This window comes from Anguilla anguilla, chromosome 9 (genome assembly GCF_013347855.1).
Source record: "Anguilla anguilla isolate fAngAng1 chromosome 9, fAngAng1.pri, whole genome shotgun sequence".
Classification (NCBI taxonomy): Eukaryota; Metazoa; Chordata; class Actinopteri; order Anguilliformes; family Anguillidae; genus Anguilla; species Anguilla anguilla.
Window position 1 is genome coordinate 24850211 of NC_049209.1, and position 72089 is coordinate 24922299.

The following is a 72089-nucleotide window of genomic DNA, read 5'->3' on the forward strand; positions in this document are numbered from 1 at the left end:
TCCATTACTGTAACTTACTTTTGCACAGCGGTTAATGGGTAGAGTCAACACAGAAACAGCTGTTTTCATAAAATGGTAAAACATACATGCATGTAAATACCATGAAATTAAAGCTGATTGTCTGTACTTTTTCTCATAGTCATCTCAAATACAAGTGCCTTAAGTATATAGCAAATACAAATTTCCCTCCACAATTGCCATACCTTTGGGTACTGGGCACTGTATTAAAAAATGAAAACAAAAACACTGGACTTTCAGCTAAAGACGCTTATATGAAACCTGCCAGCCCCCAACATCTGGATGGTGTTGTTCTGGGGGGAAACCTGGCTGGCTGTGAGCGGAGGGAAAACACAGGATTCGACCGCCCTCCGTAGGCAGAGCGTTCTCCCAGCAAGCCTGAAAGGTGCCCGTAGTATTTGACCTCTGCAGGTGAGGTAGAGGACAGAGGGTCAGCCGTGGTAACTATAGTGTTGAAAAGACCAATTATGCTAAAATTGTATTCATTTGTGCCAGGTGAAAGGAGGGTAAGCTACTGTCTAACAGCACTGAGCTGCAGTCAAAGCTAATTAAATCAAAACTAGCCTTGCGGATTAACCGGCAAACCACGATAAAAACCATCAGAAATGATACAGCCTGGTTGTGCAGTTCATTAAAGGGTTAAGACCTGAGGCTCAGCTTTGAATGGTATGAACTTTGCTGATCCAGAGACTGATAGCTCCAGGGCTGCTCACAACTGAATTCAGGCAAACTCATTTGCACAGTCACCCATTTACAGTACGCTGCTGGGTATCTTACAGAAGACGTTTGGATTAAGAACCTCACTCAAAGGTTGAACACAAGTTCCTTAGAATGGAAACCTTCTGGTAATAAATCTGGTGCCCTAGTGCAATTGTTTAACATTACTTGTGGGGACGCACTATGTATGCTGGTATAGAGACGTGACTTTACATATGACAGGAGTGCTAACTTCTGTCTACCCATATATACAGATTTTTGCTTTCAGCTTATTGCAATGAGATGGGGTCAGTGAACAGCATATTCCACACATTTCTTTACATGCACACAAGCAGACATACCTACACACACACACACACTCACACACACCTATGCCTGCTATTACATATTAATTTCTTAATCATTGATCACTCACATGACTGATATGCTACCCCTGAGTGCCACCTCATCTTTATTGTAGCAACTGGATTGTTTTGCCATTTTATGGCAATGCCTTTTCGTTTCTGGCTTTTCCTCCAGTTCTCTTCATTTGTTCACTAAAGGGGCCTTTGTGCCCAGGCTGTTTCTGTGTCTCGTCTTCCACCCCTTCAGGCCTTGAGTGGGAAAGACTAGGGAGTACAAGAGATAACAGATGCAGCTAGACAGTGAATAAGACAAAGATTTATTTTTACCATCAAATGAGATGCTTTTAGTTTAAAAATGTAAACAAGGACTAGGTATAATTGCCTATCAACCTGACATGTAACCATCATTGCAATACTGACTGATAACATGCTGACCAGAGCAATAGAATTTAAATATTATTTAATTTATATTAGTTTACCGACTTTGTCTAAGAACTCTGTTAACTTGCGGTATATTTGAGATGATTAGCATCCTGAGGATAACGCTATTACAACTGCTTGAGACTTACATTCCTGTCCGGTGTTTACATTATATCATAATTTCATCTGTAAAATTGTTTTATCACATTGCCATTTTGGCTCATTGACATTTGGTCTACCACTGAACTTGTCTGTCCACAAATGGTTTAGCTTCAGTATCCAGATGTCCACACTTTTCTGTAATTAGAACCCCCAACTGATTCACCCATCAGTCTATAATTTAACCCATTTAAAAATGTAACCTCTTCATAAAAGAATCATTTGCCACAAAGCACATTACAAAAAAGTAAGTGGTTCAAATCAACAAACCTTTGAGCCACAAGAACAGTCCCCTAGGCACTACCACATGACCGGCACCTCTCTGCTCATTGGCTTCCTCTCTACTTCTTTTTCTCCAATCAAACCTTGAACTATATTTAGTCTGCATCATGAACAAACACTCCAATCTTTCTCAAATATAAACCTGGCACAGACATTGACAAACAGATTTTAGCTCAAGAAATTATTCTTACTTTGTGAAAAGAGGTCACTGCTGTTTCTTAAATAAGTCTCCTGAGTCACTTCTCTCACTACGGTATATAGCCAGTCTGAGCGAAATGGTGATACATCAAAAAATAGCCACAATGTGACCTACTGGCTGTGTCTACAGAAATAAATTGGTCCATTTTTGAATACAAACTGCTATCTTAGCATGGCAGATATTGTAATGTTCTAGGATAGTACTGCTCCTATTGCCGAGAGCCCTGGAACTTCTGATAGGAATGTACAATAAGCCTTCACCTATGGACAAACAAAGTGAAATGAAAAATATAATATCCAGAGGCCCAGAGATAAAATGTACATTGCGATGCCTGTTCAAACCAACAAAGCAGCCGAATGCCACCAAAAAAGGGTTCATAAATTCTCTGTGTTTTAAGGAGCCCTTGTTTATACAGGACACACTGCACAGTCATGCATATGCACGATACAAGCCATGCCTTCAGCTCAGTGCTTGGGAACAGATGGGACTCAATGCAGGCTAAAGCTTGTAGACATGAATTATAAATGACTGTACAGTCAGCACACAAATGAAGGAAGGAAGGAAGGCGGGAAGGAAGGAGAGATTTCCCCTTAAATATGAAACTAGGGAAGCAAAATGAGGACAGAATCTGGACGCTGGTGGACTGGAGCCTTTCGATTTGGGTTCAGGTTCAAGTTAAATCAGAGCCTGCCTTTGCTGCTAGCTCTCAGAGGCACCAGTTGGGGATCCAGCTGTTCTACTGCCTGCCCCGAAATGAAGAAGGAACAGATCTGCGCAGAGAGAGGGCATGCTCAGACACCACGGCACCTCGCAGATTTCCTGGAAATTTTCCCGGCCCTTTGGATTACAGTGGGAGCGAAATTGTGAGCGCAGAAGTCCCCATGTGGCTTTGGGGCGAGCTGCCCCATAATGCAATGCTTCCGCCTCTCCCGCTGAAACATTTGGCTCTGTCCCTGCTGAATATGAGTCCCCTCTGTGCACTCTGTGATCCTTAATAACTTCTTCAGCAAGCAACCACTGTGGGGCAGCGACAGCGTCATCAAGCTGTTAATGACTTCCCTCGCCAAGATCACATATTTTCATGAGTGATATTCCCTCAAGGGCAGTGCTTTCATTGGGTCTTGGGGAAAATTGAATCTTTAATTACTTTATAGATGTCCATATGTGCTTTCTATCACACCTGTACATAAAGCACGGAGTGTGGCACAGTGGGTAAGGAACTGCGCTTGTAACCGAAAGGTCGCAGGTTCGATTCCCGAGTAAGGACACTGCCGTTGTACCCTTGAGCAAGGTACTTAACCTGCATTGCTTCAGTATATATCCAGCTGTATAAATGGATACAATGTAAAGTGCTATGTAAAAAGTTGTGTAAGTCGCTCTGGATAAGAGCGTCTGCTAAATGCCTGTAATGTAATGTAATGTAAAGCACTTACAGGTCTTTCCCTTTCTCTTTTGCTCTTCCTCTTCCTCTCCCTCTTTTTCTCTCTCTTTATCTCTTCCTCATATTCTCTATGTGTGTCTCTCTCTCTACTTCTTTCTCTCTTTCAGTAAAACTGCTGCTTTGCCCCTTGTTAACAGATAAGATGGCAGGCAAATGTGTCATGGTCCTTCATGAAGGACTGGCGGGGTGATCTGTACCTAGAATCCTGAGCTCATTGATGGTCATGTTGAGAGCAGATAGAGCTCAGTGGTCATGGATTAGTGCCCAACCCTAGTTGAGAGTGCCTTCAAAGGGGAATTACACTTTATAACACTTCTGCTTCTCATGACTGGTATTGTCCTTCTAGTGAATGTGTTGCCCTTCATTTTTCTATTAGTTATTTCATTTTAAATGTCTAACGTTAGAAACAAAGACCTATTTTTTTTAGCGCAAGTCCACATAGTAGTACGGTTTCCGGTTTTTTCTTCTTCTTCGATTTTGTCTCCTGGCAAAATTGAGAAGAAGCGAAGCAAAACATTCTGTTAACTTAGAGTTGAAATCGAACAAACTAACGTCTGCTAGTTTTTGTTTGCTGCGATACTGGTGTAATAATGAGGTGCATTGTACCTGGTTGTTATAATGCCCCCGTTAAACTTGCCTTGAAAGCACATTTTCCTAGTTTTCCACACGATGCAACTTTGTGCCAGACATGGCTGGATGTAATCAGACACCCCAACGAAACAGCCAAAGAAGTTCCCAAACGAGGACTAAGGTTATGCAGCGACTACTTTGAAGGCACCGACTACCAAGGCGACCGTCTGAAGCCTGGAGCTGTACCCACCGTTGGTCGAATCGCTCGAGGTAGGTACTATGCGGGCTGGCTAACGCGTCTGTCTATGATACATAGGATGTGTACCACCAGTTGCCGTTTGTCCTGAATAGTCTGTGGTTCCTCAATCTCGGCCCGCTCCTGACTCGCTCTCGCTCTCACACGATCAGCCTGCAAATTAGCCAGCTCTTCTTCTGTGTATTCCAGCTTGAATCGATAGGGCACAACAATCCCCTGATCAATAACAAAATCTCCTTCGTCCTCAAACATTTTCGGTTTTGCTGCCTAGTAGTCATACGGCACAATTTCTACGACCAACCTGATGTTATTGTCTGCAGGTTCGCCCACATCAGAAGTCGCGCTATGATATGCATCCTCTAGTTCAACACTAAACTGCCTGGGTCTACTTCCTGCATTTGTAAAGGAAAACAACAAAACACCGTAAAATATTAACATAATGAAATAACTAATCGAAAAATGAAGGCTGACACATTCATTAGAAGGACAATATCAGTCATGAGAAGCAGAAGTGTTATAAAGTATAATTCCTTCTTTAAGATGAGCATGGACAAGTACTTGCCCTGTATGGTATCTTAGAATCAAACTGTTAAGTTTGTAGGGGAAAGTATTCCTAAGTATTGCTAAGCTACTGTATGGGGCAGGTGCTCTGTGTCATCCAATCTCCACTCACCTTATCAGGTCTTAGCATTCTCGCCAACCCAACCTGTATGGTAGCACCTGTAGCCTGCACAGGGCAGGGCAGAGGATTAGAGGCTCAGGGAAATATTGTCATCTGCACATGGGCATCTTGTGCCACGCAGGAAGGAAATTAGAGCACGGCGGGCAAAAATAGAGGCTCAGAGGTATTGGTGACACCATCGAGCAGGAGACCTGCGCAAGAGTGAAATGTCATCAATGCTGCAGCTGCCAGACAGGAAGTTGATTGAAGCACTTCCTCTGGAGATCAGAACCCAGTTTCATGGAGGTAGTCTGCCTGCACCATCCCACAGAACTCTTAAAATATCTCCATGACCACTGATAAAGCAACTTAATTTCATTGTTTAAATTTTGCAGTACAGAATTGGCAAGAGTTCAATAGTTCCTCAGAACTGAGCTGCAGAAGTTTCTGTTCCCCTTCTCGTTATTTCTCTGCTTTCAGAAGGAAGTGCCAAATGCAAGGTGCGTGTAAAAAATGTGCCTTTCAAAAAGCTAGAAAAAATTACTTTAATGTAAACAAAATAATTGTAATGTAATGTATGCCGACAAGGTGGCAGGTGGCTCACTGTAACTAAATGACATCTCAAGGGCATTGGATGAACAACGGGATACAGAACGCAACTCAGTGGGCTTTGAGTTATCTTTTCAAGGCATTATCATCCCGTTTCTGACCTTGCAGAACACGCAGGCTGCTAATTTTAGAGATGAAAGCTTCCTTAATGTTGCGGTATTGATGCAAGCCGGAGCACTCCGCCTGGCTGTCGTCCTTCAGCGCGGAAGTGTTGGCAGAGCCAATTGGACCGGTGCAAAAATAAACGGCATCCGCCGGAGCTTGCCCAGGTCTGCGCGCAACCAGGTCCGCAGGGGCCCGGTGAGAGACAAGCCACTACTCGCTCTGTCCCAGCAGACAGTCCCTCCAACGGGCCGTTAACCCCCCTGCAAACGGCGTGGCAGCAGGAAAGTGCAAGGATATAAAGTGTTTACATCGTCATGGAAATAAAATAGATGCACTGAGGGATGGGACCTCATGAAGACTTTTGGAAGAAAGCGAGGCCCCCTGAGAAGAACAGTGAAAGCTGGGATAATCATCCCCTGGCCATCTGGCGGTCAGGTGTACCGCAGAGTTGTCTCCTGATGAATTAAACCAGGTTTGACTGCAGGAATTGTCTGAGAAAAAACATTTTGTTTTGTCGCTAATGTTTGCCACCGCGGTGACACTCCTGAATGCACCTCAGTGAATGCTGTGCATTGTGGGAGATAACTGTTTATCAATACAAATGACTGGCACTGGGCTTCATGCAACTGGCAAGGCTTATAGCAGGTGGTTCCTCACAGGTTTTCAAGTAATATAAACCTGTTGATTGGTTCAAATAAGTTGGTGATTGACAGCTCATTGTTGCTCCTCCCATATTTGACGTCATGATACCACATTCTTTATCACTACCAGCGCCATGTTGTAGGTCTTTTTATAACAGACAAGCCATGCCTGAAATAGAAACACAGTGGCCTGAGTGCAGGAGTGACGCATAGACTGAGACTCCTGTAACTGTCACAAGGCAGCCATGAAATCAGGCCAAGTGCTGCCCTTCCTGTTTGCAGGTACAGAGGCGCAATTCCTTCTAACACCTGTGGTGGCTTGTGAGCTTGAAGTAAAGGAGGCTTCAACTGCAAATTGTTCTAGAAATGTTCTATTTTTTGTAACAAATTTTCACCCTGTTTTCTCTCTTGCCTCTCAAGTCAGCACTCTGACACCTACACCCACACAAGGAGTATGGCAGCCGCAATGTGTGTAGGGCTGTGATGTACTCGCCTGAAAGCTAGTGGCTATTTTATATAGGGTACAGTCCACAGAACACTATAGGAAACTAGTACTGATCAAAGGATCATACTGAAAAAGTCTGGTTGCCTCTGCACCACATGATCAATTTCTTAGCATAATAACATAGAATTTGAATGAAATGAACTTTGCCTAACACTGATATGGAGCCTGCTATCAGACTTTGAGAATATTCCCTGTGCAATCTATATTAAATCAGAAGTACATCCGTTCCCATATAAGACTCTCTTTTCCATCTAGCATGGAACCTTCTTCTGTCTTCTGTCTACAACTTCAGTGTTCAAAATGCATGGTACAGACACCGACCTGGATAAAACACCAGCGCCACAGATGCCACAACAATTGAGAAGTGTAAGGGTGCAGTGGGATGGGGTAGGGAAGTTGATCTTATGAAAGACATTTACACACATACACACACAAAGATAAAAGATGAACTGTATAAAATAAATTATATGAGTAGTGAGCTATATGTTAATTCTCAGACTCTGTGGAAGGTGGGGAGTAGTGTACCATAGCGGCCTGCCCAATCCATCAAAGGTGAATTAATCGCCCCCTGGATACCAGAGTTCAAGCTTTGCCAGATTCCTGCTGTTACAATATATATATATATATATATATATATATATATATATATATGTGCTGCTATAGGTTGGCGACCTGTCCAGGGAGTATTTTCTGACCCAATGCATGCTGGGATAGACTCCAGTACCCCTCAAGACCCTGACAAAGATAAGCGGATATAGATAATGGACGGATGTGTATATACATGTGCTCAATAAAATTAAAATGACTTTTTATACATTTAAGGTGTAAAGTGTACTTTTTCTTGACATTTCATCGTACAGCATGGTGAAAGCTATTGTAATTAAAACTACAGTAACTTTGCTGTTATATGAATTACATTGACTTGCTGGGTAATTGTTGCCAGCAAATTGCAATAATTTTAGCAACATTTTCCTAACAGCGTGAAATCCCTATATTTATTAAGTAAATATTGGTAGGTCAGTTGGCCTGTTTTGAAATATTTGGGGGTGGGTGTTGTAACCCCCCCCCCCATCCCCCCATAAATCACACCCTTACTATTCTGATATTTCCATTGAGATATATCTACACTCACAATCCATTTAAAGCATTTGAACTTGTATATTATGTTCAAGTTTCTGTTCTTTTTTCTGCCTATTATCTGCAATCATTGCAAAATAAAAAATTCAGAAAGTGTAAAATGCTGATTCACTTTCATGCTGTAATAAAAAAACTTCCAAAAAAATTGTAAGTTTTTTTTCATTTCCTTAAAAGAAGAGGACTCCTGAAAAGCAAAAGAAAATGTTTTCTCTTTTTACTGAATCATGACCCATCAAGATAATGTTTGATTTTTGGATCGTATGACATTTTATTTAACTCTGAAATAGCTGAAAAATACATTGCAAGAAGGGTACGTGGAAACAAGTGCATTTTTCATCTTACAACAGCTTATAGCTTTAGAGGCTCAGAATATATCTACTGCCACCACCAGTGAATGAACAGTATTGCAGGCACAAAAAATGAACCTCAAAACTGATTTAGATGCTCATATTTAATTAACTTTTGACACACCCATAGCATATTTATCAGGTAATATTTATAGGTACTGCCTGAAAGGATACAATTCCCTTGCATCAGCACTTAATTTGTTGATCAGTGTTACATGGAAAAAAAGCCCACACATTTCTGGCTCGGCACTGTATGCTAATGCATATTATTTTGCCGGTGGAAATAAATAACTGAGACCCACTCAATTTTTTTTTCTAGAACACTGTGACTCCAGTTCATCGGGCCAAAATTTCTTCACACATTTTTTTCACAAACATCCAACACAGCATGTCCTGGACAAATGCATGGATCAGAACCCTTTGCCTTCATTGACTTCCCCACATTCACTCTTTCCCTTCGAACAAGCCTCTCAGGTACGACATAATCCAAATCATACTTATTTCATTTGCCAAACTGACATTCTGTAGCTAATAAGGCAAGGAATTTAATTATATATGCTGTGTGACAATGGCTCATTTAGCTTTAGAGAAGCTGCAGGCTCTTTTAATAATTGCAAGAGTGGTCCTTGTTTTAATATATGCATATGGCATAAGCTCTCAGAAAGAACATTATGTATATATACAGTATGTACGGTGAGCCCCATAATGTTTGGGACAAAGCCATATTCTTTTTCCTGATATAGCACTGTACTCCATAATTTTAGATTTGTGATCAAACAATTCATATGTGATTAAAGTGCAGATTCCCAGCTTTTTAATGTTTGGGACAAATGGCTCCACAGTTGCTTCTAATTAATCAGGTATGTTCAATAGCTTTTTTACTGCAAGTACAAGACAGCTTTCAGTGTCTGGTCTTGATTCTAGACATTTGATTGCCTTTGAATTCTGTTATTGGCATTTGTCAGCATAAGGACCAGAGCTGTGAAGCCAAGGAAGCCATCACGAGGCTGAGAAATATGAAAAATAAACCAAAACTTAGGCTTACCAAAATCAACCGTTTGGAACATCATTAAGGAAAAAGAGCCCTGGTAATCGCAAAGGGCCTTATCCCCAGTGTCCCATGCATGGGCAGGCTAGAACACTGTCTATCCAATTCACCAGGGGGCCAGCCCTTCCTCTTATGCTCAGACTCTTTTTTTACTTATGTCTAGGTATCTGGTAGCCTTTAATGTATTCTGTTATTTAGCTTTGCAAATAAAGTATCGTTTTTCAGTACAAATTGACAGGACATGGTGCATCATTCCAAAACGTGCTTGTCAACTTCAGGAATGTGTGCTGTGCTTCACAAGTGACTAACATCACTTTCCTTCGCTGATGGCATGTTAGCTGAGCAAATTTATTCAGCAAGTTATAAGTGTCTGTGGGCCCTTTTCTGTCAATCTGTATGGCCATAGTTTTTAGTGACTTATGTGTGAGTCACTCCAGAAGTTCAAGATAAAGCCAGCAGCCTCCTGTACTCCTGTTCTTACCATGACAGGTGTCCATGCTTCTAGCACCGCCCCTCCCCCCCACCCCCCCACCCCCCTCCGCTCTCTACCCACTGAGCTGCCGTCCTTCCTGGTCAACCTGGGCCACATAATGATTCTGCGCTGTGTGACATTATTGACCCAGTTACAGCAGGTCGTGTGAGCCTGCCTTCCCTCTCCGGCCTGTCTGACAAGACCTCACTTTCAAACAGTGTGAACACACTGCTGAAATGTTCCAGAAAGCTTATCTCCCAGGAGACCAGTGTGCTTGTGCTACACATTCATTGGGCCTGCAGATAAGACACAACATTAGACCTCTCTAGGGCATCAGAATACAATGACACTGTCAGAAATACTATACTACTATAATAACAGAACTGAGGCTAGATGTAAATAATACAATACCGAAGTATTCACTCTCAATGATGAATAAAAAATTATGTTCTCTTGCTACTGTCTCTGAGTATTGATAATTTAAGCAAGTATTCATGTCTGAATCTGTATCACTGAACATAAGGAGGCCACTGTGAATGTTAGCAAGTTGTCCATGATGATGTCACTGTCTGAAACAGGTTATAATTCATATGCCTTTACATACGTACACTAGCAACCTACCGCAATCAATAAGAATGAATAAACTTTGATATGTTCAAAAGAAAAATATACTTTGCTTGCTAATGAAATGTGTAAAAGCCAAAAATATTCTTTGCATACATATACATGATTAGACTTAAAACAAGTAAGGTATATATAACATTATACTTACAGTAAAATGTAAAAGTACTGGGACAGTGACACCATTTTGTTGTTTTGGCTCTGTACTTCAGCACACCTTTATTTGATCTGAATGAACAATGAATATGAGGTTAAATTGCAGACTGTCAGCTATAATTTGAGAGCATTTACATCCATATCAGGAGATCCTTGTAGGTATTAGAACCTTTTTTTCAGAAGGGAAGGGGCATGGCAAGGGTGTGGGAGAGGGTGAACAGAAGCTGGTAAAGCTGCTGCTTGACTTGGAAAGCTCCACAAATGGATGCAGGCAGTCAAGCACTTCTTGGTTATCACAATGCAGGACAGCAATAAACTGGCAGCTAAGTTCAGCCCATTTAATGCCATTAGTCCTCATGGGACCCATTTTGAATGGGAAAGTCATAACAATTGATGCCAAAGGCCTAGGTGTGCACAGAACGTGGAAGCCTACATGTAACCATATCCACGTCAATCACCAAGAATTGGCACTGGTTTTTCAGCCTTGCCCACTTGCCTCCAGTGTTGACGGGAAGCATGTGTTTAAAGAAAAAAACACCACAGTGGTGTTGGGTATCAGTCACCAAGGCGGGGCTCCTACCCACAGTGTTACACGCAAGAGCGACGATTCCTGATACTGGCCCATGCTCAGCTAGCCTCCCTCCAGACCATCCAACTCTCTCAATGAAGCAGTGGATCCCCCGTCACAAAGAGGTCCTCACCCACCCAGAGTAGCATCTCAATCCCCAAATAGTCAAGCATATCTGCACCCAGTTTGGCCAGAACAGCCTCGGTTTTTCCTGCCAATAACCCAACACTGAACTTAATTGAACGGATCCAAATTAAATGGGAGAGAACTTTTAGTCGTGGCGAAGGGGAGAGATAGCACTCTCACACAGTTTCATCACAGCATGTGTCCTAACTTATACTAAGTTAGGACACAAATAAAAAGATTACTTTGCTAATAAAGATTGTTAACCCTTTAGTAGTTCTCTGAGTAATCTTAAAGGCGGAACCAGTTTAACGTTTGGCTGCTGTACGATATTGTGCTGTGCTAGGGAATGTAATATCTTGGCATGTTCTGATTCTGCAGTTTTACAATGGATTTGGTTCAGCCCATGAATGCTTCTCACCTGACCAAAATCCATACGGCATGTTGGCGGTGAGAGGGAGATGTCTGGTGCGCAAGGGCTCAACACAGTGTTATTCAACTGCTAGGGAAAATAAAGCAATTTATTTTGACACTGCTGCAGTGTGGGTCTCTGATCATGCATTGACATACTGTATAACAGGCTGAACCTAGCCACAGGTCTTGCATCTACTGAAGATTTTTACATCATTACATTTTAATAAGTCTCAAAAAAGCAAACAAGAAAAATGATTTTAGTTTCTCTATGTTTGGTCTTGTAAATTACCAACAATGCTCATAGTTTAACTGCAGATTTTCAGATATCTTTTGGAAAAATCTATTAGCAGTATCTCCTCAGCCAGTTACTGAAAGAAAATGACCAATAAATTGTGTTGGGGCAGGAGCTGTCTCGGCTTTCCCACAAACTGCACAAGGGAGGAAATCCACAGGTTCGGAGTCCAGGAGGAAATAAACCAATGGGGTTGAGGCAGAGGTGAATCTTACGAACAGACAAGGCAGGCAATTGCCTGGGGACGTGAGCATTGGGGGGCCCCTGAGGGCTGAGCATGATGACGATAAAAGTCGGTTGGAAGGGCCCCATGGGGTCTCTAGGATCGCCTCTGGCTTGAGATCTTCAGATCCTCCCAGATTTGCGTGGCAGTGCTGTAATTCTGCTCTTTCAGTAACCTTGTTTTTATCCCAGGGATTTTGCGGTTAGAAAGTAACTATTTAACATGGCTCCTGGGCCAATGGTTTAACAGAGACCCACATTCATCCTTCTGCATTAATGACATCTTCTGCCAGAGGACAAATTCTAAATCTCCTGCTCTTAATAAATATATATACTCTGACATGCACCTGCATTTATAGAGCATGCCTGGTGCACTTGTTAAACTGAAGACACAGCTCATGTAATGACCCTAAAATGCTGTAGACATGCAAAAAAGCTCTACACTGTAATTTCGTCCAGGAATATTTTTTCATACACAGTGTAGAAACTGATGGGAGTCATGCCCCTATAGAACAAATGCCATTTCTATTCATTAGTCAGATCAGTCCAGGATACTCAATTTAAATTTTCATTTGACACCTCAGCAGGGTGTTTCTGCACCCCAGATACCTCAGTGACATCATCAGCCGATAAACACAAACTGTTCCGGAGTTGCAGCAGCATGGATTCCCAGTCACTGTGGCAATGGCAAAGATTTCTACGCCTGAGACACATGAGCCTTACCCTGCCTTTATATCCTTATCTGTCAATATCTCTGCTGTGACCAGCCCCAGTCTCAGGGGTCTGTGAAGTGAATTGTTCTCACAGGCCCACACCGTTCTACCTCTCCACCCAGTGCATAATGCTAATGTGCAATGTTCACAATATGACCTTATATTTTGTGACTTTCTTATCCTGGAAAATGGTCTGTAAAACTGTCATCTGCTTAACTTTAATAGTATAATGAATTTACAAGGCATAGAGTTCAACTGGGTGAGACATTGTTTTATAAATGTCTTTATTAATTTGTGCTTTTGTGCATTGTGCACTTTTGTAACACTACATAAATTATGATAGTGCTAATAATAAATAATAATGATTATGCAGAAGCAGCTGATGATTATTATTATTATTATTATTAAGAAGACAAATTGTCATCATCATACTTATAATTTTAAACCAGATAGCATTTATAGCACTTTTAATTTCATGATCTCAGTGTGCTTTACAGTGAATGAAGGCAGCCTGGAGACGTTTGGATTTCTGGTCTATGCAGAAAGTCTCTGACCTCTTTATCTAGAAAGCGGTGCTGGTTTAGCAGGCTGTCTGTGTACACAACTGGTATGACCAGCTGGTCTGAACACACTGTCCTGCACATATAACAGTGTCAACATATAATTATCCCCGTATTTCAATATTTTAACATATAATAAATGTCAGAATTCTAACAAATATATTTGTGGTTCTTTCTATTGCAGCTAATTGTTTTTAATTCACAAAAATGCAAAATGCCTGTGATTCCAAAAAAGTCCAGTAACATGCATTGCGTTAAATCAACTCTGATATAGACTATTTTGTTTGGCTGAAATGGGCTCTATTAGATTAATTCTACCAGAGTTTATGTAACGCTGAACATTTTGTTGTTTGAATCGCATAGTAAAAAAAGGAGGTATGGATGAGGTCCAAGGATAAATTTAAATTTAACCATTAGGCTGTGCGGTGCCAATGTTTAATATGTTACACCCATTGTTTAGGTCAGTCTGGAACTGGTTGAAACATGTCTTGTGAGATATTTATGTTCAAGAGGTGAACAAGCCTTCATAACAAAAAAGAAGATAGATTTAATGTAGTTACTAAAAGAATGCAACAGTTTGCCTATCTAGTTGGTACACCCCAGATTAATAACAAACCTACGTTTTCTAAATTCTGAACGCAGGCAAATAATACAATGCAAAAATGTGCGTTAGGACGGGTCAGGTCAATGACCTGGAATTTTCCGTTTGTCACATACACTGGGTTTAGAAGACTGAGTTGTGTCCAAAATTGTGTCCATTTTGATATGCACATGTGTTCAGTATGACTCAAACCACAGTGCATTTATGTTTTGTGAAGCAATGGACTGAATTGATCACACAGCAATGACATGTAGAGGTCATATACTGTGCCTTGTATTGTTTCTGTCCAAAGTTCACAATGGGATGTTGCTAGCAACCTGAAAATATACCCCATAAGACTTAAGGGGAGTGACGCTTTTACTTTTCTCTGTGGTGTTCCAGTATTTAACATTTGTCAGGGAAAAGGTGTAACTAGCAAAAGTTTCACCCAATCCCACAGTTCCACTGGACATTCTGAAACTGGCAACTCCAGCTCTGTGTAGTGGGAATACAGGAATGTGCTGTCACAGGAGGGAACTGGGAAATAATTCATAACTAAAGTCAAGAATACATTTTGTGTAGGATTCCTGCGGAGCTTAAGGTACGTTATGTTCACTAGATGAGCAATAAATTCAGACGATCAAAGACACCCTTTGTCCAAAACTAAGAGAGGAAGCAGTTTGTCATTTCATATTATGAAATTCAACATTCTTTCCTCCCACAAGTAATTATTTTAGATGAAACCTCAATGGAAAAGTAAATATTAAATAGTTCTGCATAAGCATCAGTTTTTGGAAATGTTTTAAGCATCAATTATTTCCAACATATTTCTGCCAGCTGCAACAACTAATTGGAAGGATTCAATTTTACGTCTGTTCAAACAGAAAGAATATACCATGACATTAACTTTATTCCCATAATTATACAGGAATATTGGAGCAATTGTTAAGTTTAATGGATTTATAATGTCATTGTCAGAAGAAATGATGAATGACAATCTACAGGTTTTTTTTTCCCTTAACGAGAGCAAGGAGAGGTACAGCAGTGTGACTCCCATTGGACATAATGAACAATATAACGAAAACCGCTGTCATAGCAACAGGAAATTCTATGCTGAAGTAGACGTGTTTGTGCCACTCTGGGTCAGCACTTAATTGGCCTAAAAGGCTGCTTTCCCTGAAATGGATTAATATTGCAGCTCTTTCTTCTCACAATTATGATAACTATGAGATAAAATCTTCCGGTCTCCAGGGGGTAACGCTCACATGAGAATCAGGGAACAGAAGCTCCTGTTTGGCCTCTCCCCGGAACACTTGCATCACCAAATACCTGTTCTTCTGCAATAATTCCTGTGGAAATGTGTGTTTACTGTAAGCAGTGTCATTCCTAACTCTGGTCAAGAACAAGAATTTCTTGGAGCAAGCACCTCTTGTCTATTGGGACTGTAAATCATGGTGTGTTTATACTGATAACCTCAAAAAAAGAGAGGTGGATTTGGAGGTGGAAAAAATAGGTGGACTTTTTAAATTACACTCAAAAAGGGAGGCAGGTCAAGAAGGTGGAGTTTTGTGTGGCACACAAAATCAAAACCTGACTTGCAGGTAGAGTAAAGTACATTCATAATGTCTGTTTACACCCTTCACCATTTGCTTCTTAACTGTCCTAAATAGCATTGTGCCGAAGTTCAGTGCACATAAACAGGGACAATAGAGGACCAAGGGCATTGTGCAATTTGTCAAGGGGGTAAAACCCACTAGTTTCGCATTACAGATAACAAGCTAAGGGCAGGAAAGCTTCAAACCAGAGGAGGAACCAGACGCAGACGCAGACAGTAAGTACAGACCTTCATCTGCACCTTGACCATAAGACAGAAGTGTGACAGCTCAGTATAGATCAAACTATAATAAATAGATCTAACTTTCAAATATGTAAAATGCAAGGGCAAGACTCTGTGGTTAATTTACAACTATTCATGAGTGCTTATTAACCAAGAAGGAGCAATAAGGAAAAGAATTTCCTTGAGCATAGAGTCTCGATATTGCATAAGCAATGGAAAACTTTAAACTTGCATTTTGTGGTGGACTGATGATGGCATTAAACTGAGTATATTAGAATTTACCATAATGGAATTAAATTAATAAAATAACACATGGAACATTTTCTAAATATATTTCTAGATAATACAAACACGACGATTCTAGTTTACATAGCCAATTGATGCCATTCATTTACAAGATTTTACATTGATTCACTGATTGATGGCTGGTGAGACTTATTACTTTTATTCATACCTGAATATTATGTCTTCCACAATGAAATTGTAGGTATTTGTTACAGAATTAGTGGTGGTGACAACTGGCATAGAAAGGCTACTCATTTGTTAACCAAATAATCACGTTTGCAGAAAAAAAAACATTCACTTATTGAAATTTTACATTAGAAAATTTGAATTGAACAAACTAGTGTGGAATTGTCATATTCTTTTATGATCAGTGACCAAAATGTATGATGTCACTCTATTTATTCATTATTAACTTTATGTTTGAAACCCTACTTTTCCATTTTCATCATGTTCATAATCACATTATGCCTGTCCAGCAAACTGTGGTAAATTCATTTTGGTAAATATTAAAAATCAATTTTGTATGACGTTATGTTATGCAGGAGTCAAATATAATGTTGATATAAAAACATGAAGGTGCATTTTCATAGCCGTAAAGCCACAAAGACTCACCGAGAATAGTTCTTGTTACTAATGAAAACAAATGACCATACTGTACATACAATGTACATTTAATATCATATTATTATATATGTATTATATGCAAATGGTGTATTAAAGTAATTAAAATAAAGTTTTTATATGAAATAAATCAGTATGTTCATAAATTCGTTTTATTTTCATATTTTGAATTATCCACATGCTTATGATACTGTGTCTCTCAGCAGGTGATTTTTCTATTTGGCGAGCAATGGAGACGGGTCAGAAGGCTGTGGTTAAGACCGCTCAAATCTACAAAATGACGGCCGCTGACCCGCACACACATCGGAGGGTCGTGTCCAAAGACGGTCATAACAAGGTGAGGATCGACAACGTGGAGGGCATGGTCAAACTTTACCTCCACGACATCTGGACCACCGTGGTGGACATGAAGTGGCGCTACAAACTGACACTTTTCTCTTCCACCTTCGTCATGACATGGTTCATCTTCGGCGTCGTCTTCTTCTTCATCGGCATGGGGAACGGTGACCTCGAAGCCGAGCGGTCGCTCAACCACACGCCCTGCGTGATGAACGTGGAGACGCTGACCGGAGCTTTCCTCTTCTCCCTGGAATCCCAGACCACCATCGGCTACGGCTTCCGCTACATCTCTGAGGAGTGCCCCATTGCCATCTTCACGCTGGTCGCCCAGCTGGTCATCACTGGCCTGGCCGAGATCTTCGTCACTGGGGCCTTCCTGGCCAAGCTAGCCCGCCCCAAGAAAAGGGCGGAGACCATCAAGTTTAGCCACTCTGCGGTGATCTGCAGGAAGGACGGAAAGCTTTGCCTTATAGTTCGGGTTGCCAACATGAGGAAGAGCCTGCTGATCCAGTGCCAGCTGACGGGCAAGCTGCTCTTCCCCCACGAGACCATGGAGGGTGAGAAGACCCTCATCACCCAGACGGGGGTGGACTTTCGGTTGGACTCCCGCAGCGACTGCCCCTTCCTCATCCTGCCGCTGGCCTTCTACCACGTCATCGACGAGGCCAGCCCGCTGTGGGGACTCACGGCTGAGAACTTGCGCACCAGGGACTTTGAGCTGGTGGTGACCCTCAACGCCACCATGGAGTCTACGGCCGCCACCTGCCAGAGCCGCACGTCATACGTCCCCCAGGAGATCATGTGGGGCTACGAGTTCAAGCCTGTGCTCTTCACCACCCCTGGCGGGAGGTACATGGCCGACTTCAACTACTTCGACAAAGTGAGGCCCAGTCCTGACCTCGCCCTGTTCACCCACAACCCTGAGAAACTTAGACTCGAGGAGGAGTACCGAAAGGAACAAAGTGACTAAAAACAGAGATGGTCACATTGTGCATGACTGTGGCACCATTTGTTTCAGAAGATCATAGAAATAATGCAATAATAAAATAATAATAATAGCAATGACAGTGTAAGGGGAGTGACATGTAAGTGCATGCCAACAAATAGAAAATATGCCAAACATAATGCATTACATAAATTTGGAGGATGGTGTTTTCATATAGGTAAATACTGAAGGAAATGACAGTTGAGTAGAGTATTGTAAGGAATTGGTGTACTGTGTATTTCCAAATGTTTATTCTTGGGAAAACAATTAAAATGTATTTGGAACTCATTTTTGCTTTAAGAAATGAGCCTGTTTGATTCTTACACCTGTGTTTAAGAGCTCAGCATATGATAATGTGATAATGGCAAAAATAAATATTAGCAGTATTTTTCTTAAATGTATATTGAGCTTTTTGAAGTATGTTTCAGATGCAAAATAACCAGGAAACTATATAATAAAATGGATAGATATTCTATTGTCTTTGGTGTAAATCTCCTTCCTTTGTACGAGGGATTGTTTGTTGTGGAAACATAGACCTTAGGGTGCCCATCTAGCCTATCAGCTAGTTTTACTCGCATGCACGCACGCACACAAACACACACACACAAACACACTCATGCAACAACAATGCACAGTGTGTGGGGACAACAGAGGACAGGAATGACAGAGCCCTTTGTGAGAAACAAAACAAGGTTACCACGCTTCATGTTGTTATTGTGAACATTTTGCTTTAAAAATACTTTATTAGAATGCCACAATAGAAAACAAAAACATAATTTATCATAGTACATGGTTTTTGTACCCTTCCCTTTGTGAACAATTTCAATATCTCAGTTCTGGCTTTCCTGCTTCCCTGGGTTTAAAGGTGTCTGGCTGGAGACCCCATCCTTAAACCACTAACAGCTAAAATAATACTGAACAGGCCTAAATACCATACCAATCCAAGCTTATCTTATTGCATACAATCAGTTTTATTTTTATTGATTTTATTTGTATTGTAAACAAGTTTGAAGAACTTGAAAAATCCAAAGGCACTATTGGTGAATATTGTAGGTTCCTTTCCACTTTGGTTTGTTTTATAAACTCCCACCACCCCTTCACCACATCCATTATGAAAAGAAATTAAAACTGGCTCTTTGGCTGGCTGAGATCAACTCGTAGTGTATAAATGCATAAGTTATATATTTATAATATAAAAGACATATGACACTGAATTGTATACTTCATTCTAACAAACGCACAGCGTTCGCGACTCAGAAAAAAATGTTTTTTTTTTTTGTTTTTTTAAATGAAATCTCTATGGTAGTAGGAGGAGTTTCTCTATTATAAGGCACAGGTCAATAAAACTCCCCCACCCATCCAGATTTGAGGTCCTCTATAATATTCTCATATCATCATAATTCCAGTTTTCCTAATTGCAAAGATGCACCTTTTTTCACACCATTCTATTTCAGAATAGCAATCAAGTAAAAAGGCTTTTTCCTTTAGTTTCAGCAATGCCATATAAAGTATAATACTGATAGATATGGCAGTTTATATCCAAAGGTATAATACTTAATTTTCAACGTCTTACACTTCAGTATCTCACAGGTTTCTGTCATCAACCATCTTCCACATAGTCGCACCAGCATGATTGGACTATTTCTCTTTAAGTTCGCTCCCCCCCACCTCCCCACCCCCACCCTGGTCCACGGCCTATAGCTCAGCTGTCCTGCACTGTCCTGCGCACTCTATCCAATCAAAACACATCCTACCCCTGTTTGCTTCACAGTTTACCTGCAACTCACTCCACCCAAAACCCACCTCCTGAATTCTTCATATAAGCAGAAGTTGCTGTTCAACATCCAGCTTCTCTTTTTTTCGTTTACTCCCCTTTTTCCTTTTTGCCTATGACAGACTTTGATATGTTTGCTTTATTAAATAAGGTAGTTTAATACTTTTAACATATACATAATAGGTAACTGTTCATGCAGCTATTGTTTAGTTTGTGGTGGTGGGTTTACCACCCACTCTAATAGGATTTACATCACCCTCTGAAACCTCCCTGCTCACTCACATGCAACAGACATTATCAATTCAATGCTTGTTTCCAGTTAAATACTCAATTTGCCATTTAATATCAACATCTCTCCTCTCTTTCGTTTTCTACATCCTCATTCTTTCCATTCATTTTACTCTCACACCTTTGTGGCTCCCAATACACTTTAACAACATCCTATTCTACGTATTTCCCGACCCTCTCTGTCTACGCTGTTTAACTTCTGCTCGTATACATGTCAGAGTATACACTTCCCAAACAAAAGCCCCCTTCCTTTTTGTTTGCCTTTTGTTTGCAGTTTGCCTCCTTCATCCCTGCTGCTGGATTTACAATGAGAGCGAGATTCAGCAGCCGCCTAATAGTAAGTGCCCAGGTGAGGGGGCATGTGGGCGGCCGGGTGGCGCGCGTTGGGGTAGATTCCCCCGGTGGGGGAGTTCCAATAGGGGTTGGGGGCGGCGAAGAAGCTGGAGGAGGTGACGGGCAAGGCTTGCGGGTGGGGAGTGACAAAGTTCATCTTCTGCTGGTGGGCGTGGTAGGAGCTCATGTAGGACAGGTCTGAGGGGTACTTGTACATGGAGGACTCCGGCGGGTGGGGCTGCAGGGCCTGGGCGATGCCGTGGAAGTCGAACTTGTAGGCGTAGCGCTTGCCGTGCACCTTGGTCATGATGTTCTTGTCGTAGTAGTAGCGCAGCGCGCGGCTCAGCTTGTCGTAGTTCATGTTGGGCTTGCTCTTGCGCTCGCCCCAGCGCCGCGCCACCTCGTCCGGGTCCGTCATCTTGAACTCGCCGTTGGTGCCCTCCCAGGTGATGCAGCTGGAGTTGGCGCTGTCCGACAGCAGCTCCAGCAGGAATTGCCACAGCTGGATCTGACCACTCCCTGGCAGGAGAGAGAGAGAGGAGATGTCAACACCATCAGACACTAGAACCGAAAAAACATCAGCAGTTTGGCAGCGATTGCAGGTCTGCTGACTAAACAAGCACAATGCAGAGCAGGAAATGCCATTCAGTAGGTGTAACCCCTTCATCTCCCCCCAGGAAACACTTCCTCAGTCGTTACTGTAAAACAAAAAAGTGCAGAGCCCTGCATTAAACCAGTTACCCCTGTGTGTTCTAAAAAACTGCAAAGCTGCATCACATGTTTGGTGCAATTATTATTCCCCTCCATTGCAACAACCACCGGACAAAAAAAAAAAAAAGTTTGGAAAATAAGCTTTGTATATACATAAGAATGTAAGTGGACATGGCTTTGGGGTCTAGCACTAGCGAAGGGGCAGAGCAAAGCATGGAGGGATATAAAGAAGCATTTACCAGTGAGAGGGAGAGAGACAGAATGAAAGAATGAGAGAGAAGGAGAGAGAGAGAGCAAGAGAGAGAGATAGATGAAGCAATAGATCATAGTACCCATGATCACCCTGCTCACAGACTGCCAAGAAGCTCTCATCATGTTTCTGTGACCATGTTATTTTTGAAAGATGACAAAAAGAACGCAAAGGCAATCCCATCCCACACATCAGCACCTCTCTGATGGTGCAATCTACAGCGGAGCAACCGTGCGGGTGTAAGCATTCCTGTGGCTCAGTGCGGGAGGTTCAATCAGCACCCCCACCAGATCCAATCGCTCAAGTGTCTGGCATCGCTGCCTCAGCTGGGCAACCGCTGCGGCACAGAAAAAGCCACCCAGCCGATACAGCTGCCGACAGCAGCATTCTCTGATGGAAGTTTTGAAAGCCTGATATTGTTGTCAGGGCTCCTAGGCCAGGCCTATTTGCAGAGCAGATCAAAAATCTGCTCAGACAGGCTGCTGAGTGTGCACCATTTCTCCTCTCCCTCACTCCCATTTACACTTACGTTTTAGGCATTTAGAAAACACTCTTGTCCAGAGTGCATTACATAAATTTTATATACAATCCATTTATACAGTTGGATATGTACTGAAGAAATTCAGGATAAGTACTTTTCTCAAGAGTACAACAGCAGTACTCCACTTCAAGGTTAATGAACCCTACAACCTTGATGTTGCAAACCAATTTCCGAAACCATTATGCGATCACTCCCCCACTTACCTAGTCCCCCACTCACCCATTCCGCCACTCTCCCACTACCTGATTCCCCCCCCCCATTCTTCCACACCCCCTCTCTTTCCTATTCCCCTAATACTCTACTCCCTCATGCTCTCACTCACCTACTTTCATACTCTTCTACTATACCACTCCTATTTTCTTTCACTTTCCCATTCCCTCACTCTTCACTCTTCTATTCCTCCTCTCCTTCATTCTCTTATTCCCCTACTCACAGACTTCCCCTCTTTCCCATTCCCCCATTCCTTCGCTCCCCACTTATTCACCCACCCACTCACCTGGGTTTGCCAGCCTGCTGCTTGTGGGCCCCAGAATCTGATAGGGATCTAAGGTAGAGTACAGAAGACACCAAACACAGTAGATGTTAGAGCTGCAGTTTCAGGGGGTGTAATATTCCAAGATAAAAATAATATTCAACAACATTTTGTGAACCAGAGTCACCTAATTGAGGTCTCTGCTCTTCTGTTTTGGTGACTATGGTAGGAGATGGCTGGGAACCTGGAAAGGAAACGGATTCCAGTTACTGGGGCGTGGTGGTGGTAATCATGTCGGCTATCTGTCAACGCGACATAAAAGGAAAGCATTTGCTTCCTGTATTTTTCCATCTTATCAGGCAGTTATCTGTGCCACCTCCAAGGAGAACACGGTGTTCAAGTAGTACTACCTTTGTAGTAATCTCCTAACAGCATAACATCCTCTAACATTTTGCGTAAATCAACATTGCAGGGCGTGGCTACTGGAACGGCTAAAAAAAACTTCTTATTAGGCAAGGATATACTTGAAGACCGCACTCACCTTTTGAGGAAGACACAGCTTGTGGTGTCCACCCTGACCTTCTCGCTGCTTCATAAGCTAAATCTGCAAGACAGTAGCAATCTCACCGTCAATACGTCAACTAGGTGCAATACCTAATCTCACCACCAGAGGGAAGAACGATCACAAAGTTTCACAAGAGAAGTGGGTAGTTCTCTGTGGTTTGCCTCAAAGGATCAAGTTAAGAGCAACAGATTGGCAAAGAATTTCATCATCAAATGGGCTGCTTAAAAAGAGATGCATGAACATTGACACTAGCAAAGGGGAAAATCTGTTTTATGACTGCAATGCACATAAATATAAAACATAAATTAAGTCTTTGAATTACTTTTAAAAAATGACTTCCAACATTTCACTGAGTGACAGGTGAAATTTTATCAATGTCAGGTAAATACAGGGAAAATATAAATGTGCATGTGTTTACACTCAGGAATTCAGACACGTTTCACCGGGTCGTACTTTCAAACAGCGCAGCTGGGATTGAGCAGAACCCACCTGGCCGAGTTGGGAGGCGGGGCGAAGAATCGGGGTACACTGAGGTGTTGGGGAAAATAAAACTAGCACCTCCTGGTGGAAGAAAGCAATATCATTAACACCAGAACTGGAAAAAACATTAGCAGCTTGGCAGCGTCACACTTAAGACTGCAGCTCTGCTGACTAAACAAGGACAATGCAGAGCAGGAAATGCCATCTAGTAGGTGTAACCTGTTCATCTCTCCCCAGGAAACACTCCCTAAGTTGTTACTGTGAAGCAAAAAATCAGTGCAGAACCATACATTAAACCTGTTACCCCTGCGTGTTCTGTTCAATCACAATAACAACAAAAACTTTCATTTATTTGTATTTCTTTGAACAAAACTGCCAAGCTGCATCACATGTTTGGTGTAATTTGTATTCCCCCTCTCCCCACCCCAACCACAACCACAGGAAAAAACAATACATCGGTAATGCTATCTAAGCATGGATATAGATATATAGAACGAGGCACACATATAAATAAGGCTATATGTATATAAACCTTGTATATACATCAGCATGTAAGTGGGCACGGCTTTGGGGACTAACACTAGTGAAGGGGGCGGAGCAAAGCGCAGAGGGACAGAGAGATACTTACCTGTGTTGCGGGCATGCATTAACCGTGGGGAGTTTTGCAAGGCTTTGTCAACATCATCTGAGGTCAAGTGAGGAAGTGGAGCTGAGAAACAAAACATTCTTTTTTTTAAAGAGGAAACCAACCCAAAAAAAATGGCTTAAAAATAACCATGTGATGCGGCAGGCACTCAGTGAGGCAGCCATTCGGCTGACAGACGTGACAGACGCCAACCCCGGCCCCCACTGTGATCTCAGAGCAGTCGGAGGGACCGCAGTCGGGCGGAGCAGGGCGGGGTGTGGGGGAGATGAAGAAACACCAAACACAGAGGGTATGGTTACAGCGAGACGGCATGACAATGAGGCTCGACACCAAGACAATGCCCAATGATGCCAAACAAAACAGTAAATCACTTGCGTCCAAATAGCTGCATGCGTCCATAATTAGCTTCTTTAAAACCAAATCTGGTGAGCTTGTGTGAAAACAATACTAAAAGAGATAGGGAAGGATGGAAGGAGATATACTATATGACTAAAGATATCTGGACACCCCTTGGTCTGGAGCTGTTTTTCATGGTTTGGGCTAGGCCCCTTAGTTGTAGTGAATGGAACTCTTAATGCTACAGCATACAATCACATTCTAGACGATTCTGTGCTTCCCCAATAGTTTGGGGAAGGCCCTTTCCTGTTTCAGCATGACAGTGCCAACTGGATTTCAGTGAGGTCCATATATAAATGGTTTTGTCAAGAACGGTGTGGAAGAACTTGACTGGCTTGCACAGAGCCCTGACCTCAACCCCATCCAACACCTTTGGGATCAATTGGAAAGCCAACTGCAAGCCAGGCCTTGTCACGCAACCAGTGCCCATCCTCACTAATGCTCTTCTGGCTGAATGGAAACAAATCGCTGAAGCAATGCTCCATCATCTAGTATAAAGCCTTCTCAGAAGAGTGGAGGTTGTTATAGCAGCAAAGGGAGGACAGACTCCATATTAATGCCCATAATTTTGGATGAGATGTTGGATGTCAGGTGTCCACATACTTTTGGCCATGTTGTGTATTTTAGAGGCATTAGTCCTTCCCCAAGTCTGTTGTAACTCTTCTAGTAATAGCAGTTCAAGCCGAAGTCAGAGAGCACCTCAAAGACTCAGCTGCCCTGTGTGTGCACTCACATAACCAATGAGGCACTTGCCCCAAAACTTATATGCCATAGGTATGTACTGTTCTCAATACATTTTATGAATATTCCCTCTGTTATGTAGAAAAATACAGAGGAAGCATTACCCAATTTTTTAAGAAATCAAATTGTGCATACTGCATCATAATTTGTGTGTCCGCGTGTGTGTCTATGCATGTATGTGTGTGTGTGTGTGCCTGTGTGTGTGTGTGTGTGTGTGCACATGCATGAATAAGTATGTGTGTGTGCATGCATGTACAACATACAATATATTTCCATGATTTTCATGTGCGTTGAAGCTTCTATGCTGCACACTAAGTCATCTGGACATTTACATACTGACTACGGGGTATGGAGCTGCTGAACTTCAACAAATATTTTCTATTTAAACATGTACACATCTGGGCCTGGTGAGTTCTGTCACAAGAATTTGTTCATTGTTTTTAATTTGCTGTTGTTGTTTCACTGAAAAACTCAAGGTCTTTCCACAGACCATGTTTCTATCCACAAGCAGTCCTGTTGCAGAGGCCTGCTACATCAATTTCACTGTCAAGACCAGAGAAACGATCATAAGGCAACAACCTCTGAACTAAACAATGATTACGAATTACATCTGTTATTTCTCTCGATTTAGATATCCACTCTTTTTGGAAGGAAAAAAAATAATTGAATGCAACAGGGTCACTTTGCAAAAAATACCACCTTGAAAAAGTAAAAGACCACCAGTAGCGACTTTCAGTAAAAATAAAAGCCCAGAGAGCTCAAGTGAAACGCATGAGAAATGGAAACAGGCTGGATCCAGCTTTGGGAACGCTGCTGATGAGGCTTTGCACAGCACAGAGAAAGCTGGAGTGGAGAAGCAGCACCGAAGGCCATCAGGGGACCTGGCAGAGAGGAAGAGGAGGGAGCAGCTCTCCAGACAACTCTCGTTCTCTTCCTACACCACTTTCTCTCCTCTCTCCATCATGCTCCTGACTCACATCTGATTGTAAATGTAACCACCAATGAAACAGCACCAGAAACACACAGTGCTTGTCTTTGTAAGTTATGTAATGCTACTTTGAACATTTTTCCTGCCAATGACAGGCCACCGTTCAGTTTTTACTTTATATTTTGGCAAAATCAAGGCATCTTTGAAAGGGAGAGTTTAATTTAAGAGCCAACTGACAATATCATCCTTTTTCTGTAATTGAAATAAGCATCATGTTCATGCGAATGCAACAAAAATAGTATAATACAAAATGTAACATTAATATAAAATGAATATATACATTTTAAAATAATGAATATATTAAATATTATATATTAAAAAATTATAGTATAAATACCCATAGTATCCCAAGCCTAAACTCAGCAGTGGGCTGACAGAAGAGGCCATATTGTTTAATTGAAGCAAAGTCACAGGTGGACTGAAGGACACAGCTGTGTAATAAACTGATGTTGGCTTGCAGTTCCCATGCGTTTATGCAGGGGTTCTGAGGAAGGTATGGCTTGCCAATATGCGCCATTTCACAGGCTATCAGGGCAGCAGGTTCTCTGATGTCACAGTGATCATTGGAAGCATTCCACTGTGTGGAGGAGAGACTCACGTCATCCATCTCAGCAGAATTTAAGGACAGTAGAGAAGGGTCTGAGGTAGGGATGGAGGAACAGCCAAGCAGAGCAGCGACATGCAGACTTCACTCTATGCTATTAATGAATTAAATTGGCTAAAATGATATCTGGCTGTGTGGACAGGTGAAGGTGACGGGTGGGACACAGGGCGGAGCCTGCATCTGGCCCACAGCGGGTGGGGAGGATACTTACTCTCTCTGAGGTAGTGGAGGTGGGAGAGTAGGATGTCGGCATTGTAGGAGGGGGTCAGCCGCTGGAAGTCCTCCTTGCTCATCTTGCAGAGCTCCTTGCCATCGATGTTCTGGAACAAGGAGATGTCCACATCATGGAGCAGGTACTCCTTCACCGCCCACTCCAGCCACTGGCGCACGTGCTCTGTCGTCCACAGGGTGGGGTCTGTAACAAAAAGGCAGTGTGGGGCAAAAGGATTCACTCTATTTTTTCTCTCCCCTTGTTTTTTCCAATTTTGAATCACCATTTGTGACTCTCAACTGTCCTCCCTCCCACATCTGGGCAAGAACTGTTCTATGAGCCAAATCTATTTTATGCTCTACAAGCCACACAGTACTACAGGAGAGGTATATGTCTCACTGATGAAAGCTGGTGACCCATGGGTTTTGGAAGGAAACTAATTCAGCAGGAACCTGAGGAGCAGTGGTTGCCTTTAACATGCCCTATATCTGGCCTTGTTCCACCAGCGATAAAGTGGGCTCAGTTCAGGAGAAACTAATTTAGTGGTGAGCAGTGGAACCTCTGAGGGGTGGACCAAGATGTCCTGCCACTGTGGAGTCCTGGCCATAGACGACTCATGTCCTTGCTGAGATTCAAACTGACGACCAGAACATATAGTTGCAATGAGCAGAGAGCAGTTTTCATGGACTGGGCCACACATGATCCTTTAAACAAATGTCATGTAATATTAGAGGTGGGAACAGCTCACAGAACCAAAGTATAAGGTGCCATGCCAAATACTCTACAAAATAAGCAACCTCCATTTCGTACATACACTCCCAGAGCGTGTGTAACACCCTTAGAGGCCCTTAGAGAAAACAAGCTAAAACATATGAAAGACATTGAGAGGTGTGTTATTTTAGTTGAATATAGCAATGCCAGGGTGTAACTTTTCTCCTTTTGTGGAGGAGTGGAGGATATTTGCAGCTCATGATTTTAAGGAGTGGCGCAGAGCCAAAGTAAATGAAATTACTCGCGGTGGCACAAAACGCTGCTGGCAGTGTCAATTCCACTGGCTCTTCGCAATGATGAGACACAAGCAGGGCAAAGCAGATGTTGAACAGGACTCTTGTTCTTTGTTTTTTATTCGCTCCCTGAAGCAGCAATGGGTGCTACTCTGAATTATATCAGCAAAAATGTTTAGCGCTGTACAAACAAATCTTGTTTCATTACTGAGGGAGTATCATTAAATTGCTTTCCAGGTAAATTCACATTACAGTGTAATATGCAAATGACTGCATTCTGCTATTTCTATACCTTTCTTAGGTACTGATTTTATAGGCAGCCAACGTATCAGGGATAAAACATTTGGATACGGCAGCTGCAATGTCTCCTTACTCATTAAAATGGAAAGGAGCTTCTCCACCAATATTGAAGTATATGTCCTGGAGATTCCCATGGGGAATTCATATGTAACTGTCCAGGAAGTCTACCTGTGTGCAGCAATTGCACTGTGCATTGTGGGTGCTCTCTGTAACTAGTCCGTCATGTAAGGAGGCAGAGATACCAAACCCAAGCCTCTAAAATTGTGAAATTAAATCAAATGCTATGTGAGCAGGGATATAACATTGTCGCTTGGTTTGGAAAAACAAAATGCATGCCACTGATGACCTCCCATCAAATTCCAGAAAGCTCTGTGCCTATTGTGCTTTTTTGTAAATGCAAAAACAGGATGTGCTTAGCCTGTCTCATCATTGTCCTTGTCAACCTTTGGCTGAACAGGAAGTTGCGCTACGAGACTGAAACCGTCACCCAACCCCCTATCAGTGTCAAGAAAAGTTTTCTATCGTACCCATGCAACAAGGTAAACCAGCATTTGTGGAACCAATGATAGGAAAATCGTTCAAAAAGGAGACTCCTACCAGACAGGGCTGCAACATTCTCACTTTTTCTGTGTCTGTAGTAAATGTGTTACAGTCAAATTTCCAACTAAACTTGCACTCAGAAGTCCTCAGAAGAGAACACTCAATGACATTATTAGCGATGTGTCACCTCCTTGATAAAGGCAGCTTGATCAGAATGAGCTGGTTAAGCCAATAGGTCCTCTCCCCTCTCAACCAATCCACTTTACAGCTGTAAAAAGATCAGGTTTAGTCGCGAAAACTGAGAGAGATACCACTGTAAGTGCATGTCTCCAGATGAATTCCGATAAGAATACCTCTCTTCGGTTTGGCAGATGTTCACATCCAAACACCCCCCCCCCCCCCCCCCGCCAACTCTACATACTGTATACCTCCTCCCTCCCTGAATTGGAAGCGTACGATAGGAAATGGTCTAGACAAGGCAGAGCACACTCATGACCAAACACTGCAGCTACAGTGCCACTGGCCAGAGGAAAGCACCCTACAGAGAGACGGATGCGAGTAGAGCTATTCAAGATTTCCTCATAACTCTGACCCACCTTCTAATCAAAATGTATAGTTCCGCAACCCTTATTTTGATTTTCTCTCTCTCTCTCCATTTCCAAGACATCCTTTCTTTCCTATTGCCCTATCTGTCCCCTTCTTTCTATCTACATCTACAGTATTGGGACAGCTACCCTGAAAATGTAGTTCACTAAGATACCAATTATGCTGCACTGGAAGAAGTTAAGCTAAAGCTTAGCCACCAATAAGATAAAAGTAGTTAACTAAACTAAAACTACTTTTAAAAAGGAGTTAACTGTATTGAAGCTAATTCATGAAAAAACACAAATGAGGTCATCGATAGGGAATGCCAGTTATTGGATAAACCAAATGTTTTCACGCTCAGACCCTCTTTAAATAACAAAAAAATAATTCTAAAGTTAACAATTCATTTAGCTTTAGGAATCCAAAGCCATAAACTCTCCAAGTTAAAACATCTGACTAAAGCCTAATCGCACTCCCCAAATGACAAATTTTGTTTATTAAAACGCTAACAAAATGAGCCTTGCATTACTCAATAACGTAGTAGCCAACTAACTTCATCTCACAGATGCACCAAAACAATGATGACAGTACGACTACAGTGCTGCAGACTCCAGCTCCCCTTCCAGGGTGTGTTTTGTTCAGGGACCATTCACTTATGCTGAGGGAAAAGAATCCAGGCAGGAAGCATTTGCAGTACACATTGATTTTACTGGGCCTCACTGTCATGCCAAAGGGCCAGAGGGGGTAGACAATGTTCCACATGCCATCTAGAGACTTTGCATTTTTTTTTTTTTTCAATTTAAATATATTTAAAAAAACTGATCTTGCTGCCGCAGTTCAACCTAGGGGATGCTATTGCTATTGCCATGCTATTGTACCTCGCTACCTGGTAAAAAAAAAAAAAAGAAAAAAAAAAAACTTTGCTACTGTACTACAAGGCTAATTGTTTTCCAAAGAAGTAAAGCTACCACATGCCACTGGGAGAAGCAGTTAAGCTGGTAGCTCCATTACATGTAATTATGCTACTCCCCAACACTGCCCATCTCCATATCATTCTTTTTCTCTCTCTCTGTCTCTCTCCATTGTCTTTCGCCCCTGATGGTACCCTGCTGTGTTCATACTGTCAGAGGTCAGTGCCATAGTTTGGTGTGGTCCTTCAGGAAGTGAGGGAGGGTGGTCTGTTCTTGTACCTGCAGGCACAATGACCCTGCGCTCGTTGGTGGTCATGTTGGGGGGTGGGATGTGTTTGTCCTCCACGTAGTTGCTGTAGGTCATGGGAACACCATCGCCCCCACTGGGGACCTTCCCTCCTTTCCCCACACTGCAATTATCTGGGGGAGTCCTGTACAAACAAGGGTCAGAGGTCATAGAGCAGGATATGCCAATCGGATCACATGCACAGCTGTATGACAAACCAACAAGACACATGGAAACAGAATTCCTAGATAATCCTCAATATGCCATTTTAAAAAACTACAATTAAACTGTGCTTCCATTAGCTTGAATGACAGATCTAAAGATTCACTTAAAATAAATTTTTACACATGTTTACACACACACACATATATATATGTAACATTAATATGTTTATGCAACACTATAAAAATCTTGGACAGTAGTTCACGCTTCAATTCAGATTTCAGGAAAAAGGGTCTCAGATTTTTATTTTCCCTATTTGGACACACTTTTAAAAGCAAGCCTATTGCTAAACCAATGCCCTCCAGCTTTTTTTATTCGTGTATCAAAAGCACATGGAAAAGGGGAATACAGACTGAAATAAATATAAAAAGGGAAAATGAGAGCCAGAGCCCCGAGTGAATGACCCCTGTGTACATTTATCAATCTGCCGTTATCACGGCTGGTCTATCCCCTGGGCGCGGGATCCAGATGTTGCGGATTACGCTCGGAATGTCCCATCAGCATGGATCACCTCTGCTCTGGCCCAGATATGAGCAATTTGGACTCTTTATTAGAATCAAAGTCATGTGTCAACCAACTGTTCTGTCTTTCCTGGCTCAGAAGAGGGGGGGGGGGGCGGGGAGCACAGCCAGAGACGCACAGACCAACTTAGCGTTTATGGCGCACCATAGAATGATGACAAGTAACGGCTGCTGAGTATCATATCGGGTCATTGCAATGGACACGTGTAAATATTACTGCTACTGAACCAATAAAATGATCTGACTGGCCAATCTGGTGAAATACTCTCATTGATTTCTGAATCAGGAACAGTACCTCTTCTGCAAATTTTTATGCTGCAGAGATGCAGGAAGGGATCACTATTTCATTATTGCAGGACTTATTTTGCTGCAAAAGAGGAAATTGATTCTAAAACCAGAACTGTCAATGGCATACTATGCAGAATCTTATTTCAAAATATTATAAAATAACTATGCTAAGCCATATCTATGATGCACTGGAAATATCTCTCTTCGCGTACCTTTTACCTGTATTTGTTATTCTAAAATGGGATCGGGATTTTTCTGGGTGTGGTGCTCTTTTCTGTGTGGGGAGGGGTGGTCGTGGCTACAGAGTCTGTGGTTTGGGATCAGATTCCAAGGAAGCGTTTGTCGCTAGTCAGCTACTGCAATGGCAGTTGCTAAGAAGCGTAGATACAGCAAAACAAAAAGACAAGCCGACAGGGCTCATTCAAAAACTAGAGTCAACTTTGGAATTTTTTTCAGTGGCGTCAGCTGAAGTTCGCCAAGGGGATGAAAAGCGGCAAAGGGTTGGTTTGTCTTCTGTTGGACCTGTAAGTAGCATTACTTTGGGTATCTTTTATATCAAATTCCTTTCTTCCTTTAAGACATCTTCCCCCCCTACTGTTTATAGTTACTTAGCTAGCTCGGTAATTCACCTGAATTTATTTCAAACAGAGAAAATGAACTTACAGCATTCATGATATCTAGCTAACATTACATGTAACCAACTTCACTAACTAAAGCTAACAACTGTGAAAAGGCTATGGGTAAGTACAAGTATATTAGCCAGAAATGATAGACAATGACCTGCTAATGTGGCCTATTCCACATGCAATTCCGTGTTTATATCCCAAGTCTAACTAAATGTCCAGAAAATCATTTTATATGAATGTAGATATGATTCAATGACGGCAACGTATGTGAACAATATGAAGAAATGACAACCAATTATGCCCAGTGTTGCATTTTTGCTATATTCAAAGAAATGCGTCTAAATCATGTACTGTATATTGTAAATGATTTCAAGATAATGTCATTATCTAGATCACGGGTGACAGGGAAATGTAGTTCTTCTGTACATTCAGTCAAAAATAAATATTACAAGACTATTAAAACAAATGTTGTATTTTTGCACCTGTGGGTCTCTGGGGGTTGTGGTTAACACAGTGACATACAGAATGTGCCAAACATGCCATTAACCAGCTTGTGAAATTTCTCCCTTTAGGCATATTTAACTACAGTATTTATTCTAACACTAAACTATAGATATGAAGGGTTCATTAGCAACCACAGGGAAGAGGGTGGAAATTGATCATTTTTCTAGGATATTTTCGGCGTTGTAAGACCATGGGCACGATTGGCAGATGGGTCTAATTTTAAACAATAATGCAATGAATGAATGATACGAACCATTTGACCACTTTACAGTAAAACACAGATATTCACACCACATCACAACACCACTTAAGAAATAATCTGCACTCACAGCTTATGTGTCCAATTTCTGGGCTGTGGTTTGCAGTTGGGGTGGGCCGTAATGGTTATTGCATGCTTCAGAAATATATATGAAGCATATGTGTAAATATATCTGAAGCACACATGTAAATATATCTGAAGCACATGTGTAAATATATCTATAATGCCATGTTTCTGTGCTTTTGACAAGTGACAAACAAGTAATTCACTTGTAGAAATAATTCATGAATTTGAAATATATTTATTTTATCTACAATGTGTACTGTCTGCAGTAGACATATCTCCGCAGAACTATTTTTTTCTTGACATTGATGTCACACTGCAGATTGTCAGGGCCATTTCAGTTTCCTCTGTATGCTTTGGTGGGGGGGCAGTGGCTTTTAATGCTGACCAAAGCAAGACTGGTTCAGATCAGACAGGAAAGGCGTGAAGTTGAAAGTTGCCACTTTATAAATTTTTTGCCATTCCTCCCAGAGTGAATCACCATGGCTATACCACAAAGACAGTGAGTGAAACCTTGCACACAGCAGGGCACCAGGGTTTTCCAAGAAAATATTCTATGTCAATTCAACTCAAAAAGAGTGCATATGAGCCCACGCTGGTTAGAAGGTGCTCTGTCAGTGTGAAATGTACTCTATCAAAGTTAATTTGACACTGAGCATTTTTGGTGAAGCTTGAGTCAGCCCTGCATGGGGGGGGGGGGGGGGGGGGGGTGAGAGCACCATAGGGACAGAGGTTCATTATAGGTGATCATGAGGCCTCCCTGCCCTCAGATTAACTGCCATTTCAGAAATAGGAAAGTGCTCAACAAAATAAAAAGGTTGCGCAAACTGAGCTAATTCTTCCTTTTTTTGGCAGCCACACGCCATTGGGGAGTCCTGCCACTGCAGGCTGGCTATGAAAGCCACAGAAAAACAATTAGGGGGAGGCCCTGGCAGGAGCGTTTGACACACACACACACACACACTCTCTCTCTCTCTCTCTCTCTCTTTCTCTCTCTCTCACACACACACACACACACACTCTCTCTCTCTCTCTCTCTCTTTCTCTCTCTCTCTCACACACACACACACACAATCTCTCTCCCTCTATCTCTCTCTCTCATACACACACACACACAATCTCTCTCCCTCTATCTCTCTCTCTCATACACACACATTCTCTCTCTTTTTCTCACACACACGCACTCTCTCTCTCATACACACATACACACACTTGCACATACACACACGCACCCAAACACACACTAACATGGGCACACACATACACACATACACACACCCACGCTCACACACCCTCAGCACCCTCCCCAACCTCCAATGCAAAATCCACTTTGTTCATTGTTCTCCAGTTTATTTTACTGATGAATCTGCCACAAAAAGGAGGTAACTCACAAAAAGGGAATTTGTGAGCTCCCTGTATATGGCCCTTTGCACTAGGACTGCAGTGGGGCTGACTTACATCATGTCCAGTGCTAGGCCTGGCCTCAGCACCTCTACTCATTAGCCTCTTACTGTACTTCCATCCACATAGCCCCACCTCATTAACCATAACATGTACACAACAGGCCCTCATGTCTCATACCCGCAAAATAGACATTTATTAAAATCCTGACTTCAACTCTAATAGGCTGCCCAGCTAGTAAAATGCTCTACAGTATGTGTGATTGAAACCTTATTTAGTCCCTCTCCTTGACTCCAGGTTATTTCAAAGTCCATAAACACCAGCGACTCAGAGTCTTGTGAAATGCCTTCTAGTTTCCTGAGGCAGTTGAGTTGACTGTGACCGGAAATATTCTCCATACCATACGGCGGCCTGCTGTCCCGTTCCCCTGTCATATTTGGCAGTGAGAGCAGCGCCTCCTTCTGGCATTGTGCCGGTAGAGACACGTCCACGCGTTGGACGATGGAGTAAACTGCGCCATAAATTTTTACTTTCGCTCTGACTCCGCGCTAATTGGAACAATCTTTTCTGTGTCTCACCACCAGATGAACTAGTACTACAGTAGTGTCTGTTGCCCGGCACGTTCCAATAGGGGTTGGGTGAACGGGAGTGGGGTTTTTGGTGGATTGTGACACGTCATAAATATTTTGACTGTGGCTGTCCTTCTGTTTGGGGGGGGACAGCTGCTTTCAGTTTGGACTCCCAAAGCAGCTTCTACATCTTGATTGAGGTTCAGGCAGCATTGCATGCACCCTCCCCTCTCCCCACCTCCTCTTCTGAGAGACAGTTTCAGCTCCCAGTGTGCTTGGCAGGCCAACAGGCCACCGACTGTTCCTGCGCCTGCAATACCCTCATGATTAATAGGCAGCTTCAGATGTAAACAGCAGCTCCCTTAACTGACAGCGCCACGTTAGATTTTTTTCCTGCAGCTCTTAAAATATTTATGTTTCGAGTGTAGGTTTCAGGCACAACAGTAGGCCTGCTTCACCCACCCAGGAGCAAAATGGGACAACGGAACGGGACCAATGGTCATCTGTCTGTCAGTCTGTCAATGCATGCTCTACACTAGGGACCTCAAACAACAGTCTTGAAGGGGACTGCAGTGCCTGCAGGTTTTTGTGGCTTCCTTTCAATCAGCAATTCATCCAGGCCTTCAAAACTGGGTTTGTGGACTCAGCAGCATAAATTAAGCACTTAAGTGCTGAAAAGTATTTAAAAAACCAGTAGTAAACCAGTTAGTATAGCCAACTAAGATTTGAGTTTTAATAATCCTGTTGACAGTCCTCCTGGGCAACGAGGGGGCTTTTTTACATACTCCACCATTGCTCACTACCAATACCTGCATAAGATGGTCTTTACCTACTCATTCCACTCCAACCAGCACACAGCATGCCCAGGACACAAACCAGTAGAGACCAAGGTTGTGAGAACTAGCTATGGCAATCAAATGAGTTAAAAGGGGGTGAACCCACCTGGAGCCGTTGACCTGGCCCGCGTTGCACTCCATCTTGATGGTTACGCGGGCAGGCGGCTGGGACAGCCAGTCTTGCTGGTGGACACGTGGGCTCATCTTGGCCGTCTGCCCGTACTCGCTGGCGGACGACGCCGTCATCTCAGTCTTGGGATGGAGCGGCGTTCCGTAGGCGCACTCGTAAAGCGACTGGTCTTCACTCACCACCGACAACGCTTCCTGCACAAAGTGGAGGACAACACTTCCTTTCATATTCTGCCACACAGTATCCCCTTTATACCTTTTACATATGCCACAATTCTGGACCATTAAACTGGGCTTTTTTACACAAAGTGAGCATCATTGGCTTGCCCAATGCAGGGATTTCCTCAAATTGCATGCGATTAACGTGCAATCTGTGACTTGAACACCCAAATCCAGGAATATTGCTACAGTGTCAGTGTGTGAAACTGGAGAGTCAATTCTAGCATGTAGCTCCATCCATCTGTCACAGGATCCTATTTCCTGTCAGTTGCCCTGTTGCCACGGTGCCTGACAGCCTAACTTAGGAGTGTTTGAAAACGAGTAAGTGCATTCACTTGAAGGGAACCAAAGACCCACCTAATTATTGGATTACTGTGTCCAGTACCAGACCTCCGGGACAATATGCTTCAGTATTACACAGCTCAGCTGGCATGCAGCTAAAAGGCATTATGGGTAAGAAAACTGTAAACACCAGGCCTGGCGCAAGCAGAGGAAGCCTGTGTAATTTGAAAACCAAACCTTTTGTGTAAACATCACTCCAGAGCATGAAGCCACAAATGACCATTCTGAAATGATTTTCATCAATCATATTAAGGAACATGGACATGCTTTTTCTTAAAGTTTTTTTTTTTGCCCCTGAAGTCTGTACTTACTTCACAAACAGATCTAACAAGAGTTTAAACAGGACATGATCCTCATCGAAATACCTTTGGTCAGAGTTAGCCACTGTGATTTGTGCCACAGCTTTGCTGAGTGCTTTCTACTCTCCGTGACAAAGGAGGAAGTCAGAAAAGACTATCAGAAGAGTTCCTGTGATGTAACTGGCTTGGTTGAGGAGGACCACATTGCAGCCCACAGTCATGCAGATATCGCAGCTTCTGGGTTTTGAATATAACCACTGTAACCAAATAACTTCTAACCAATGCCTCTATAGATCACTAAGATTTGTTTTGCCACAAGGTACATCTGTTCCTGTGTCTGACATCTCCTATCACAAACATGAAATTCCAACAATAAGAGAAATATAAAATATTTTTGAATTGCAGGATACCTATTTTACATGAATTTAGTAGTTCATAATATGTATGTTTTCCCTGTAATTTCAGTTACCAGATCCTATACTTTAAGGCTTTCTCAGAACAAGGTGCAACATATGGCAAAAACTTGGAAAAGCAGAGGATTATTGGAAAGCTAAAGAATGCTGAAGGTCTGCATAGTTTACCTGCCTATAGAACCTATAGATGCTGTCACGTCCTCTTGTGTCCAGTTCAAATACTGACATTTCCCCAGATGTTTTCACTGACAAATAACAATGAATCCCGGAAAACTGCCATATTCTTTTAACAACCGTTTTCGGCAAATCGAAAGTTGACGCTGAAGTCAGCATTGAAGGTATTTTCTGAAAGGGAGAGCCTGACCCCTTCCTACAAGGGGCTCTAGCCAATCCCTCTTCGCCTCTCTCCACAGATAAACTCAATACGGCTCAGGCAGCTGCCCACCCCAGCCCTTCCTGATGACAGGTCAAGAGGCTGGACTGGGATCAGTTGGAGGAAAGGGAAGCTGTGTCGGAAACCAGATTAATCTAGTGGCCACTGTTCCTCGCTGATATGTCAGCTGCAAAGCCCATTATCGAACCGAGGGGCAATTAACCTTCACCTGGAAGAACTGGAGGAGGCCTGCATGCATATGCTAGGTAGTCTGCACATGGACAAGGGCGCAACCTATTTTCCTCTGTCCAAAAAAAAAACCTGAACCACATCCACTTCAGGTTAATGACCACAGAGCTGTGAGCTTAGGCATGCACTGGAAGAACATGAAAGGGCCCCAAGCATGCTTAATGAAAGGGCCCCTCAGCCTACCTCAGACCAGCAGTGGTCTGAAGTTCATCTAGCACTGTGTCGAGCCTGGTCTTGAATATTCCAATGGTGTCTGCTTCTATGCCAAGCCACGCCTCTTTTCCTTTGATCCTACAGAAGAGGACCTGAAACCATGATTAGAACAATAACAGTATGTCACCAAACCTTCACAGGAGTGGCCTGTTTATAAGTCTTCATTGTTCATTGTGTAGGATACCAACAGAAAGCCCTATTGTGATTTTGAGAACTACTCGCCGACTATGTATGTAAAGCTATTCAGAAGAATCTTTTTTTTGGTATGTTTTCCGAAAATCAATGTAGCATATCATAGTAAATTCCATCTCACTTCAAACACTGCCACGAGCAGAAAAAAGCATGCTTTAGCGAGTGCCGTAAGTTTCAGAACTTTCCACTTCAGGACATTATTTGCATCAAAGGCGAACGGGAGATTGTTCTGAGGCCTCAGCCAAAGAAAGCAAACACAGATTTAGGAGGGGAAAAAACGCGGTGACCAATTTTCCTTTTTAACACCCCTACCCTGTCTGCATGATGGACGAGCGTGAGCGGGCTCTGCCTGTAGAGCTGCGCAGTCAGGGAGGTCTTTCTGCTGTTCCGTTCTACCGGGAGCTCCTCCCAGTCTGGTTTTCATCCAAAACCATTTCTCCCTGAATTACTGTACACCTCACAGATTCCCCAGGCTGCACCTCCTGCCTGCCCCCGCTTTGGCTGCCTTTCAGTAACCGTCTTTAACATGAGGCTCAAGAGGCTTCCTCATCCATTGAGGTGTCCTGAAGCAGTTTTCTTACTTTATTAAGTTATGTAATGTTCACATTATGTAGAGCTGGATGAGAGCTTTCAATATGTGTCAAAAAGTCAAATGTGGATTTATATATGGAGGTTTTTTAATGACACGGATATTTCCAATCAGCTACCACTTATATATATACAGATGTTTTATGATTAGGCATTTTGCACATACTTTAACGTAGAAATGAAGTGACCCCTGTGGGTTTCAAACAAGCAACCTTTTGGTTGCCCAGTTCCTTAATCACAACTCTGCATTAGAATGCTCTTCAAGCTAAAGTACATATGCAGGTTGCCAGCTTCTGAGAGAGCAATGGTGCACAGCTGCTCTCTTAGCAATGTACTCTGTAGGACATACATAAGCTTGCCTGCGTTAATGATGCAATTCTTCCCAGCTAAATGGCCAATGATGCTGCAATTATCATAATGAATCCTTATGTGCCGAACAACTGCAACACAGAGATCTCCTGATGATGTGAAGACCGTCAGTACTGCCAGTTTCATTCTGTTAAAAAGAGGCGCTTAAAACATCAATCAGAGCAGTGCTGTAACAAGCAGCTGTTTGTCCAATTCACAGTTCAGTAAACTGTAATATGACACTGCGTGAATGATTGAGCCAGTACTCTTGGCAAATCATTATCCTTGTTCTTCAAACGTACTGTAAATAATGTGTGCTGCATAGATGACTGTGGCTACAGCATGAAGCCTTAATCATAATGAAACCTTTCCGCCACATTCTACCTCTTTCGCTTCGTTATACTGTATTTCAGTCTGCTCATTTACTAAGAATTTTATAAATGGATGTCTAAGTGACCCAACAGCTTGGAAAGACCGCCAGGCATTCAGTCATACAGATTTGCAGGGAAGGCACCCTCTTCTCTGTGTGGCAGCAGACAGGAAACGCCTTCTTAAAGCATTTCCTGCATTGAAAGTTCCTGATAAAGCCAATATCAGCGGCCAGGGAAGTGCTCCTCTGTCAGAGTTTTGATTTTAGCTGCTGCTGAAGGCCTTAAAATGCTTCACTCCCTTCTCTAATGGAGGAAAACAAAGCAGGAGTACATCCTGTGACATGGAGCACAGAAAGGAACCTTTAAGCAACTTAGAACATAAAAACATGGGAAAGATTTGCTATGAAAACAGGCCATTCGGCCAATGTGCTAAGTCAGTCTTTAATTACAATACAAGCGTACTCTTACGGTCCTCCATCAGCTGTATCAGTGGACTTGAATACACACAGTTTAGCTCTCACTTGGCTCTGCTTTTCCTGCTGGATCAGATTTAAATTTATTCTACACCATATCACAACAAAATTTTATATCTCTCTCCATCTCTTTCTCATGGTCCTTCTGATACCACAGAGAAAAACTCTTGTTATATGAACCATTTAAGACTATCGGGTTTTCTTTAAAGGTCCTTTGAGAAATTTGTGGTCCTTTGAGAAATTCACTCAAATTGTTCTGAACAGATTTTGAAATACTTTCGTGTTGATAAAAACTGAACTTGTAAATCATGTTAATGAGAACCAATGAGTCACAGGAGAATTTCTTTCCTCCAATTTAAGTCACTTAAAAATAATTTTACAAATTCCTATTTCAAGATCGCCTTGTAATGAAAACAGATTGAAGTATTGAAAGATTGCACAGAGATGGTGTTGACAAAGAATGTCAAACTGTTAGCGAAGCATGTTATTGACACAATAGTGAATAAGAGGAAGGGGGCATTGGGGATACAGGGAACAGTGAAATAATAATCTTGCAATATGATAATTTTATGATAAAGGGTCACTGACTCTGTTTAAAAACACTGTTCTGTACTGTACTGCCCTGGAGTGCGTACAGAAGGCTAGAGGCCCAACAGCAGGGCGGGTCCTTCCCTGGACTTCACAGGAAACTACTTCACAGAAAAGGCCTGCTACTCCCTGGACACTTATTACCACAATGCTCTTAAAATCTGGGCTTTATATTTGTGGTGGTATATGGTTTAGTACCTGAACAAAACCCTGGGGGTCCTTGAAGGTACTGTAGGGGGTCGCAGGCCAAACTTGCTTTGCAGTGAATGTATATAGATTTGGAAATATTTTTAAATATATAATCTTTTTTTAAAATATTATTTTTTAGCCATTAAAGCCCAATGGCTGTGAAATAAACGCTGGCATCTAAAAATAACATTGTCTTAAATTATTACTTTCATTGATTCAAGGTGCAGCGCTCTAGCATGTACGCCATTGTAAAGCTTAGACTCTTCGCACTTTGATGCAAAAAACCCTGTCTTGATAGAGAAAACCACTAGAGATAATAAATGAACAAGGCAAAGGAGGGTTGATGATTATGGTATTTTATAATCCAATAAGCAATCAATAAGCAATAAGCAATCAATCCACTCTTTATACATAGACTAGGAAAAGTCATTGTTTCATAATGCATTATTTCCATTGAGCTGAAAGGCTTTTCAGGAGCACTTGGAAACAAGCATTTCAATGTACATAAATAAAATGTGAAAGTGCTGTTTTTTATTTTCCAAAAAATGCCTAGACAAAGTTAAAAAAAAAATTTCAGAATACTCATTTTTGGTGGTATTGTCATTAAATCAGACGAGCCACAGGTGAGAAAAAACACTTCCACTTCCACTGTGTTTGACCTTCTGTTACATTGTTTCAGTAATATTTAGGGTAATTTTGACTCTTGGCAAACACATTTCCAGGGTTTACCTTTTAGAAGAGACTAGGATTATGCCTGTTGTTGTCCAAAGGGTTCAAGAATTGTAATCATTATATTTTTGGTATGTCATCCTCAAACTTATATTAAAAAAGAGGCACCACAAAAGGTGTTAACCTATGATGGGGGTCTCCTGGATGCATTTCACCCTGGGTGGTAGTCACAGGATCATAAAAGGTTGAAAACTCCAGTCCAGTCGCACATTTCCAGAGTGGTTGTAGATTAACAGGCAAATACCTGTAGTCTTGCACCCAGTCACATTATTGTTAAAGGGCTAAGTGGCTCATTAGCAATAACTAAAAAAGTATTGCGCTTTTAGATATTTGAATAAAGTTAGCTTTTTTTCCCTTTTTTATTCTAAGACCAAACAACGTCTCAATTTGCATTAGGCTTCATTAGAGTTTTGAAAGTGTTCACTATTTCCTATCTCACGGACATGACAAAGAACAAAAAATAAGTGTGTAAGTCTTACAGCTTTTATGGATAAAATAACATACATAATATTCAGGGCACGTCTTGATGTCATCCTAACAAAATAGGATCTACATGTACATGTTATCTATGTACCATGCACATATGTCCACATTGCTTCAAAAGTACTATCAGTAAGAATGAAGCCTTGCACAGTTTGTCTGAATCTAAAATGCAAAGGAAGCTAAAACAAAGAGTGATCGGAACATAGGACTTTCCTGCTCATAAGGTTACGGCACGTCGTAACCTTATGAGCGTGTCTTGTGAATGTCAAAAGAAGTCACATTCATTGAACACTGGGTCCAACGTACTAGACCTGACTCAACTTACTCAGTGACAGTGTATCTTTTCTTGAGCATCAGGAATACTGTACATCTTTTCATCTTGTTGTTTCTCCCCTAAAACCAAGTAAACCATGGCCATAGTCCAAAAAAATTCATGACACAAAAAAGAAGCAAGCTCCTTTTTCCAAATATTTTCCTCCAAGCCACCAAATTCTCTGCTGTGGTGTTTACAACTGAAGCCATTGAGACAGATGATTATATAATTATGGCTTCAATGGCAGGTTTTTGCCTTTTGTTTTATTGTTTGCGCGATGTGTTTAAGCTCTCGTAAACATCTTTGTTCTGCGGAAGACGGGCACGCAGACCTCTGCAAAGGTCAGACTGCTGGCTGCCAGATGACTTTTGAACATCTACAAGTGGGCTTTAGTAACATAAGCCAACTCAATTAATTTGCAAGATTCAACTTAGTCTCACTTGATACCAAACAGCATACATTCTAATCCCATTTTAAAACTGCTTGCTTTATTACGTGTGAGCTGACAATTTTCAGTAAGGAAGCTTGTTAATATACCCAAGAATTGTTCATTTAAATAGAACACACTCCGAAAAATTTGTTAATCTTCCAATAATATCTGAAATTCATATAGCTTTTATTTATAAACACAGTATTGATTATCCTAATTATAGTAAAATCACTTAAAATAAAAATAAAAACACTTTGTTCACATTCATTAGTTTAAAAAAGCAAAATAGTTCTTTGAAAAATGGCAAATCCTTAAAACTGAAAAAACATGGAATTGTGAAAATCCTTATGACACATACTAAGTATCCTGGGTACAGTGGGAAAATTCAACCAAAAATATACAGTAGATCTATCTCGTTCACCAACATTCTCCTGCTCCCATCTCCTCAACGCCCTAAATGAGGTACCCTTTTTTGCTATCCCCTGAAGAATTCCAAAACTGCAGACAGTTGGAGTAGGAAGAAGGAAATTTACAAGGCAGCGAAAAAGGAAATCTTGTTGCACTGTTCTGGTAAAAGGGTGTTACCTCCTTCCCAGTGAAACCGTTCTCCATTGAACTCACCGAAAGCTCCCCAAAACAATGACAAAATTATGCGCGAAAAGCTTTAAAAAGAACCCAGGGTCTCAGGCCGCTTACCTTTATGGTGCTTGCCATTCTCGATCAGGACTATCGATCGAGTCCCGTCGTAAATACGGTTGACTTATTTTCTCTTTTTTTTCTGGAGCGCGAACAAGTGAGTTGAAGGTTCTACCAGCGTTGTTTGGAGCGGATGAGATTGTGCTAACTTTGGGAAGTGAAGTCAGCCAATGGCAGGAAGAGGTTTCTATTGGTTCTGGCCAATGCAACTCTAAGAAACAGGATATTTGGGAGCGAGGAGATAAGGAGGGCTAAAAACAATGTTGTTATTCTGGATGATGTGTGTGATGTGAAGGTTTTTTTGCTTTTTTCGGGATGGGGGGGGGTCAGAGGTGGGAGAGAACTGGGCAAGGGGGTCACGTCAGCTGTGCAGAGTTTGGTGAGGCAGGTGTGATGAGAAATGCTGTGCATGTGACACTATGGCTGGTGGCAGGATGCAGATGTCTGATCGCCTTCCAATTTTGACACGGTTCCATGACGTGCCCCCCTCGCTCCCCACCCAAGGTTGTTGAGTTGGGTGTATGTTCACATTCACTTTTAATGCGATACTCAGAGAGCATGGTGTTTCATTTGAGCCTTGCCCAACACAATGCACAAAACATTGCTTTTGAGATAAAGCAGTATTCTCTATTGAGCACTTATTAAAATCATGAATTTCTTAAAGCTCCCACAACACACTTTGGCCACTTTTACCAGCATGTGTTACCTTAGAGAAAATAATTATGCTGCATTTCCTGCTAAATATCAACTTACTTTTTTACTCAGGTATTACAGATAATATTGATATATTGATGTATTTAACTATTAAGTAATTACTATGAAGAGGGCTGCTAAAACAACTCTCTTTCTGAGCCAGAGATAATAAGACTCAGGTGACGTGTGAAAGCAAACAGCCTCATTAGTGTAGTCTTCACAATTGATGGAATGTATGGACAAACACAATATCAATTATTACAGGGTATTAATTTTGTGTTCAAATTGTCAAATAAAAGGAGTTGAATCAATCTGGACACTCCCACTGTTCTCTGGAGAGTTCAGATGAATTTCAGTAATATGAGAGCAGGATCTCAACCGTTTTGAAAAGCAATGAAACCAAGCAGGTAAAGGTAAACCTGAAAATAGCAGGACAGCAATGGACTGACCAGCGCCCCCTTTTCAAGCTCCACAAAGCAAAGAGCCACAACACCAAGGGCGTTAATGCATGTACTGAAAAGCATAATGCAAAGCACTGAGAATGATGATCCTCCTAGATTATGTGTGTGTGTGTGTGTGTATGTTTGTGTGTGGGTGTGTGTGTCTATAAATGAGTATGTGCATAGTGTGCACAATCAGTCTAACATTACTGTAACTGCAATTAGATATTTTCATTTCATATATATAAATGAAGCTGTCTTATTCTCACTCATTATACGTGTTTATTTAATTTTTTACTATAAATGACAAATAAACACTAGTTGCAGTTCAGTAAATAATCCCACAGTGATAATGACTTTTATTGCAAATTGAAGTGCGTAATTAAATACGCAGTGTTCAGTATTTCTTAAATTGTACTGAGATTTATGGTTCAGACTCTTGCTCAAGATACGAGCTCAACTGGATAGCACTGTGTTCCCTGCATTGCATAAGAGCAGTTACTAAGACAGGAAGTTGCTGTAACCAGTACACGTTTTTATCGTCTTCTGATAAATTAAAGGTTGCGCTGCCGTTAAACAACATGGCATGGGTGTTGTGTTGTACAGGGTGACAAGACCCCACAGCAGTACGTTTTCACCATACACTACTGCCACTGCTAGGAATATATTTCAGTATTTTTGTCCCAGTTACATGACATCAGCTAAATATGCTAGTGAACCTGGCAGGATGTGCGGCACAGTCTGCAAAGCGGCTGAATCTCGAGGCACATATGATTCCCTCTGCATGGGCGGTGGTGTGATCCCTGCCATGGCACCTTCTGAACTGTGATCCTTTCTCTATCTGTCACCACCCCTGATTCCTCCCTGCCTGTATAAAGTAAAAATACAAAAGGAGGGCAAAATGTCTACTCTCCTTTTCAAAAGAAATAAAATAAATATATGACATTTCAAGTAAGCGTTACTCAAAAATTGAATTGCCCAGTACCTATTTTGCAAGATTGTGCTATCCTTCAGTTATTTGCAAGAGCTGTCTTTCAACAGCTTATTACAAGAAAAAAACAGTCAATTTATTGAAGAGGAAGTGATCTACAATCTAAGGGCTGCCGGGTGGCTCATCGTATTAACGCAATTGTCTCGTGCATGGATGGGCCCCACGTCCTGCTATCGAATCCAGACTGAGCCAGCACCAATTGTGGATGGCAGCCCCACAGAGCGATGTATTGTGTTTTTCCATACATTCTATCAACTGTGAAGGCTATACTAATGAGGCTGTTTGCTTTCACACGTCACCTGAGTCTTATTATCTCTGGCTCAGAGAGAGAGAGTTGTTTTAGCAGCCCTCTTCATAGTAATTACTTAATAGTTAAATACATCAATATATCAATATCATCTGTAATTCTTCTGTGTCATCGCCCAGGGATGGGAGGGTTTCAGTCAGCTAGGATGACAGTGTCATTGTGCACTTTCAACCCCTGCTCACCGATCAGGCCCTGCAAGTTTGTCTGTTCAGCTGCACACAAAGCGTCTCCCTTTGATACATGTCTTAGCCAAGTGACCAAAACCGGGCTGCGTTTTTTGAAGCTCACTTCCTTGCCTTATTCAGAGACATTGCTCACTAGCGCCAACACGGGTGGCTCTAGTATAGGTGTTTCAGCCACTTGTTTTAATGTAAGTCAATGGCAACAATACCATCAAAAAACAAAGTCAATAATTTTTTTCCACAAGAAACATTAGTCGCAATAGGTGTTTTTTCTGAGTCTAATGACTCCCCATATGCTGATTTGTTAAGTTATTGTGGTATTCAGACAATCTAGTAATATTTTATGGACGAATCAGGGACAGTTTGTGTCACTACCTAGTCACTGTATCTAACAAGCGTAGTGGACGACTGAACTTCAAGTTCCTACTGTGCAGTCTCTGGCTCCAGTTTGTACAACATGGCATCACCCACAAACTACACTTCCCGGACTTCAAAACTCTTTTCACCAAGCCCATGGAGAGTCAATGGGTAACGTCACGGTGCCTTTGTCCATGTCTTTCTACATTCTATGGTCTTAGCAAGCCGAACTTGCAAACTGCACTGTGATAAGAAGTGGTGGCTAACATCACATGCTGGCACTCTCCAAACAATAAGGGGCGGCAATGAGCGCTGCAGCATGAGCATGACTGGGCATTCCAAACTGGGGGAGAAAAAAGGGCAAAAACATAAAAAAGAAAAAAGAATCCATGTGTTTCAGAATAAATTACATTCCTAATTAATATATACCAAATGAAAATGTGGACTCTGCCTGATTCACTGAAAAGAGAAAGATGGACCTGTTGACCTTTGTACAAACTAAAGATTGTTGATCAAAGTTCTGTTGTAGTGCAGTTTAAGAGTATAGAATGGAATATTACCTGTAAGGATTTGTTCCAGTTGGACTGCTGTAAAGGTGATGTGGACTAAGTAGCAGTGGTTAACTGTCACTCGGTCAAATGGAACCCACAGTGGGGATTCTCACACCGGAGAATTCACTCCCGTGGCTGGCAGTTTTTTTTTTAAATCTCTCTTTCCTTTCTATGTCCCCCTGTCTTTCCTCCTCATCCTTCTTTCTATATTTCTCTCCTTTCTCTTAACCTATCTTTCTCACACACTCTCTTCTCGCCATCATTTTTTCCTTTTTAAATCTTCCTATCCATTTTTATTTCACCTCTATCTTCCTTGTTCATTCTCTGTTGTTCACTGTCAGTCTCTCTCTCTCTCTCTCTCTCTCTCTCTCTCTCTCTCTCTCTGGCCTAAAGCAGGAAGTCTGTAGGAAGTGACCCTGTTCTCCTCACTCAGCAACACAGCAGCATGACACCGCATGGCCTCCAGTGGGCCGGGAGTGGAAATGTCTCCTCAGCAGGGGGCTGGGAGGCTGTGACGGTCCCCCTCACTGGAATGGACCTTTCTGCGTCAGCACCTAAATACAGCCCCCTGGCTGCCTTCCCAGCCAGGTCCTCCCCGGTCCCTCGTCCTCAACCCACCGTTCTCGCCAGATCCAAGCAGTGCACCACTCCTGTCTGAAGATGCATGGTCATGACTGTGATTAATGATCAGTGGAGGAAAGAAATCCACGGCACAAAGGAAAATAATTGCACAAAGAGTGCCTGTGGCATTCCACCAGTAGCAAGGAGAACACAAAGGAACATGTATCCGGAAAAAGTCTCTAAGACCTCTCAGTTGCATTATGATTTGATTATTTTACATTTATTTGGCAGATGCCTCTATCCAAAGCAACGTACAATAAGTGCATATCGAAGGTCATTGGAACAACTACAAAACACAGGTTCGATAAGGTACAATACCCATTATGTAACAGTTATCCATAGCCATGAACACATTAAGTCCAGTTCACGCAGTAAGCATAGACTAGGACTTAAAGTTATGGTAAGTCTAATTACGAGGCATGATGATGAGCTGCAACATCAAGACAACAATATAAGTACAATGTAAGTGCTAGATAGAGAAACAAGTGTAACATGAAAGTGCTAGGAGAACAAGATAGAAGGATATAAGTGATAAGAGCGATCCTAGGTTGGGAGTGCCCTGCAGAGTAGTGATGTTGATTTTCTTATTGACATAGACTATAATTCACACTCTGGCCTGATCACCTGCCAACAAGTGTTAATGTGCTGCCAGCAACAGCACCATCTACTGACAGTACAGGGGAGAGACCTCCTGCCACTTGCTTCTGTGAATCACTCGCTGTTGTAGATTTACAGTAAAGATTATTCACATATGCGTAGCGACAGCCGGGCTTAATGCATTTCTTGTAGGACAGTGCAAGGACCCAGCATCTTTCAGTGATTTGACTGACATTTTTACTGTATGTATTCTGTGGTGTGATGAGTGCAGAGGGAACCAGACAAATAACAATGAACCAAAATAAATAGCTGTTTTCTGGATTTCAATCTTCTCTTTTTTCAGCTTTACTGTCGTTGCAGTACCAAAACCCACAAGGTAAAGACAGCTCACAGGGGAGAATTTTTTGACGAGGCTTTGATAAAATCCATTTTCTAGTGCCTCCTACTGCATGTTTATTATGGGGTCCAAGGACGGTTCCAAAAAAATGGCTGTTAGAACACTTGATTACAATTGGACTCAAACAAGAAAGTTACTTAAAGACTTACTGCTAATGAACATTCGTGTAAGTGCCTGCTTCAGGGCTCTTGGCACAAATATGAAGGAAAGAACTTTCAATTAAAACAAAATGTAAAGCACCTGATTCACTGCTGTGGTTATAGCTGTTTTTATTTCTACTATTTCCCTTCAGAGGTAGGACTATTGAAAGAAAAAAGAGCAAGAGCAGATCCTGTTCAATACCTGTTATTACATTTCTGGACCTCAGTGGCAAAGCATTGTGCTGAAAACTCTGTCAGTTAGTGAATTTGTCAGTTGATCAGTTACTGAGACAGCCATGAACACTAGCATTTGTAAAGCTACTCCTTCCAGTCAATGTAAAATAGAGCTTTCAGATGGGTCCATTTCATTAGCTCAGCTAAGCTTTGAAAAAACAATTGAAATGTACACCAGACAGTGGAATTGAATGAAAACATGTTACTTATTGAAGGGTGATCTTTCACGGTGTTGGAACACTGCACATGGCTTTCTTATTGTCTTTCACAATGGGAAAACCCCACTAATTCTGGAAGCATTATACTGTCCATGACAGGAAATATTCATAGACACTGCATGCCTGTGGGTTCTCACTACCTGCAGACAGTTTTCACTCAACTTTGTGACCAAATTTAGTCTTTTTATTAAAAAAAAACACTTCTTGCCCCACATGATATTGTGCAGTAACAACACATTTTGAGACTATTTCATTCTGTAGGCATACAATCCCTTTTTCAAGACTGCTCTTTAGCATGCAATCAAATGAAAGCTCCAAGTGTCTGTAAAATTAAGCTGTGTTTGCCATCCAGGATAAAATTTTAACCAGCTGGACAAGATGCTTTCCAGCCTTTGGAATCTGACAAAAGAGCTTCACATTAATAAAGATAAATTAATACCACAAATTATACAACATACATTTTAAAATCATATATTTTACACACTCTAAAAATACTGATTCCTTCAGTAGTATGTTCTTGGCATCTTTCATTTAGAATGAAAAAATACTTGTGTCTTCTAATGGTCTGATAATAGCACATTTCACTCTATCAAACAATAATGTTTCAGTCATCAACATAGCAACAGCTTTGATATTAAATTGTTAAATTATTTTTTTCTATAGTTATCACAAAATTCTTTTTGCTAAAAGATTTGCATGGCTTCTGATCAGATATATCAGGTATTAGCCATTAATTTGTCAGTTTGGAACAACTTTTTGACACTTGTGCCTATACAGATGTGAAATGTTCGCTGCAATGTGTATATGTAATCATTTAGTGCTGTTTAGGGGTAACTTAAAAAACATCTAATTGAATTCTTAGATATATTACTTCCTCTTTTTTTGGAGAAAATCAGATTTTCCCCAACTACATTTGTTGCAAGATTCCTGGGTGAATTTAGCTAATCAAAACTGCTCCTGTTCCAATGGCCATTTGAGAGCTCAGTGATTATCATCCTATTAGCCTTGGAGAGCCAGCCAGATAGAGCTGGTTTCAGGCTAAACTATTTAATTACCATTAAATATTCGCCTCTCTCGAGGGGCTGAGTGAGTAATGAGCTGGACTGTCTGAAGCTGTACCTGTTTGCATTTCTATCCAGCATAAAATCTGCTGAATTTGAATGAATTGAATAAATAAATCTAATGATCAGGAAAGGACTCATAAAAACATACACACACACACACACACACACACACAGGTGCACGCACAAACACGTACACACACACACACACACATTATCTTTTTTAAAAATCAATGAAACAATTTTCAAAAAATGTCCCTGACTAGCCCCCTGTTGATTTGTGAGTGGAAGCAGCTACCAACGTCTCAGATGGTGGTCTGGCTGTGGGCATCCCTGTAGAGTGCTGGGTCGTAATGAGAGGAAACCAAACCATCATCTTGCTGAATGCAGTCTGCCTGCCCTCCAGCCCTCATTATCCGCAATTTAGCCACAATAAACACATCTCACTGGTTAATCTCCAACACCTAACTCTTCAGTGCAGAAAAGATACAAAAAAAGTCTAATGTTTTTCAAGGCAGATCGTTCCTCCTTCGAGGAGCTAAGACCATGCTCTCCCGTAAAGATGACCACGTTTGACAGGAGCAAGTAAGAGAGAAACTATAAGCCTGATGTTAACTGCTAAGGTCACATAAGAGCTGATTTTATTTTCTTAGCGTTGCGGGCTACAGAAGGCAAACCATCCTGCAAATATGCCAGCTATGCTGAAACCAAGGGGACTGGTGAAAGTCCTTTTCCCTTCTGTTTCAACCTAAAGCAGTGAAAAGAGACATTTAAGGATCACTTACATCTAAACACTGCCTAGCAGTATTCTGCAATATTAAGCTTAATTTAGCTGCCACATTCCACGTCCTCGTGTATTATTACATTCATAAAGGAGGGGGAAAACGGCATATGATTTGAATTAATCACCGTGGCCAGACGGTTATATTAAAGATAACATTTTTTTTTCTTAAGTCATAATGGCCTTCTGTTGCTTGATAAAACAGCCAGCCAAAAGCTCCATAACTTCAGGCTTTCCCCTGCATCCCCCGGCAGCGTTCATGTGGTTCCCATTTTAGGACCGTACACTCGGCTACATCAGCGAAACAAATCGGCAAAAGTGACAGGACTCTCAGTATGAGCTGGGGGGTGGGGGAGGGAAGGGAGGGTCACTCTATCAGACTCTGGGGTGTGAGCGTGTTGGTGTGTTGTTACCTCAGTGATGACCCACTCACCGTACATTAGTCTTGAAAACAAAGAGGTCTTAGAGGCTGGAGCACATATCTCTATGTGAGTAATTATACCTGCATGCGGCAGGTCCACCAAATAAAAGGGGGCAACAGGGGGTGATGGCGCCCTTGGTTAGTTATTATGGGTTTGTGTGGTCCAACAATTTCAACAGTGTCTTCCAAATACAGGGCAGACAGCCCAACACAAACCGGCACAGTCTGAAGATGTTTTCACTTCTTAATAGGCGTCACTTTTGTTTACCCACACCATCGGCCTGAGCTGCAATACTGAGGGAGGGTTCATGGTGGATTCCTTGAGGCTATGACTCACCCACTTTAAATAATTCAAAATAAATGAGCTATTTCTTGCCATTTAAAAAAAATGAGTCCCACAATAATTGGTATGGAAATCTAAGAGCAGAAACATACCAAAATGCTCAGCATTAAATCTACTTTATGACATAGCCCAGACTTGATTTACATGTAGAAATGTCTAGACTGTTGGACACATATAAATAGATTTTATGTGTGTCCAATAGGGACCACGTGTACTCTATCAGAGTTTATTTTACATTGAACATTTTGTTGTGAATGATGAAATATCAATGGACGTATACCAGCAAAAACAACTCAGCTTTCTAACCATTTTAACTTACACACACACACACACACACACACACCCACATGTGAGAGTGAAACAGGAAGTGGCTGCATGCATGGCAGCTCCTCCACAGGGCACAGGGCCATTGGACCACATGCCGTGCACATTGTGAAGGACGCCGGTGTTGCCCAGGTCCCCACTCGCTGTTCTTCCGCTCCAGCCACTGCTGACCAAAGTCAGCTGACCCCCCCCCCCCCACCCATTTCGCTGCCGTCACATTGGCCCCATGTTTCATCAGGCCAGGCGCTGGCACGTTGGCCCCGTGAGTCACAGCGTGCGGCTGGAGGGGGCGCAGCTGGCCGCACAGGAAATCATCGCCAGAAAGAATGCCAATGGCCAGAAGCGGGAGAAGGGCAGGATTCTGAGACTGTCACGCCAAGACCGTTTCACTCGTTCAGCCAACAGCAAAATACATGAGGAGGTAACTTTTAATCCTGACAACAAAAGAAAGGTAAGACTCTACCCTTCGAGGACTCATGCAAACATACACTCTTAATTGCTTTGGTAAGACAAAATAATGACATTTATAACTGCTTATTAATATTCATGAGGGCATACCGCCTTGCACAGTCATTCAGGCCTGGACACCATTTTGATGTCCAAAAGAAGGTCACAAAGCACATGGTGTGCTCTAACAATAAATCAGGCTCAGAGACCGCTTACAAGTTTTACTGTAATTAAATTAAATTCTGACTGTTTGTGAATGATTATTCATGAAATTAGCCATTTCATCATTTTAAATTAATATTCATCCCTACCCTCTGTCATGCAACATTTAAAGAAAATGACTGAAAAAGAGGAAAAACTTCAGGCTAAAACATTTTAAAGGTAGTTAAGTTTGACTGCTCTATTGGCCTTCAACATGCAATTAATTACACATAAAAGGCAGCATTGAACCTCAACACCCACGCTGACACTCCTCAAACGTGTTCAGAATTAATCAATGTATTCTATATATGAATATTCACCAACATGTCTTATCCTTCAGCTCTGATAAGAAGAGCATTTTATGGTAGAGTTTAAACAAGAAGCATAACCTCGCTTCTTTTTGGTCTATACTTCTTTCTCGGCTAAGCACTAAAAATTACTAGACTCAACACTGAAAATACAAGGGTGTTTGTTTTTTCTTCAGAAAAGCTAAGAGGCAGTCTTTACTGCACGTGGGTGTTTTTATGACCATTTGCAAATGAGTGGAATTTCACAGCCTAAGAGATCCCTCTTATAGTCAACCACACCCACCCCCCCCCCCCCCTCCAAAAAAAATCACTTTGGCTAGCACTGAGTGTGCTGTTAAGTACAACCTGCTTTTTGGGTCCAGAAGCAGCTTAGCTTTGGTCAAACACTGTGCCAGGAACTGAGCACTTAATGTTTTCAGCTGAGCAATACTTAACTAGACACTGCAGACTGTGTGTAGTGCACTTGGATAACTTGGTGGGAGAGCATCACTCATCACGACAGTGGAAACAAACAGTAAAGCTCCAGTCTTTGGCTTCTTCTGAGCCATCACAAATGCTCACTCTGTCCCACAGTGCTGGATTTATAAGCGTGCTGCACACATAAACAAAAAGTATATATTTCCCACACTATAAATTCATTTGAAAATTCAATTGCTGACGTATGAAATTGCTACAGCTATGATGGCTATTAGAGTGACGGAGCTTTGATTTACAAAATGGTGGCAAAATCAGCACCTTTGAAAGCATCACATAAGAAAATTAATTTCACCCATAGCGCAATTACACATGTTATAGGGCTTCGTAAAATTATGAAATATAATTGTAGAGAGTGGCATTCCCTCTCAGCTGAGACGAGCATTGAGAGTTCAGCCTTGAGTCACTTTAACGGTAGCACTGGAAACAAGACTCCCCAAATCAAAAGGACAGGCGAGACCCTGACCTCGACACACAGAAGGTGCGAAACGAGCTGTGACCAACAATCGCAAAACCTCCAGAGACAGAGAGAGAGAGAGAAGAGAGAGAGCAGTAGAGCCCGAGAGGGAAGCGGCCCGTGTTTCACGAGCGCACCGCGTAAAACATATGCAGGGAGAGGCAGCGGAAGGAGCCAGGGGGGAGCGCGGGAGCGAGGAGGCGATAAGCGGAGGAGGAGGAGAGGAGTACCTGGGTGCGCGGTGGAGACCTGACTTCTCTCCGGCTGCTGCCGAGCGGAGCTCAACATCTGGCCGGCCCTGCCCGCCGCGCGGCTCTGCACACGCACACGCGAGCCCGTGTGTCAGAGCCTCTGTCACTTCTTGGCAGTGGCACGGCCGAGGCTGCTGGGTAACAAATGACTGAAATATCCGACCAGATTTTCTCCACATGCTGGAGCTTGGGGTTGGAAACCGGAGCGAACGTGACCGGACCGCAAGTTTGCCCCAAAAAAACGAAAAAAAAACAACCATATGACGAAAAAGAATAGAGGAAAAAAAACAAGTTCAGAGAATGAGGGGAGAAAAGAGAGACAGGGAAGATTACAGCCTGATCCCAGTGCAAATAAAATTCCGGAATGCTAGATTTTTTGGATGGGGAGGCGAGGGGGGGGGGGGGTGGGGGGGGATGCCTGGCCTGTACATCAACAGGATTTCGGCACGCGAGGCCACGGATAACTCTGTATCACCGCACCCACTGCTCACGGATCAGACTTTCATTTATTCAGGATCTCCTCATGGGGACCGGTCTGTGTTATTGAATGGCAGCTGTGGCAGAACTGCGGACTGAGAGCATTCACCCCCACCCCCACGCCCACCCCACCCCCCACAGCAGTTCTATAAAGACACGCTCTCACACACTGAGGAGGTGAATGAAATGAAGGTGACGGGGATTTCTAGCACTCAAGGCAGTTGGAGGTCATGGAGGTCATCATGGCCTTGGGGAAGGGTGCTGTTTTAGAAGCCCCACAGGGGACTGTACCCTCCCTTGCTACCCATTAATAGTCCAACATCGTTTCCACTGAGTGTGTAACTGTTTACACCGTAACACACTCACACCACTCAGGCTGGGTAACCCTAGAACCTGGAATAATTGAATACTTAATGTTCAAAAACAATTCTATGAGTGAAACTATATACGCACCAGAAACGCAGAGAGAGGAAACATTCAGGCATGGAAGCTGTAACAAATAGAGAATACTCTGGCAGATCTCACATGCACGTTTATCTTAAACCATTTATCTTAAAGTGCCTTTGGGTCTCCTTAAAATACGTATATTTTAGAAATACACTTAGGACTAAAGATAGTACCCTGAAATATGCGTGCGTCCTACAACTATGGTATATATCAGCAGACACAATACATCTTGTTTCTCAAGAAACATTCCACAATACACGAAACATATTTTAATAGTGATTATTTAAGAGATATGATTAGCTTAATTCATATGCGAGCACATATTGCTGTTTCTCATGGGCTGCTTTTATGTACTTGTTACTTCATAGTATGTATGTAAAAAAAAAATGAGTCACTCATATTTTTTGGTTATGATACATACTGGGCATAGTATATCTGTAACGATATTGCATTTCGTACTACTTTCTTGATAATATGTATTTTTGGTTCATGTGAACTACTTTATGCAGATAAGAAAGAAACATACAGACAATGGTAGCTCAAGCTGGGCAGATAAAATAGTATCATGTGACATTTACAGCTTTCCAAAGGATAACCTCTCCTCTAAAACATCAGGGCTGATCACATGGCACCATAAAGACATTAGATAAATTATACGCAGGTAAATAAAAAGCTATACTATAGGAAGGAGGCAGTAAAAGGGGAGGGGTGAAAAAGGTTAAAATTCTCCTAAATGAAATTTACATTTACAATGAAAACACTGCCGAAATCTCTGCAAATTCCAGCGCTGCTGACAAAGTAACTCAATCTTGAATTTGAAGCAGAAAGCATTTCCTGTGGTCACGAGCTGTTCTTTACACATTCCAAAGGCTCACCGAACAAATGCTGGAAGCATTAATCACGGTGACACCATCGGCGAGTGCTATCGCCATCTCCTTCTATCGGACCAAAGCAAAGGATGCAGGAAGCCCTTCCTCTGGTCCCAGCCTGCTCGCTTTTGAGGATGAACCTAAATCAGCATCCCCCGTCATGCTGCCCAATCTCTGGGGCGCTGTTGCAGCTCGTTCACAAACATATCTCTCAGAAGCCAAGCAGTTTAAAGAAGATAGACCACCCCCCCTCCACACACACACACACACACACACAACACATCTGTGTTGTACCTGCTCCGACAGCCATTAATCGAGACTACATAACAAGCAGTGGTCTTGATGAAAATGTTTTCATTAAAATTAATTCCTTAAAAATAAAAAATGTATTCAGCTAAAATATATCAGCGCAAATGTCAGATCCTTATATAGAGTATACATTATATAAAAGTGTTGCACTTTCTACATGGTGAAACAAACGTGTACGCAAATACCCTCAAATACAAGCTGAGAATGTGCAATTTCACTAATGTGAATTGTCTGATTACAAATCTAAAATTGTGGAGTACAGAGCTAAATCAAGAAAAAAAAAATTTGTCCCAAACATTATGGAGCTCACTGTATATGAGTGCACACATATATGTTGATAGATACATACTGTATATGTGTACATTGAATTCCACCTATACCATACCATCTTCATCAACTTGCACATGGTTGTTACCACAGGATGCGATACAACTCAACAGAGAAAATAATGGAATTCACATCTAACAAGAGGTCAGCTGCCAGCGACCTTGTATACAGCCAGATTAACCCCCTAACCAACACCGTTATACATTTATCAGAGGCAGACGTAACAAAGGAAAAGTCTGCTCACTTTAATCTGGGGTAGTGGAGCATAAATGAAAAAAACTGCCGTTACCCCCAAAAGACCTCAGTCTGCCCTTCTACTCCATTCAACAAATCTCCATTGCACTCAATTTCAAATCCTGCTTGTGTCATTCCCTCTTCCCTTTTGTTGGAAACATACTTCACAGGACTACAGTAAGTTCTGACTTTTATTTGACACATATGGACAGCTCCTATAAATATAACATATCTCCAGAGGATGGAGTCAAAGTCTGCAGACTCCTCGACTCTCACAACTGTCAACTCCTGACTCTTACACTCGGTCAGGCTGCTGAGCAATAGATGAACTCCTCATGGGCCCAGATGCTTGATTTAAACTGTCCCGCTTCACAGGTAGTGCCCCCAGCCAGCATCTCACTGCCACAATCAAAAGATTGGAATTTCAGCACTTAAAACCAAAACCAAAAGTTCACTTTCAGTACACTTGCGACTCCCTAAAGAGAGCATACTGAATTTTTGACTCAATGCAGAGAAGAGGGTTAGAAGATTCTGTCAACTTCTCAAATGAAAGCACACACATACATACACACACACACACACACACACACACACACGAACACCGCACAATATGAATTACAGTAATACACTTCTTTAGCACAGCCTGCACCATATGACATCACAAGGTACCCAGTGCTGACTGATGGATCACTGAAGAACCACAACACGCCTGCATGCTCCACCAGCTGCGGTCAACCAACACAAAACCTACATGCATCCATATACACATGGACAAAATACATGGCTGATCATATCGGCACATACTCACAACTACCTCCCACCATCCAAACCTCAATAAGCCAAAGAGCACAGTCAGTGCATACTGCATACTCACTTTTGTGGGGCCTGCAGGATCTGCTCCAGTCTGAATCATGTCCCTCGGCTGACATGAGAGATCTCTCCAGCAGGGGGCGTCCCTTTTGCGCGTACCTGTGAGAAGAGTACACGTGAGTCAGGAGGATAGAGATCACAAGGTAAAGGCTATGGTTACAGTCTGATCTCAAAAATGGGAATATATACGCTTGTGTATGTGGCTATCCATGCAGCCATGTGTCTTGTGTGTATCACAACAATGATGCTGGAAGACCTATGCAGGATCTACTTTCACACCCCCACCCCCCCAATGCAGTGGGTTCTGTCACTCTTCAGAGAGAGGAGGAAGAGAGAGCATAGAGGTATGCTACCCTGTCCCCCATACACACCCTTTATTTTGGGCTTTGACAGCGAGCCCCCCACTTAGCAAGGGCCATTTCACTCCTCCGCAAATAAACAGGCCGTGCGGTCACGCCTGATCTTCGCTGCGAATGTCGGCCAGGCGAGCCGTAATTCCGTAATGATATCTGCCACCGAGGTTAACCAGTCGGGCCCTGAGATAAGCACGTCTCCAATACTCCCCGTCCCGCAGTCCACATCTGGGACTCATCATGACGCAGACAGTGGCACCGTGGCAAATGGTAGCTGAGCGTAATTACTCGCATAAGCACGTTAATGATAGTCCCGACGCAGGACAGGCCGACACCTTGTTTATTATTTATACTTTGTACAACAACAGGGCACTCTGCTTATCACTGGTCAGCACTCTGTTACCTCCTATCGAAGAGCAGAAGAGAGTTCAAGACATACTTACACAGAAACACAAAACTCAAAAAGGGTGAAAAAATAATAAAAATTGAAAACTGTGGGTCCAGTGTACCACGCTAAAATAATTGTGCACAAAGTATGTTCAAAAACAGTGGAAAGAGTTTTTTGCATGTTTGTTTGTTTGTGTGCAGACACACTCATATTTCTAGAGGGACGGCAGTGCACCCCGCAGTAAAGGTAGGCGTTCCTCAGTGCAGGCCAGGTGATGTCATGCGGTGATGTCATGGGCACTTGGCTGCCAGTATTAGGCCTCCCACTCACTGTGGCCTCAACTGCCTGCGTTGCCCGATGGAGAGTCCAGAGTCTTCCACAGCACACAGGGAGCACTGTTCCCTGCGCACACCGAGTACCACACGGAGAGACAGCGAAATGTGACATTGCGCACTGCTTAACACAGGCTGAGTAACACACGGAGAAACACACACACTGCTTAACACACCAAACACTGAATACCATACTGGAGCATACCTTCACACCCTGCTTAGCACACGCTGAGTAACACACAGAGAAACACACCACCACACACTGCTTAACACACCAAACACTGAGCAACACACTTTGACACGCGTCTCTGAAAATGAACATTCCATCCTATGACAATCGAGTGAGTCTAGTGTTGTTTTTACTCAATTTCTTTTAACTCCCCCCCCATCTCTCCACCCATCAACAGTCCACATATTTAACTTTCCACTACGCCTGGCTTGCAGCCCCCTTCACAGGCACACAGAGAACTCTTCCTTTCAAACTGACAAAACCCCCTCAAAACTACCCCCCCCCCACCCCACTGTTCCCCTTTCCAAGGACTGCACCCCCATGTGGGCCCCACTCCGTTGGGCCATGAGTGGGAAGGTGTGGACTGACTGACAGGCTCAATGCACATGCAGCAGCTCAGTGAAGTGGCGTGTAATTTCAGCCAAGGGGTTATAATTATCCAGTACTTTTCTTTTTCTTTTTTCAACCAAAATAAAACTTTCCTAAGAAAAATTGGCCTTGGTGAAAAAGTAGTGGGGTGACATCACAGGAGAATACTGTAGAGGAGAGGCAATGGTTTCTAAAAACACTACAATTGAGTCACTCTGTAAAAGGTTACTTGAGATTTGAGACTTAAAAAACACACGTGCGATGACACATCTTTTATTGTTCTGCTGGTCAGGAAAGGCAGCTAAAAGAAAATGGTAAACAAATTCATTGACAAGCCAGTAATGTTCCAGTTCTTTCCACTTCTCTTAAAGAGTGTAAGATATTTAAGACCAACAAGAGAGTATAAACCAAAACTTCAATTTGAAACCATTCCAACCACTGACCAACCATGACATCTGTTCCTTTACTTAAGTGGTTCTAACACCACCATTGCTAATGGGATCACAATCGAAAACACATATTTAAGTTAGCATTAATTTGAAAACAACATATCAAGGTTCATCACCTTTCCTTCGTTAACTGGGATAATGCAAATGAATCTAAGATTAAAAATTCACTAATGCTTGATAATAAATATAGGCTACTATGGCCCACACACTGAGGTATAAAAATTTCCACATGCATTATAATTCATATGTTTTCAGAAAATATGCAGCTGGATTCATTTTGCCCCATGTGGGTCTGATGGCAAATGACTACTTTTATCTATGCCTGATTAACATTGAGTTTACTTAAATGAAGAAATATCTACAAGCACCCCCAGTCACCAAAACACAAATGAGGGTATAGATATCCACAGTGCCTTGTAGATTCAAAGGAAACCATTTTTGTAGAGCAATGCATTTATTGTAGGCTTGCCAAAGAGAAGGGGTTCAAATCTCAAGAAGTTAAGCGGGTGGTCTTATCGGCCTGCTTTAATAGTCCTTAAAGAATTACAGCACTTAGCATATTTTCGGCAAATTAGGCACATGTGGCTGTGGAAGAAGTTGGCTAACACACGCTCTGCATATTGTTACCAGCAATGCTAACGTGCAATGCCTAATTCTTTCGCTTGAAGGACTGCAATGAATATAAAAAGTTTTGGACATGCTAAAACCAGTCTTTGGACCACAAAATTGAGAAAAAACATAGAAGACTAGCCTAGAATTCATGCTTTTGAACATATTTAAGGAAGCTTTATTGTTATTTTTTGCTACATAAACATTTATCTTTAATCTCAAGTTAAGATCAGTGAGAAATGTGTTTGGTTGTTTTTCAGTATTTTTAAAATACTTGTTATTCAGAGTTGAAGTCTAATTGCGCTGGAGGAGGTGTAAAGTTGATCCAAAGGTACAATAGTTTGTCTGTGAACAGAGCAAGCTCAGTGCTAAATGCAGCAACAGTTTCCGTACTTAAATAAGAGATTATTGTCACATTATCTTTTTTGCACTTTATGGGCTTCTGTTTCATAGGTTCTTTCATATTTTCATTAAAAACCAGTTCATTTAAAACCATTATTTTTTAAATACATGCCATGTAGTTGTGGATATCAATATTACAACAACATCTAAAGCACACTTTATTAAACATGAATAACTTCAGATCTTTCTGCTCTGCAGAGACAGAGCCCGGTCTGGCTTCTTTCAAGCAAATTGGAGTCATAATGCACAACATTCAAAACCAGCTCATGCCTGTGGTTTTGATGGCTTCTGAGATTTATTCCGCATAAAGGTTAAAAACCAATGGGAACTATGTTCACTCCCCATAAGTCTGTTACTGCAAGTCGGGTTTTTTATACTTTATTTTCTCAGACAGAGGAAGGCAATAGGGATGCTGATCCAGGCCTCTTGTAGCTGTCGTTTCAGTAAATATGGTTAGTGCGATGTCAGAGAGATCTGTCATGTGGAACACCAAACCTAGTAACCACCAGAGCTGCGAAGCAGGGAAAGCCCTAAAAATATCCTGGCCCAGAGCCCTCTCAAAGCAGCATTCAGAGAATCAGCTTTTCTGGCTTGAAGTAGGAACACAGATAATTATACATGAATGTCACTTGCATATGCAAGTACCTCCACCTGAAGAGTTTGAATGACCGTGTCGAACCTGGGCAAACCAGCTAGTGTATATGCAACATCACAACATCACGAATGGATGTTAACTATGCTAACCAAGAATCAAAATGCAAATCACAAATGCATACAGATAACATCCACAACAAGCAGTTAAATCATAAAACCATAAAAGAATTCCATAATAGCCCGAATTAATTGCACCAGATAGCAGTGCTATGGGATGGAAGCATTATCTGTATGGATATGTACAAACTATACAAATGACCACATGCCTGTGTTTGCTAAAACAACCTTTAAGTAGCATTTAAAAATAAAATAATCCTTATAATGAAAGCTATTATTAGGAGGCCTTCTGAAACATAAGTGAAGTGAAGCGTGTGCTAATCTAACCACCTCAACCTGTTGAAAAAATGCCCTAATTGAATGTATTCTCACTCAAATGCTTCCCTTGCTGTATCTGGGAACAAACCGAACTTGGTTCGCGTCGGCCTGCAGAGGGAGGGATTTTTGGCACCGCGTGCTTTCGTTAAACTTCCATTAGCTCCCGTTGACGAGTGGGCCCGAGCGGACACGCTCAGCTTTCAGCGGCCGAGCCGACGCGCGTCAGGAGAACACGGACTGACACACAAACTGGAAACCAAAGATGGCCCATAAAACGATTCCATATGAGGGACCCCCACAAAGCCGAGAAGTGATTACTTTCAGGTGGTACCCGATCTAAACCCCAGAGCCGCTCCATTTTGAACGAGCGCATGACTCACTGACTGGATTTGGGGCGACACAACATTTCTCGCTTTCTCACTTTCGCTCTCACTCCGTTTTTAAAAATTCTGCACACACATTTGTGCAACACTTGATGGTTTCTCAGCGCTGTCAAAATAAGAAGTGATTTAATTACGCTACGTGACGTGTTCTCAGAAGACGCACAACAAGAAATCACTGCAGGTGTCGTAACCTGAAGCCATCGCTATTCCCAAATCAAACCACTTCTCAGTTCTGTGTGAGTTTTTTTACACAAATTAGAGGTCCACATAAGAAGATAAGTGCTTGGGGAAGCAGGGGTGCACACGGTGTCCTCAGGTGTGGACCTAAACAACAGCAAATGCTGGACATTGATCACCTGATACCACACAAGTTCCCATCTCCGCGGAGACAGAGACGCACACCTCTCAGCCTGCTGAACGATTTTACTCATGATAAAACACCTTTAATGGGCGAGGGCTGGCCCGTGAAGCCTGTCCTTTTCCTGCAATCGCTCACACATCACAACCGTCATGAAGCCTATGCCGCTTCCAGCAGCTCAGGCCCCTGCTCACAAGTATGGTAGCAATCAGTCGAGACGCTGCAGGAAATCTAAAATTAGTTTTTACTACCTATAATGGAAGATTTACAGGATGGTTTAATTTGCAGTCTCAGGGCTAAGAAGCTTTAGCTCAGAGAACGAAAACAAAGTTTCTCACCCAGGCTTTCTCAGCCCCAGGTCTGTGTAGGCCAGTAACTCAGATCTGGCAGTCCCATACTGGGGCACACATACACACACATACACTCTCTCTCTCACACACACACACACACACGCACTCACAAACACGTGCATACGCACACGCATACACACACTCACGCTCACACAAACACACGCACACACACGCACAAACACAATACAGACACACACACACACAAACACACACACACACACGCACAAGGTTTGAATTAGACAGCCAGGCCTTCCCTCTCAGCAGGCCAAGCACAAGGTTTACCACCTCATTCCTTCCCACTTGTTCAGCCATTCCTTGCCTTCGTGGCTGCATACAGCACCATTCCTCTGGTTTTATCTGATAGCTGTTAGCATTCTTATGTGTCACAATGCATTCGCCATAACTGCCATGACACTTCACACTGAAGTTCAACGTTAAATTGGGAATTCATACATTCAGTAAACCTGGACAACAGTGTAGGATATGCTTACAGGTGAATAATTAAAGACTTATGTAAAAATTCTACATCATCTACAATACCATAAAGATCAAGTAACTAAGATTGCAATGTATGCATTAGGAAGGTAACACATTGCGATTCTTCATACTGGAGAAATACCTTATTGTTCCTCTCCAAATCTGTGAAAGACAATATCAATATGACAGTATGAGTCTAATATGCATTTCGGGAAATGGCATGTTGCTGTGAGGCTCACTTTGGGTAAAATAACCCGTGCAAGCAAATTACTCTGATATTTATATCAGTTTTACCCTTTTGGAAATTAATTCGTCAAAATAAATCTAGGGCTGTTTTAGATTAGAATACATTACATGAGACTACAGTTCACTTCACGGGAAATCAGTATAATTTTGGAATTTTTCTCATTTTAATGTTGTAATTCTTCTTTTCCCTGAGAAAAAGGCAATACGCATTTGAAAATGAAGGCTGGAGAAAATGTTTAGCTGGACCCAAACACACACAGTAAAACTGCCAGTGCTACTTCAACTCTAACAGAGTACATACAGTATGAGCTCAATAGGGACCGCATTTACTCTCTTAGAGCTGATTTAACACTGAAAATTTTACTGTGCACAAAATCAGTAGCCCTCTCAATGTACAGTATTTGATGCATTCATTCAGAAATCATTTTTAAATTACTATTTATTGCCTCAACTATTGGCCACCCCATCCATCACCCTCCACCAAAACCATACTTTTCTCAGGTAGACTCCCCCCTCTGCAGGCATTGGGGGCAGTGAGTAACTGAAGTGGAGAACATTGGAATTTTTGATTCATAGATTTAGATTGCATCTGAAATGTTGTGTGCACAGGAACAGCGCCCTTATTAATACACCCACCTCACATCTCAGCACTCCAATCACACCTACAGAATGAGCCTCTGCTCCATGCATTAAACATTTAAACATTCGGGGCCTAAAATCACTCCTGCACATGCGATCTTATTAAATCGGCCTTGGGCAAAAACCTTGATGCATTCTGCGGCTCTCAGAGTCGAGGATTATTTTCTTCTGAGGCATCCCCTTAGAAAATATGCAGTGGAGTTTTGGTGTTCGACCCGAGGTTGACCATCGGGCAGCCGGTTTAAAAGTTTGCCCATGACCAAGGCACACCTTCTGAAACCGCACTATGCTGTTCTCAGTAGCAACCATGAAATAATATAGCAATTCCATTTATGATTTCATGCAAGTCTGTTTTTTGTTTATTGACAGAGTCTATTTACTCCACGGCAACAAAAGACAGTCAACATCCTTTCCTGAAGTACCGTTTGGACAGTTGACAAATGTGCATATGGAGATTTTGCCATCAAAAAGATCAAAACATTTCTAAAAATGTGATGCAGCTGTGATGTTTGATTCAAAATCAATAATTCAACATTTATCCTTATTTTTTTACTTTCACTAAACAGTCTGGGGAGTGTAATGGTCAACAATTACATTAAACAATCGATTTATGAACAGGAAAATTGTGTTTGCAATAAAAGGTAACACAAACAATTATTCAAACATTAAACTTAAGGACAAACGATTGAATCCAGGTGCATGCAAACTGAAGCAGACTATTCAGTGAAGATTCACACTTAACTGAGAAACATATATCACTGCAAAACCAAGATTCTACGGCACAATGTTGAAGCCAATTTCTAATTGGAAAGAGGTGACGTGAAGAAGAACCATTGGCAAAACTTGACTGATGGAACAGTTGCTTTGGAAAGAAAATACATTTTGATAAGCCTGCAGAACAGAGCAGATGTTGCAAGTGTCATCTTGACCTTAATTACATATTTTCTTACTCAATTTGATAAAAAATAAAAAAACAGCAAATCATTTAAATTGTTCTGAAAGAAAATGCATATTTTCAGAAGGAAATATTTGCTCTAGATGGAAAATCATGAAGTTCTATCCAGAAAAAGCAACATTCTAGTATTCAAGATTAACCTCCCATAAAACTTGAAACTAGAGAGCCTCGCATCTTTCCAGCCAGTGAATCTTACGTTGGCTGTTTTTTTTTTAGACGGTAGATGATAGACTTCTGTGCAGAACAATTATGGGTTTGCACTGTATGGTATGCCATTCATGCGTAAAGACTGGGGAGGATCCATTGTTTTCATGGAGTTTTACCATTTGAAGTTTGCAGGTGAATATGAAATAGGTTTGGTACTTAACGTGTCATACAGTAACATGTTCAGTGATAAATAACCTTTGATGTACACTAATAGAGTACTTGAAACCCCCATCGGACTCTGTAAGAGCTGAATTAACACTGAATATACTGTGTACCTGTATCAGAAAGAATATCAACAATTTTATTTAAAGAATGTAGCAATTTAGGTACCACATGACATTATGTAAAACAAGAAAATACATTGATCTCATAACACTGATCACATCTCATTAGTGTTATGCACACAACAAGTGGTTGTTTCGCGTTCACAACATGCGATAGTTCTGTTCAAAGCTAGCCATAGACCAAATTGTCAATTGCAATATATCTAAGATAATTACAAAATTAAAATCAGCCTTGCCGTCCTTCTTTATAAAAAATCTGAAAGCAATCAAATTATCATTTTTTTTATAAGAAGAGATTATAGCTGAGAAATTAATGTAATTTTATTTGTTTGTTCAGTTATTGCTCCAAATACAACAACCATTTGTAAATGATGGAAAAGTTGTTTTATTTTAATGGTCAAGGTGGAAATGCGACAAGTTGAAGAAAACTTGTTTCATGTGATATTCATTGGGAGAAAAAAGCTCGAATACGTGATTCATTCACTCCCCCAGTACACATAACACGGAACCTGATTGGCTAGAATTTAATCCCTTTTCTCTTACATATGAACAGCAGAGGAATGCCCAAAGATATCACGATATCAAGAAGTAATCTGGAATGAGAACCGGAGTTGATGGTAAAATTCTCCATAGCCTCACCTTTAAGCATCCTCTTAATAGAAATATTTACATTTATTTTTGTTTGATTTTTTTGTTTTTACAAATCCAATCCAGTTCCCTGCAGCATCAATACCAGAAGGGTAAAGAGTAAAAAATGGCTAATGAAATTCAAGCATTGTTGGATCAAGATCGCTGGAGTAAGCCACCTCTATTCAACTTTCCCACCTTAACTTGACTTTGTAGTATTATTTGTATTACTAATATTACTACTATTACTCCTACTTTTACTACTACTACTACTTTCACTACTACTACAATCACTATTACCACACAGTGAAGTGTAGTAGTGTACCCAGTGGGACTCATATGTACCCTGCTAGAGTTAAATTAAGACTGAACATTTCACTAATACTGCGACTATTACACTAGTGGAGCTGCTCAGTGGCCAACAATAAAGGATTGTGGTTGTACTGGGCAGCTCCCAGGTGTGAATGTGTGTGAGTGTGAAGCAGGGCGTTCCTGTAAAAGAGCATCCGTGCTCAACGAACCTACCCTGGGTAAATAAAGGTTAAATAAAAAATTAAATAAAAAAACTACTACCACTACTACTACTATTATGCTAATGGGTACTGTTGTCATGGTCGTTTCATTAAAAAAATTAACAATAACAAGCAACCAATGTTTTATGTGTAAGGCAAACAGTGTATTTTTATGTGCACAGGTAAAGGCGCGATTCGATCTAACTGTTTGGCGTCTCACAAATTTATGCGAAACACCCCTTATTAATGCGCAATAAACGCAGGCTTAATATGTAGGCTAAACATAACACAATCACAAACGCTGAACAATTTATAAAAGCTATCCATAATACTGACGAAGGAAACCCACAATGCACCCACATAATGTCTCGTGTCCGTCAACAGAGACTGACTGATAGCTGTCAATGGCTGCAAGTATCTTAAAAGAGCATCTTCGCGGTAGCAAATGGTCTTGTCTGTATAGCATCATTAATCGGCGCGTCCGGTGCTTTGTAAATCGTTTTCAAAACGACTTTTTCAGAAGGCATTAGAGAAGTGTTCATGTTGAATAAAATACTGCCTTTCTTTAAAAAAGAAAATAAGAAGAAAAGTTTTTAATATATCGGTTTTACTCACGTTTAGTTTTCAGGCGAGACAAACTTTTGCTGCGATGTGTGAAATTCGTTCAGCCGGGAGAAAATTTTTTTTTAGCTTGTTTTAACCATAGATCAGCGTAGTGACCAGACTACAGCTACTATATAAGTTTAGAGCATATTGGGTATTGGGTAAGTCTTACAAAACAGCGCACTGTACGCACACAAATGAGAGAGAGAGAGAGAGAGAGAGAGAGAGAGAGAGAGAGAGAGAGAGAGAGAGAGAGAGAGAGAGAGAGAGAGAGAGAGAGAGAGAGAGAGAGAGAGAGAGAGAGAGAGAGAGAGAGAGAGAGAGAGAGAGAGAGAGAGAGAGAGAGAGAGAGCATTACAAGCTGGCAGAAATAGACTTCGAAAGAGAGATGAGGCTTGCTACAATGTAATTTACTTAACTTCTGTGGATAGGAATTTTTTTTCCGAGCGTCATTCCAGATATGCGCTACCCAGAACATTAAACCAATCTAATACTAAAAATATATGCGTTTTGTTCTAAGGAAGTGTGATGTTCAGACAGATCTGTAAATGTCTTCTTTTATTGTTATTTTATTTTTTATTTTACTTATTCCTTATTTATTATGATTTATTTATTTTCTATTTTGTTTTGGTCGCTTGTCAATTCACAGGTATTCAATGTTATCATGTATACTTATGTATAAATGTAATAATGGAAAAGAACAATGAAATGGTTTCAGAGCCGCTAGTCCAAGGCTTTGCCAGACAACCTTACATCCTGCCACCAAGTATGGCTCCTCACTGACGTCTTGTAGGTCTCTCAATGGGACAGCCACAGAAAATATTTGGCTTTTGTCCAGCCTCCATTGCCCAAACGAGCTATTTGAGATTAATGATACTGCAATTAAACCAATTTAATAGTCCCAAATTGTTTTCAAAAAGTTAATTGCTTAAAGTCTCTTCCAACAATTTGAGGTCAGAGCCCACCAGAGGATCTGTGCACACAAGCATTCATATGTTCATTCACAAAAGAAATATAAATTAATTTGTCTCACAAAAATGTTTTAAATACAGTTTCTTTAAAATGTACTAGCTGACTCCAGAAATGCAGTCAAAATTAATTATGCCCATTAAAGTTGTTAACAAAAGGCATCACTTGTGATCTGGAAATGTTAACATTGTTAATATGTTTTTCAGATGGTTGAAATTTAGCTTGGATAAAATATGTTTTTAAAGCAAAGATTGGCTAGTTAATTGTTGATTAAAATGTTTTGATGGAAATTATATTTCAGAGTCATACTGGTGAATGTCAAGAGACAGTTCAAGCATACAGTAAAATATAGATTTTCTTTCTTTTTTCTTTTTGAGGGACATGTAAATTATTTTTGCAGCGTTTGCAAGTAATGCTGGATCATTGCATTAATGTTATGTTTTATTTAAAAACTGTAATTAAATTCTTATCTGCTGATGGCCAGCCTTATTTGTATTTGTAAGTTATATTTGAATGGCTGTTTTTTTGGTAAAACAATGCTTGTGCAATGTATAACTTGGCTTTTGGTGACAATTTTTGGACAGGGTGTAGCACATAGAGGTCTGTCTGTGACAGAGGGGTGTTTTCAATGAAAGCGGAGTTATTTTAGCTCCAGACATGTTTACATTTCTGTGGTCTGGTCTCTAACTTTCCCTCTCTCCCTCTCTTTTTTCTGTTCTCATTTCAGAATGCTACACCATGAGCGAAGGCCCAATCCCCTCGCCTCCCAGACATTCCTGAAGTCTGCCAAAAAAATCAGAGGAGGGGAAAAAGAGAAATAATAAAAAGAAACACACAGAGAGACCCCCAAGTCTGGGTCAGGATAGAGGCTGTGGGTATTACCCCCCCCCCCCCCCAAGTCCCTGTGGAAGACTTTAACAGTTCTGCCTCCAGAGAGAGAGGGAGAGAGAGAGAGAGAGAGCACGAGAGAAAGAGGAGTGGGAGGGTATGTGCGTGTGCGTGTGCGTGTGCGTGTGCGTGTGCTTGCGTGTGTGTGTGTATGTGTCTGTGTGTGTGTATGTGTGCCGTGCCTGTGTGTAAGAGTCTCTTGATGGATGAGGATATGGCACACTACATATAAGCTTTGGACATTGTACATTTGGGTGTGCAAAAACTTTTTAACCTAAGCAGCCCTTACTGAATTACTTACAGAGACAATGCTGACTTATTGATTTTTAATTCCTGTTAAATTACTGGGAAAACAATTTTTTATATGGTTTATTCCCATTAAATAATTTATGTCCTACTTCCCCAACTATTAATTTCCTACAGTCCTATAATACTATTATGTTCTATTCTACTCTTTTCTATACTCTGCATAGTTCTATCCCCTCCAGTGTTCTATGCCATAGTGTTCTAGACTCAACGGTATTATAATTTCTAAAGTGTTCTTAATTACATGTTTTATATTTGATATTATTGTTGGGATTTCATGGTGCTCCATAACTCTTAAAGTGATTTACTGCCCTAGAATCATTCTGGAATCATTCCTCATTCATGAAAGCTCACATTAGAAATTCCTGGTATTTGCAACATTTTTTGGGTTTTTTTTTTTTTTTAAGAACCAGAAATATAACACACCCTCTTCCCCCTCTTCTGACAGAAAAAATATGTATTTATGCAATCTGTATTATGTCCTATATAAATATAGGCTTAATGAAAGATTTACTGAAGGATGTTGAAAGTGACCCTAAATTAACAGGGGACGTTTATTTGTCCCAGGGACCAAGCAAACTGAACAGCTTCCCTATACGCTGATATTCATAAGGAAATAGATACCCACAGTCAGGTAAGCAGCCATTGGCTCAACAGTAGCACCTACAGTAACTATTTTGCTACAGTCTAATTTGGCTAACTTGATCAAACAACTAAAAAAGGAAGCACTGAACAGATCTGTGAATGACAGGTGCTCATTAGTAAGCCAGGTAGGCAAATACTAGGGGACAAATCCTTGGGGGACAAATTCCTCTAACTGGTGGATAAATATGAAATAGTGCAGCACCAAGGAAAAAGGCCAAGGCACTGAGTCTTCAGGTGAAAAAAAAAAGATAAAATACATTACAAGAAACTGTTGGACACAAGTGAATGGGATTTTCTTTTTAAAGAAAACTCTAAACTGTTGACTTTTACATGTTAGCCAAGATACATCTCTCATGTCCCCCACGTTGGCCAATAATCAGTGGTATCAACTCGATTTCCAAACCTGACTCTAAATACATTAACCATTTTACTGAACTGTTTGTCACAACTCTCGCACCACCGCGCCACCCCTATTTTGTTACATGCCTGTCTATTTTTGATGAATGCGTATTCCTTATTTGTATATTTTTGTTTATATTCTGCCCTATGTGTGAAGGATTGTGATATCATGTTATTTTGTATATATTGTACTCCATTTTCATGGTTTCTATGTTGCTCACCATAATGTTATGTTTTCTACAATGGAACTGTGAATGCCAAAGAAAGGAATAATATGTCATAAATTGGCACTATGCAAGTTACATTTTGGTAGATGAGGGGATTTTTCCTGATGTTGGGAAAAAATATATGTAACAGATTTTTCAGCTGATCAGCTCTATATTCTTAACATTGAATGTCCTGTCTCTTTGTTTGTTGAAGCTGAAATGCGATTTCCTCATGAAAGGGTGAGACCAAGACCAGAATATTTTGACCAAATTATGGGTGGTAATGGGTGTTCTGGCCTTGGAAAATACAGAGAACCGAAGAAATGTAGAATATGACTGTCTGGTTATTATTTTAACAAACAGTCATTGAATGTCCTCATATACATTTGATTCAATGAAATAAAGTCACTTGGACAGGTTAATAATATACAAAATGGCCAGAGCCAAACTGCATTTTATTAATGCAAATAGCTGAAAACAAATGGGCAGCTTAAATATCCAAACGAGAAGAATCGCACAATGCACGTGCAAAATACGTTGGCAAAGGTTAAAGGCTGAGGAACTCCTGATGAAAGTTAATTCACAAGCAACAGTTTAAGGTAACCGCTATGCAGATCTACTAATATTTTCATCAATCTAATCTTTGCCCATAAACAGCCAATCCACATGTTTTACAGATCAATGAACCGGCAGAGCACCTGCTCTGAACTGATGCCTGGGAACAAATATAACCTTCCCTCAGGCATT

The 72089-nt window shown here is 41.6% G+C and overlaps 2 protein-coding genes and 1 long non-coding RNA gene across 5 annotated transcripts; 1 reads left to right on the top strand and 2 right to left on the bottom strand.

Annotated features, from left to right (window-relative positions):
- The first annotated feature begins 15777 nt into the window (after positions 1-15777).
- kcnj15 (potassium inwardly rectifying channel subfamily J member 15) lies at positions 15778-18719 on the top strand. 2 transcript variants are annotated; one of them, XM_035433451.1, is made up of 2 exons: positions 15778-16011; positions 17127-18719. In XM_035433451.1, exon 2 carries the CDS (start codon positions 17153-17155, stop codon positions 18230-18232), a length of 1080 nt encoding a protein of 359 aa, XP_035289342.1. In that variant the 5' UTR covers positions 15778-16011; positions 17127-17152; the 3' UTR covers positions 18233-18719. The 2 variants fall into 2 exon arrangements, with proteins under 2 accessions (XP_035289342.1, XP_035289343.1); XM_035433452.1 differs by having other exon boundaries at positions 17130-18719.
- A 336-nt stretch (positions 18720-19055) lies between these two features.
- On the bottom strand, positions 19056-44077 carry erg (ETS transcription factor ERG). 2 transcript variants are annotated; one of them, XM_035433448.1, is made up of 10 exons: positions 43800-44074; positions 36269-36486; positions 30867-31018; positions 27248-27451; positions 24290-24370; positions 23671-23742; positions 23158-23220; positions 22804-22860; positions 22641-22688; positions 19056-21161 (listed from the first exon to the last, which is right to left on the bottom strand). In XM_035433448.1, the coding sequence occupies exons 1-10, from the start codon at positions 43815-43817 to the stop codon at positions 20641-20643; spliced, it is 1434 nt and encodes a 477-aa protein (XP_035289339.1). In that variant the 5' UTR covers positions 43818-44074; the 3' UTR covers positions 19056-20640. The 2 variants fall into 2 exon arrangements, with proteins under 2 accessions (XP_035289339.1, XP_035289340.1); XM_035433449.1 differs by lacking the exon at positions 24290-24370 and having other exon boundaries at positions 43800-44077.
- Positions 44078-57594: 13517 nt separating this feature from the next.
- On the bottom strand, positions 57595-68068 carry LOC118236095. The gene is made up of 3 exons (XR_004766992.1): positions 67942-68068; positions 58133-58227; positions 57595-57657 (listed from the first exon to the last, which is right to left on the bottom strand). It is a non-coding gene; the product is annotated as an uncharacterized LOC118236095 (long non-coding RNA).
- Between the last annotated feature and the right edge of the window lie 4021 nt (positions 68069-72089).

Bases quoted from the DNA above. Each gene is read 5' to 3' on its own strand.
- erg (XM_035433448.1), bottom strand. The intron at 24,371-27,247 runs GTAAGTATCCTC...TTTGTTTCTCAG, and splicing joins CCTCCACTACCTCAGAGAGA to CTCCACTTCCTCACTTGACC. The intron at 22,861-23,157 runs GTGAGTGCGGTC...TTTCCTTTCCAG, and splicing joins AGCTGTGTCTTCCTCAAAAG to GTTCCCAGCCATCTCCTACC.
- kcnj15 (XM_035433451.1), top strand. From the start codon at position 17,153: ATGGAGACGGGTCAGAAGGCTGTGGTTAAGACCGCTCAAATCTACAAA.